General features: G+C 36.1%; 2 protein-coding genes, 1 non-coding gene and 1 pseudogene across 3 annotated transcripts; 2 read left to right on the top strand and 2 right to left on the bottom strand.

Moving 5' to 3' along the window:
* The first annotated feature begins 26,726 nt into the window (after positions 1–26,726).
* On the top strand, positions 26,727–28,053 carry LOC143608609 (uncharacterized). Its single transcript, XM_077083610.1, has one exon. It carries the CDS (start codon positions 27,055–27,057, stop codon positions 27,946–27,948), a length of 894 nt encoding a protein of 297 aa, XP_076939725.1. The 5' UTR covers positions 26,727–27,054; the 3' UTR covers positions 27,949–28,053.
* A 2,683-nt stretch (positions 28,054–30,736) lies between these two features.
* TRNAQ-CUG (transfer RNA glutamine (anticodon CUG)) lies at positions 30,737–30,808 on the top strand. Its single transcript has one exon. It is a non-coding gene; the product is annotated as a tRNA-Gln (tRNA).
* A 5,851-nt stretch (positions 30,809–36,659) lies between these two features.
* On the bottom strand, positions 36,660–39,230 carry LOC143608600 (ABC transporter G family member 9-like). The gene is made up of 4 exons (XM_077083603.1): positions 39,224–39,230; positions 38,278–39,123; positions 37,865–38,187; positions 36,660–37,483 (listed from the first exon to the last, which is right to left on the bottom strand). Exons 1-4 carry the CDS (start codon positions 39,228–39,230, stop codon positions 36,830–36,832), a joined length of 1,830 nt encoding a protein of 609 aa, XP_076939718.1. The 3' UTR covers positions 36,660–36,829.
* A 15,695-nt stretch (positions 39,231–54,925) lies between these two features.
* Positions 54,926–59,711, bottom strand: LOC143608612 (ABC transporter G family member 9-like; annotated as a pseudogene).
* Between the last annotated feature and the right edge of the window lie 8,371 nt (positions 59,712–68,082).

Below are 68,082 nucleotides of genomic sequence, written 5' to 3'. Positions count from 1 at the left end.
TAAAACCATACCCTATGCATCAGGTCAGGTCGGGCATTTGAAAAAACCCTTTTTCGGGTATACATTGGATTTTTTAAGTTGTTGCACTTTTTAAGGGTATTTTTCGGGTATTTGAAAAACCAGGTTTCAGGTATTGGAAAAATGTGATTCCGGGTTAGGAACATGTTCCGGTTTTCGTATATTACCAGGAAGGCGGGTACAAATCGGGTTTGGTTTCGGGTACGTGTTTTGATACTAAAATGCATATCCTATTCGTACCCTACGGGTAGGGCCGGGTGCAGGTTCAATATTAAAAACCTGGTTCCGCGTTTTCTTTTCGGATCCATTTCCGGGTTCGGGGTTGTTTTTCACCTCTACCTAATATCCAGGGTCGTCTCGTGGGTAAGCTAAATGAGGCAATGGCTTTAGGCCTTCAGATTTATAGGGCCTCCATCTTAAATAAGAGTTATGTATTATGAGATTTTGAAAGTAGAGTTATTTTAGAATTAGTAACTCAATGATGAGCCACAAGTTAAGGATGATTGCTTCATATCCATGATCACGACATATCATCCATACTCTATAATTATTGTATACTCTTTAGCGTTATACGCATAAAGAAAAAAAATAAAAATGCCTCAACATTTTAGTTAGTTTTAGGCCTCCGAGATCGTTAAGACGGACTTGCTAATATCCTATTGTATAAATATTGTTTTTTCAGGTAAATATAGTTTTTCAAAAGAATATACATGTATGTTTAGTTCTAAGGTGGTCATAAAACATATTATTCATAGGTATTGATATGAGTGATGGCCTGAATTGTTGCTTGATCAAATACTAAGAGTGGTATAAATAATTAAAGAATTTGAAAGACAAAATGTGTAAATATGATAGAACTAAAAATACAATGCTACCATCTAGGGATGGTTTTCGTTTTGCCGCATGAATGACATGATAATCGTAGAAGGCGTTCGCAAGAGTAATATTAAGCAAACGTATTTTCAACAAGCTTTTTGAATGACGATTGATATTCTCACAAATAATCAGATATAACTCAAACCGTCAAACAAATAGTTAGATAATAAACTTCATACATAGGACTCAAATAAAAGATCGCAAAGCTAAAAGAGTAAAGACTGAATGCCTAGCTTTAAGACCTTATATACTGGGATATATCGCAATGGAAAATCATTGTACAATGTTTTTCTAGTAGAAGTTTTGATAAGTCAGAAGTAAAATGTTTTTCTAGTAAAAATATTTTGGTAAGCTATATTGTAACTAAGATATTGACGATATGGAAAATCATCGTAACTTTTTAGAATGAATGCTTCTTTGCTTGATAAAAAGTTATAAATCACGAAAATCACACTACAAGACACTTATTACATTGCGTTGTGATTCTACGAACCATCATCAAAAAAATAATAAAACCTAGCAACTTAGCAAGTGAACAATGAGAACAATTACCATATGTAAGGTGCATAACATTTGATACTTGTATACAAGTATATCGAGAGGTGAGCAATGAAACAATGACACCATAAGAGCGTGAATGAAGAGGGTTTTGCGGGATTTCATATGTCACGGTCCACCAGGCACAATCAAACACTAGTTTGGAATATTACCCCGCTTAAACTATCAAAACAGGTCTTAGCTACCTCATGTTAATTGGACCGGTGACATTATTTTGTTGGATATGGTATTTGTTACGTATATGTCTCTTAAACTACAACTATAAATTACTCCATCCGTCCCATTTTAAATGTTATGGGACACAAAACACACAAATTAAAAAATGTTTGATACTTTTATTTTATAAGCTGTAAAATGACAATAATGTTCTTTAAGTTATTATGGCTAAAAACATTTTTTGTAAAATGAAACATCTAGTATATGTAATAGTAAGGACACAATTGAAAATTGAATTTATATGTATAGAAATGACATTTAAATTAAGACAATTAAAAATGAAAAAATAGACATTTAAAATGAGACGGAGGGAGTATATCTTTATGTAGATTTCTTATCAGGCTCGGTATCCCCAATGGAAAGAAAAACAGAAGGGGGGGGGGGGGTGCTTTTTTAAAAAAATAATAAAAGGTTTTGGTGTATATTATTCCTTAAAAATCCCGATTAATCCCCATAAAAAAATCCCGAGTCTCTCACTTACACATGTTTTTTTTATTAACTCAAAAACTAGAGTGCTAGTCTTATAATGGGAAAATGAATTGATAAAAGAAAGGAACGCGTAGGAGTATACGTCATGTATCTAACTACTGCTTTGACTTATGGTCTAATCTTGTAAAAAAATTAAGGAAATTTTTATAAGCTACTACTTTGTTATTAATATAATATAGTTATACAGTTATTATTAACTATTATCATTAAAAAGTCAATTACATAAAATAAAGTTCAAAGCAGACAAGGAAAAAAAATTAAAGCATCTAACGAAATTTTATTGTTTTAACTTTGTTTTCATTGGTTTTATTTCAATAAGTATTTGTTACAATTAAATCCGTAACAAAAACACATTTTAGATGGATTAGTTTGTAAGACTGTAACCGGGTGTTTGGATTCGGTTTGGTTTTCAAAAGAATACTCTTACCTATTGTCAGTGTTCGCCTCCGTTTGCTTGCCCACTTCCAAATCGCACACATTTACATTAGCAATAGATTGAATGTGATGTTAATACTAATTTTGGTATGTAAGTTCAGATATGTTCATTGTTCACTATGTCATCGTTCGCCTCCGTGTATTATGTCATTGTTCAAAGGCTTTTATTATGATATAACAAATGTCAAGTTCCTAATTAAGTTAATGTGATAATTATGATAACGATATAAATATTGTTTATGATTATCATAAATTCAGAAATTCACAATAATCAAAGTACCCGATATTTATTTTTTCAGGAAAATGTATTATTGAGTCGTTGATAGTGTGGGGGCAATTTAAAGACTAATATTTCAATTTCTTTTGAATGGGCTAATCCATTCCTTCCTTGTTACCTCATATTAAACATTACCTAAGATTAGGAAGCCATCGCTACTTCGTTAGTTTTAGTTGATTTTCTTAAAATACATCAAGTTTATGCTTTGAAACTATGTATTAAAAAACATAGCAATGACCCTTCAAAATTCAAGTTATAGATTTTAAAGGAAATTGCACATTTCATTCATCGTTTACAAACATAATCGCAAGTTAGGTCCTTAATCTTTATTAATTACATTTTATGTCATTTACACTAACAGACGTTGAAACATTCAGTTAAATCTATGTCAAATGTCCTGGACGTTCTTAACTAGTATACCCTGCCGATTAAATAAGTAAAAAAACCCATGATACATCACAAATTATAAACATTAAATAAAAAAAGATTAATTTTTTTTTACTGAGTGGCGGTTTTTGACTAAAAAAATTTGTTTAGGTATTGTGAACTTTTTACGCAACAGTAACTAATATTAATCACTTTTGGTTAGCCTAAATGGACCCGAGTTAGTTCTGAGTTTAATCTGTGAACTCGTTTCGTTAGGTGGGTTGTATTCGTGCTAATCCAACGGTTTAGTGGATTGACCCGGTAATCTTTTTATATGGTGTAGCATTAATTAGTGTCAACCTACGAATACATGCCATATTCGATTTCATATATCAGTGTTCTAACATGTAAACAAACTGATTAACAATCGTAATAACCTAATGTTAAAGAATTAATAGGCCACATATGGATTAAACTATCATCCGTCTACAATTTACATCTTTTACGTACACGTACGTACGTGTGTATATGTATATATATAGTCAAGAAAGAAAATATATATTACTTAATATTATCCATGACAAGGATTTTCTTCATTGCCCACTAAGTCTCACACGTCAGTTTCATTATAAGTTACACTTACAAACAAAAAGTAATATATTTTTCTAACAAAAATCTAAATTTGCTAGTTCTTGATAACACCGTCAGTGACTTATTTGTTTTTTTATATATACTTATTTTTATCAATTTATCCTCCAGCTTTTTACGTTCTTTACACTAAATAAATTAATTCATGAGTTGCCGTCGTTGCCGAGCTTGACGGCTTTGTCTTAAAACAAACCCCGCTTTGTAAAATCATGTCTAGGTTGGAGAATGATATCGAGTGACCGTCGGTTAGCTAAAATGGTCATCCCTGGTTTTGGCCTCGGAAAGAGGGCACATAGGCCATATCTTTGTAATATTATGAGTTTATGACATGTTTTATATCTTTTGCATCTCCTAGCCAAAAGTTCATATTCGTTTATGTGTAAGACGTATTTTTTTTGGGATTTATGATCTTTATTTGATAAAAAGAATTCGGTTGCTTTGTATAAATGAACTTATGATTAATCTAAAATTTCGGCCCTACAATATAATGTTTAAGTTATGCCACTGAATATGCGCTTGTGTGGTCAATGAATACTATGTAAGGTTACACCTTTTAAATGATCCAACATGATGTTATATCATGACCTAGCTAGTACTTCTTTGATCAATCCAAACAAAATAAACACGGTAAAATATATGGTAAAAGTAAAACCGATTTTTAACAACTTGAAGCTTTAAACGGAAAAGAAATCAAGTTATAAAATTGAAATCTCTAGAGCATATATTGTTCAAAGGCTTAAAAGCTTTCTTAAACCAAACTAGTTATGTACGTGACAAATAAGCAACTCTAACATTCATTTTTTAAAACTATTAAAAATACAATTAACACATCTATCTCACAAATACTTCTTACATTTTTACTTATCATTTAATCATCATAAACACTTGATTTATTCTAATAACTATTTTAGTTTATATTTAATTTTTTTTTAATTGTTTACGTTCATTGACCGGACCAAACACAAAATGATGTACATGTATGTTTTATTTATAAAATGAAAGAATATTATTTGAAAATTATTAATTTATTATAAAGTAGTCAACGTCATTTTGAAATGTTTTACCCCCAAACTTTCCCATGAATGCTTTTAGACTTTTATATTATGTTTCCATCAATTACTCAAATAGTCACCCACTTTAATGGTTTTAAAATTAGAGACGAAAAGTAGTGGCCGGCCACCTTTATACGAAAATTGTTGACAAATGAACTCCCAAATTAACAACTTATCAAAAATATTATTTGATAATTCAAATATTATATTTCAATATAGACCCAAAACACTTGAGATAAACAACCGGGATCCATCTTGAAACATTGATTTCTTTGTAATGATTTACCAACTCTAAAAGTAAATTTCTGATATTAAAAACTTGACTAACATTAAAGTCTATGTATTAAAAATTAATATAATTAAAATTCGACTTTTGAAATAATATCCAATATTGTATAAAATCTTACAAATAACGAAGTATCAAAATCTTGTCAAATTCACATTTTAAACTATTTTAGATTTATGTGACACTTTATGTGGCAAGTGGTTAGGTATACTTTTTTATCGTGAACCTTTTGTATGTTATGCTTTCAAGTCGTGAGAATTATCAATTTGATTCGATTTAAGGTTCAAGAATATTTTGATGGCGCACTGTGCACCCTTGAGCACTAACGTCTACGGTTGTGTAACTATTCTTCATTTTAAGCGTTGTGAATTTAGTAATTTACTAAGCTAAAGTTCGGATGACGAGATACAACTAAATTCTACAATAGCATAAGGTTGTAAAAAACATGTAGTGTGTTTGGGATTGAGTTTGAAAATACCTTATTGGCTTATTGGTCTTTTTAAAAAGCCAATAAGTTAAATGGTGTTTGACAATCACAAAAATTCATTTTATTTTAGTTTTTGAAAGGGTTAAAAGCAATTTTCTAAAAGCTACAAATCCTGACTTTTCAAAACAACTTTTTAAAAAAAACCAATAAGGCAATAAACAGTTTAAACTAAATCTCAAAATGCTTGCAGTTTATGTTTTGATCACTCATCACCCTCCCTTGCCTTCTATATTATGTGAGGGACCACTAATTTTTTTTTTGATAAATCCATTTATATATAACACAAACCGAACTACATCTGGATAATTGGTAAGCGAGCAACAAGCTGCGCCGCTATCCCCTTTTGAATCGCAAAGCCTATTCTATTAAATATAAATCCTTGGTTCCTCGGGCTCTGCGAGTCACTGTGGACCACCTTCTGCACCCGCTTCAAGAAGCGAACCGCCTCGGGAGCTAGGGATCCAAGTGTCGAAGGCAAATGGAATGAACACGTACTGATTCTCCAAACACGATGTCTCATGCTTAGCAATCTTCCTAGACTTCGCTCTCAAAACCGCCTGTCCCGGTACGAAGCCACTGTCTCTCAGCCCCACCAACGGAGACACCCCAGTGAGGTCAACACACGCATGCTTACCCCCTGCCCAGCCAAACACAAGAACATCCGCAGGACGCAGGGTAGATCTTCCCTCACGCGGATCAGTCAAAATGTTAACTGGTGCCTCTTTCTTGGCTGAAATCCCGGCACGTCTAAGCACATCCCATAACACATCTCTAACCCAGTCATGACGATACTTGAATCCCGGCAATTCCTTACAGTGAGGGCATGTAACGATTCCGGCAAAATCAGGTATACCCTAACCGGTATATACTATTTATGTGTTATTTAATAATGAATATGTGAATTATGATGCGTTTATACGAGTATGTATGATTCATAGTACGAATTATACTCGATTATACGGTTAATCGTATTGGAAATACGATTAACCGATTAATGGTTATTGAAGCACGAACGATCGGGGATTGCATTATAGACGAAATATATAATATTTAGTGATGTTTACGAAGTATTAAAGCTTCGGGATAAGTGAATTAAAGCACAGAAAAAGGATTTCGATTTAATGATACGTCGGTACGTTAAACGAAACCTTTAATACCAAACCAAGCAAGAGACGATCGATCAAGCCGAAAAAGATGCACAATTATTAGTACTATGATGTTTTAAGTTAATAAATGTCATGGTTTAAGTTTTTAAATCGGTTTTATATAAATTTCATTTTTAAGCCGAAAAACGACCGTTTTAGCCTCATTTTAAGCCGAATTAAACATTTAACCGAAAAACGAACTGAACCAGATTATCTAAAACATTATCCGGATTACGAGAATCCGAATGTGTGGCTAGAAATGAAGAGGTGGGTCCCACCCCACCCCTTACCTTAGGCCGATCGGACTCAAGTCCCATTTCCCACCCTTATTTTCTTTTTTCTCATCAAATCCCTCCACATTCATCAATTCCATCCACTTTAAGATCCAAAATCCCAAAGTTCTAGCAAGAAAAACCGAGGTAAAATTGTGTTATGTACGTGTTTATGTTCGTTTCTTGAGTGTTCTTGCAAGAAAAGGAGGTTTCCAAGTGAAAAAGGGTGAAAACCCGAGATGGAACCGATTCTTGCATGATCAAGTGATGTATACGGGTTATACAAGGGATCTTGGTCCAAGAAAGGAGTTAAACGAACCAAAAACGAATTTTTACGGTTAAATCTTTGTTTTTAAAGCATAACCGAAACCATGAAAGAAATGGCTTGATTGTGGGTGTAATTTGCTTGGTGTGGTGTTATTGTGCTTGTAGGTGTTGTATATAGTTGCTAGCAAAGGCTAGAAAGCGAGATTCTTGCGGTTTGAAGCTAGAAACACAAGGTAGTTCGGTTTTGTATGGTTTATGAATTTTGGATAGATTGTGATACGTGTAGAATTAGGTAATGAAATTTTACAGAGGTATTAGATATATGAAAATATGAGTTCTGTGAATTTTTGGTAATTTTTGGATAAAGGATGAATATTTGGTGAATTTAGTGCTCGGTTTTGGCCAAAAATGGTGAAAAATAGTTAAATATCATGAACAATTCTGGAAAATTACAGATAAGCTTTTTATAAAATGTATAAGCCACACACAAAATTTGAGGTCAGTTGGAGAAGTCTAAGTAGGCTTTTCGGTTAAACGAGTTCTAGGGTTTTCTAGCTCGATTTTAGTGAAAATGGCATTTAAAAAGGGATTTTCGTTCTGGAAAAATTACAGGGGACTATGGAGATGGCAGGGGTCATCCAGGAAAAAATTGAGATTTTTCTAAGATTGTTTGTTATTTACGACATATTTAGTGTTTAAATGGTGTTTAAAAATAGATAAATAAATTTTGAATATAAAATTAATTCTGGTAATATTTTTATAAAATTCCCCACTGTCAAAAATTGATTTGTGCAAAATTTCAAGATCCGAGACTAAACGGATAATTACTTGTGCTAAAACAAACTTTTAAAGCTTAAAACGCGTAAACCGGTAAAGTTCGCATAAGCGAGCTGACTGGTGTATAAAAACCCTAAAAATGAACTATTTTCATATAATTGAGTTAATCAAGTAAAAATAAATCATCCGAAAATAATTCGGATGATTTGAGTAATTTTTAACAGTTTCCGGTACGCTAAAAACGGAAACGGGTCCCGCGGCCAATCGGGGCGTCTAAACCGAGCCCTAATTTCACAACTTTAGTTAAATTATCAATTAACAACTATTTTCGAGTCGTGTGTGACCAAACTCATTTTTGAAACATAAAAATGGATAACCGTGCTAGGCACGCAAAACGAGAAAAATGACTAATAGTAAATCTGACTAGTGAACTCTAAACGATATCACAATCTGAGTCCGGAGAAGTGTTTCTGGGTTAACATTGCCCCCAGAACGGGTACAGTACTGAGTTAACTGTGTCCCCAGATATACCGGTTAACACGGTTAAAGTTATGTTAATAGTGATTGTATAGTAACGAACTTATGGATCGTATTACAGATTTGGACTAGTAGCTGGAGTATTGTGTGACTTAATTGCTTACGATAAGGTGAGTTTCACGAGCCCCTTTTTCTGAACTGTTTTCAAATATTTTCCCGGGGCGGAAAGCATGTTACTATTGAAATGATTAAATACATACTGAACGCATGGATTTGCGTGTATTTATAAATATTTGATTGTACGGGAATCGTATGGAATGGGTACGTTACTGGGTTAACTGTGTCCCCAGATGTCTTTGGAAGTGTTACTGGGTTAACTGTGTCCCCAGATGTCTTTGGAAGTGTTACTGGGTTAACTGTGTCCCCAGATGTCTGTGGAAGTGTTTCTGGGTTAACGTTGCCCCCAGAATGAGTACAGTACTGGGTTAACAATGTCCCCAGATAATATTATATTATGATATGAATTTATCATGGTTTATTCAAATTGTGAAACTCACCAACTATTCGTAGTTGACCCGTTTTCTTTACATGCTTTCTAGGTACTCCCAAACTGGAGTAAGTGCTACATGCTTGATGATGCGTGCTATTTGTGGAAGTTTAGTGATCATTTTGTATTAAATATGATAATGTAATGTTGGTAAAACTTATGTGCTATCGCCTAGACGGGAACTAAACTCGGAACAATGTAACATGATGTAAATTAATGTAGTGGTGTTTTCTTTATAAGCAATGCTGTTGATATCAGATGTGTCTGTTGCATCCCGTTTACGTTTCCGCTGCGGTTACGGGGTGTTACAGGGCATGCTCACTGAATCTATCCAAACAAGCTTTTTTATAAATGGGGCATAATTCATCTGGAGGGAAAAGGGGAATCATAACCCGGTATTTAAGGATGGCTCTGTATTCAACTGCCGACATCCGTTGCCCAAGACCTTCAATGGGCACAACAGTCAAAAAATCCTGAGCATGAGCCCCCTTGAGACAAGCTAAATCTGTCTTTTGTCTCGGGGTCATATCGAATCGCTCATCCAAATCATGTACGTGTTTACCATAAAGAGCAATCGCCAAGGTTTGTTGAGGTTTCTTGGGGGAGGTCTCCTTATCAGTAAAACCGCCTATATCAAGGTTCGGGAGAGTTGTTCCAATATTACCAAGTGCAAAAGAGTAGTCAGGATCTACCCCCGTAACACCAGCGTTTCGCAGGACATGGTCCTGCAGTTTCCACGACTGAGACCTAGAAGCCACAAATGCATATGTGGAGACATCTTCACCCGAGAAAATTTCTAAGCCTCCGCAACGCATAGGGAAGGAAGCCAACCTCCACTGGAGGTCCCCAAAATGCGGTCCTCCACACACAACAATATCTTCAATTGCCCCCCGCAGGCCCGCATCAAAGATGGACTCAGCCTCTTTGACATGTTCAGGTTGACAGGTCCGGAGCCCAAACACCAACTTAGCAACCCCCATGCACGAGCGTAACAAAAGGAGCTCACTTTGGGGGTCCCTCAGGTCCGGCAGGCGTTTCATAAGTTCAACCGTCCTCAAAGCTCTTTTAGTTGCCAAAGAACGAATAAACCCTGCATCCCGACTAACCGCTCCCCCCAAGAGTTTAACTCCCATCGCAGGCCTGCTAATCTCTCCAGGGAATAAACCCGACACTTTCTTCGAATCATCACATGACGGCCAAAAAACCTCTGTTTTTCGAATATTAAGCCTAAGCCCTAGAAACGCCCCCTCTGAGCGAATAATGCCCAACGCTCTAGCGACCTCCTCAGCCTTACCAATAATAGTGCCACCGTCCAAATACCAAGCATGGAAGGGCAAGGAACAGGTCCCCTGCACGCTAAGGATGAGCGGATGAAGGACCAACGCAAAACGAAGAGGGCCAAGGGGTCCCCTTGCTGCACCCTAGTAAAAGCCCTGATATGAGTATCCCCCACATATAAACGGGCGGGGTGGGCATATAAAAACTGGACCCATAGGAAGATGGATGGACATATGCAGCTAACTTCCCTGAGAAGGGTCGTCCGATCCACCTCGTTGAAGGCGTTAGAAAAATCAACAGTGAGCATAGCCAGGGACCCGTCAGAATGAAACGCGCTCAAAAATCTGTTAGCACTATGCAATACCGCTTCTGCCCCATTTGGGATCCCAACCCCGAATTGGAAATCCCCTAGATAAGCAGCCACCTTTTTCCCTATTTTACGCATAGCGACTTTCGACACCAATCTTCTCCAAATGGCCCCCACTGCGATGGGTCTAATTCCATTGTCAGGCTTCAACAAGGGGGTCAACGGTGCCGAAGCAATGAACTCCGCTAGAACTTTTGGACAAAGCCCCCCAAGCCACAAGTTGACAACGTCAGTGATGGCCTTTAAGAGCCCGGAGGCGGTCGGAGACCCCTGGCCACATAAAGCATCTAAAATATGTTGGGCCCGCATGTGACATCTGCCCGAATCCGACCCGACCCAGGTACCCGTTTCCCTTATCCGATCTCTTTCTTTTATGATTTAATATTTATTTATACTTATATTTTACTTTTAATAATAATAACATATTTTCCTTCCCGCCTCTTTCTCTCTCTTTCTTTCCGCCTTCCTTTTCTCTTGTCGCCGTCCCGCCCTCCTGTTTAACCCCTCAGCCTTGTTTCCCTATTTTTCTCCTAACTCTCCTTGTCCTTTATTTCTTCCCGCCTAAGGTTGTCTGCGCAGCTCCACGCGCCAGACTCCTTACAAGGAAGCCTGCGTGATGACCAGCTGTTCCAGCGATACGCGAGACGAACTCTTCTCGCCGCGCGATAAGAATTGTAATTCTTCTCGCAGCGCGCTAAGAACGGTAGTTCTTCCCGCGACGCGCTAAGGATTTGTAGTTCTTCTCGCAGCGCGCTAAGAATCGTAGTTCATCCCACGACGCGCGAAGAATTATAGTTCTTCCGGCGGCGCGCTAGGAATTGTAGTTCCTCCCGCGGCGCGCTAAGAAATGTGATTCTTCCCGCGGCGCGCCTTGGCCTTCTCGCGCGCAGCTTTCTCGCGCTAGACTTATCCTTTCTTCTGTTTTAACTTGCTTGTTTGCTTTTGATATCTTATCTTCTGTGCTGTTGACCTGACCTATTTTTTTTATGTCTGAAAAGTTACTTTCGGCGTAGCATGCGCACCAACCCCATTGGTTGACAGAAAAAGTGACTGACATTATCTTTTGAGATCTGCTTTTCCATGCTTGACCAGTACCTTTATCTGACCCGCCCATGCCTGTTTACTGTTACCTGTCAGCTTTTCCTTTGTCCCCTGCAGCTGCCATATCTTTTGATATCTTTTGCTTTTGGAATCTTTTGCTTTTTGAGATCTTTTCCCCTTTTCTAGGGATTGTGTTCCCTAGGGTTTCCCTATAAATAATAATGTTAATTTCCTAACACTACACACACAAAGCACTTAAACTCTCCTGTTCTTCCTTGCTCTCTGCCGTTGATCCTCTGTCGCCTCCCTCTCTGCCTCCGTCTTCCTCCCTGTTCTGCCCTGCTTTTCCGGTAATATATATTATATATAATAATTTACTTATTAATTATGCTAACTTATAATCAAGACTTAAAACCAATCATTAAAACAATAATCTTATTTATAGGTTAACTTGTGCTTGTTTAAAGTTGGTTCTTGCTTTATCTTACACCGCACCGTTTATCAAGTGAGTAATCTCGTACCTAATCCCTTTTTATTTTTAATGTTTTGGGATGTTCATGTGTTCGTACAAACTTGAGTCTTAAACTTGTTTATGAACTTTAGTCGCGCAGCATCCCATGTGTTGAGGACGTTTACTTGGCTGTTTATTTGTATGTGTGTATCATTAACCGCTTTGTTCGGCCTATTCCGAAGTTTTCATGGATCCATTAGATGAACACGGGAGACCTATCGTTTACGGTTTTCTTTGTTTACACTTGCACAGATGTTTTCTTGTTTTTGTGCTCATTTGGGAGCACGGATTGAACTATGATCTATTTAGGCTTGATCACAATCTGATTGCACCCTTGTTAAACACCAGACATACACGTGTTGCGCGCAGATTTATTGTTATCTATTATCTATTAAACTTGATTTCTCACCAACACGCAAGTGTTTGACGTTTTATTTTAACACATGTTCAGGTTTGCTGTAGCTACATTTGGAGCTTGTGGACACGTAGGACGTTTTTACTTTTGGACCTAGATTAAAATGTATCAAGACAAGTTATTGTTGTTCGAATATTTTGCCTTATAATATATTGAATTATGTTGCTTTATGTTATCTTATGTTTACTTTGCGCGTGCGCGAATGAATGTATTTATTAAATATTGACACCCAAATAGTGTCACGAGTAATGAAACAATATGTGGCGCCCCGATGTATAATCCGCCTTTGGTCGGGGTGTTACACCGCAAACCATCCCTCCCACAAGATGTACCTTTCGGGAAGGTTTTAATACATTCCAACACACAATCACCGTCCACCTGCAAGGCTGGTTCCGATGGCACGACGGAGGGCATGGTCGGGGGGTCCACCACAGGATGTTTATCAATCAATGCTTTCAAAGTATCCCCCCCGGCAGGCGCGACCCCGGATGAACACATGACTTTGATCGCCGCTGTCTAATGGCCGTCCACTACCTTCCGGAGGCACTGCTTGATATTGCCCCCTCCCTCTTCTTTATGTTGGCAATCCCACATCACTGGAAGTTCAAGGAGCGGTAGCACCAACTCTTCTAAACCTGCCCCATCTTTCCAAACAGCCAAAGCCCGCATAATGGAGCTACATTGAAGCGATTTCCTGTTACCGGACCTTCGTTCTTGCCTAGTAGCCGGTTTGACAACACGTGACGTGCAACGAGGCAACAACAAAAGTTTAACCCAAGTCTCAATAGCCTCAATAAAAAAAATTCTTTTTGTAATGGTTGAGTATAATAGCAATCAAAAAACCAATTTAAAAATTACGTTGTAAAAGATGAGATCTATTATTTAACACAGTTCAAAACAGGTGTATAACAGTAAATATAGTATATACTGTATTAAAATGGGTCGTAACCCATTGCTTACTATATATTTATAACGGGCCACTAACTGGTGTTTACTATATATTTTACAACAGGTTGTAATAGTGTTTACTATATATTTACAAAGGGCCACTTATAACTTGTGTTTATTAGTATATATTTACAACAAACCACTAATCGGTGTTTACTAAATATTTACAACGGGCCATTAACCGGTGTTTCTAAACATTTGCAACTGCAACCAGTGTGTTACTAAGTATTTAGTGGAAGTTGTTAGCTAATAAACTTGCTTGCAAAGCGGCGTGAACTCTTTCAGACCCTTGCATTGCACACCTTTTTTAGCTGGCCTTCTCTTTCATAGAAATTTCAGAGAGTAGATTCGTTCAATATCCAAAGCACTGAGACTCGGTTGACAAGCTCATTGGCAAGACCGGAGGGGCTAGGTCGGAAACCAGGGTGGTTGCACGTTGCTTTGTATTTAAATCATGGGACTTTACCCGGTGTTTACTAAATATTTTTAACGGTTCAATAATCGGTGTTATATTGAGTCTAAATTAAATGTGTAGCAAACTAATTACATACATATAATAAGTATTTCTTATTTCAAAAATAAAAATATCATATTATAAATATGACGTATAAATTAGGCAGGATCACTAAGTAATCTTTTTTTTTTAATAAAACCGGTTTACATGTTTATGGAAAATGATTTCCTATAACGAAAAAGAAACTATAGATGTACGTGTTGCTATTTTTCATAAAATGTGGATATGCTAAAATGTGAAACAATCAAATATTGGTATAATGGTATGCATGTAGCTACCTAAATATGAATGTTACATACACCTTTTGCATGCTTAATTCAGAATTATGCTCACACATTACTTCAATTAGTCCCCCACTATACATGTGAACCTTTTCGGTTCTTTCACATGTTACACGTGTCGCGCGTAACCTTAAGAACATATTTGGCTATCGAACGTACATGTGAAGCATTAGTTGCCCATATTAAGCTAATAACTTAATTATATAGTATGTTAAAGCTAAATTTTAAGACTACTAAAGTGAAAGTCCACTAGCCCTAATAATCAATTAGTGATACATGTTAATATAGAATGCACTTATTGTTTTATAGCAATTAAAATGCTATATAAATGCTAAAGTTTTAAACATCAACAAGATCAAACAAGTGAAAAAAAAATCATGAAGAATGATAGAAGATTGATAATCGTAAGGGAAAGCTGTTCAAGTCATACTTGAGTATGCATAGGGACGTAGCTTAGTTGGGGCTAGGGTGAGGGTGGCCCCGACCCTCTCTTTTTTTTCTCGTTGGTGTAAATTTATCATTTTTCGATCGAAATTTTTGTTTGCATAGTATAAATTAACCGGTTTTTGTCTGAAATTTTGAGTCAGGCCCCCCTGATCTACGAATTATTTTATACATATTGAGTCTGTCTCCCTTGACGTTTATGCCCAAGTTTCGCCACTGAGCATACGCATCTTCATTAACATTGAAAGCATGGGTTCCATTCAAGTGAAGGAGAATGACGAGTGGGTGATATCTCGATTAGCTCATCGACATTGTAAACAAGTAGGAAATACGAAAAAAAAACAGAAACATTCCATAAGTCTAAAAAATACCCCAAGAGTTTTTAATAATCTAATTTTATTTTATAATGCCAGCGTTAATTCTAAGTAATCAAGTCTATATATGATCATCAACTCATTTAAATGTTTTCTATGGAGTATATATAACGTTGTTTATGTGGCTCACAAGTCACAATGTCCTACAATTATGTTTGCGTCATGAGATGACATCTAAACCTCCACATGACCATCCTTTAAATAATCAAGCTCAAAGTGGGAAACTTTTGTAAAAAGTTTGGAAAAAAAAAATTGAATGTTGATTCAAGTGGTAGGGCATGCTTTCTACCTCTTATAACTCCTTCGGATTTCACCTCATCTTTTTCAATCACATTTGAAGTAACCTGTTTTCTACCCTTATTGTCATTCCAGTAAAAAATAATCCTAAAATTCACCTAACGATTATTTTGTGAGACATAAACCCGGACGAGAAGACCCAGTCAGGTCTCAAGATCGCAGGTCACCGGCGCAGCTGGAGAAGAAGATGAAGACGTGGTTCGTTCATCTCGAAAATCCGTGGAAACATCGTCATGGATCAGGTCAGATTCATTTCGTGTTTCGACATTGGCGCCATCCGTGGGACGGCAATGAACCACACTTCGCTTCTCGTTTCGGCCCTCCGATCTGTCCATCAGCATCTCAGATCTACGGATCTGTTCATCAAGATCTACAGATCTGTTCATCAAGATCTCAGATATACGGATCAATATTCCAGATCCGTTCATCAATATTCCAGATCTATTCATCGATATTTCAGATCTACGATTTCTTCTCTCAGATATGTTCTTCCGTAGATCTAAAAAATATTTCCAGATCTGGAAATACTATCAGATCTGTTGGAAGAAATACACAAGAAGAAATACCCGATATTTTGGGAAAAACCCTCATATCTGTGCTGAATCAGGTCTGGGTTCGCTCAAACATCAAGCATGCTCAAAACGTGCGCGCAGGCACCGAGCGCGCGAAAGGTCAACCCACAAGATACAGACCGAGGCTTAAAATCAAGATGTCATGAAGACAGCCAAAACCTATGCTCATGGCGCATAGCACATGCTCAAGCATGCTCAAGCATCAAGTATGCTTAAACATTTGCATGCTCACGCATCGATGCTCACGCATCAAGCATACTCAAGCATCAAGTATGCTCACGCATCGATGCTCAAGCATCAAGCATGCTCACGCATCGATGCTCAAGCATCAAGCATGCTCACGCATCAAGCATGCTCAAACATCAAGCATGCTCGAGCATCAAGCATGCTCACGCATCAAGCATGCTCACGCATCACGCATGCTCACACATCACAGATGCTCACGCATCACGCATGCTCACACATCACAGATGCTCACGCATTCAAAATCTCTTGATCATGCGCGCCACCGCGGATCAACTTCGGATTCCGCATGCGCGCTCCCGGCGATCACTCTTCGCCACAGCGGTTTGCATTCGCGCCACCGCATACATGTTTTTGCATACATGTTTCACACTTCCTTTTATTAATTTGAGCAATATGACAACATTATATTGACAAACTAAAAATAAAACGAAGTAAAACATACATGCGCGAGCTTCAAGCTCAAACGCGTTGACGAGTCTTAACTCTAAAACGTCAGGGCCTTAGCCCAAAAATATGAGCCTTAGCTCAAACTTAAAAGTTGGGAATCCTCATAAACCCACAGGCCTCGCGCCAAGGGTGGAATCCTCAGACCCACAGGCCTCGCGCCAAGGGTGGAATACTCAGACCCACAGGCCTCGCGCCAAGGGTGGAATACTCAGACCCACAGGCCTCGCGCCAAGGGTGGAATACTCATAAACCCACAAGCCTCGTGCCAAGGGTGGAATACTCATAGACCCACAGGCCTCGCGCCAAGGGTGGAATACTCATAAACCCACAGGCCTCGCGCCAAGGGTGGAATACTCAAACCCATATGGCTACGCGCCATACTAAAAGGTTCGGCCACGAGCCGCGCAAGCACCTGTGACATCATTATTATTATCTGGCCGTTTGGGCCTCCATTATTATTTTGAAGACAAGCCGGGATAGTCATCCTGGCGCAGAAGAGGCCCTTGTCGGCCAGTCATTATCATCATATTACAACTCATAAGACGCCTCGCGCGCAAGCTGTTATTATCCTTACAGCCCGTAAGTCGCCTCACGCGCAGGCTTTATTATTCACACAGCTCATAAGACGCCTCGCGCGCAAGCTGTTATTATTCTCAAAGCTCATAAGACGCCTCGCGCGCAAGCTTTTTATTATTCATGCAGCTCATAAGACGCCTCGCGCGCAAGCTGTTATTATTCTTATAGCTCATAAGACGCCTCGCGCGCAAGCTTTTTATTATTCATGCAGCTCATAAGACGCCTCGCGCGCAAGCTGTTATTATTCTTATAGCTCGTAAGACGCCTCGCGCGCAAGCTTTTTATTATTCATGCAGCTCGTAAGACGCCTCGCGCGCAAGCTGTTATTATTCTTACAGCCCGTAAGTCGCCTCACGCGCAGGCTTTATTATTCACACAGCTCATAAGACGCCTCGCGCGCAAGCTGTTATTATTCTCAAAGCTCATAAGACGCCTCGCGCGCAAGCTTTTTATTATTCATGCAGCTCATAAGACGCCTCGCGCGCAAGCTGTTATTATTCTTACAGCCCGTAAGTCGCCTCAAGCGCAGGCTTTATTATTCACACAGCTCATAAGACGCCTCGCGCGCAAGCTGTTATTATTCTCAAAGCTCATAAGACGCCTCGTGCGCAAGCTTTTTATTATTCATGCAGCTCATAAGACGCCTCGCGCGCAAGCTGTTATTATTCTTATAGCTCGTAAGACGCCTCGCGCGCAAGCTTTTTATTATTCATGCAGCTCGTAAGACGCCTCGCGCGCAAGCTGTTATTATTCTTACAGCCCGTAAGTCGCCTCACGCGCAGGCTTTATTATTCACACAGCTCATAAGACGCCTCGCGCGCAAGCTGTTATTATTCTCAAAGCTCATAAGACGCCTCGCGCGCAAGCTTTTTATTATTCATGCAGCTCATAAGACGCCTCGCGCGCAAGCTGTTATTATTCTTACAGCCCGTAAGTCGCCTCACGCGCAGGCTTTATTATTCACACAGCTCATAAGACGCCTCGCGCGCATTCTTTATTATTCTTAGCTCGTAAGACGCCTTTCGCGCGCAAGCTTTATTATTCTCAGCTTGTAAGCCGCCTCACGCGCCAGCTTAATTATTATTCTCAAAGCTCATAAGACGCCTTTCGCGCGCAAGCTTTATTATTCTTAGCTCGTAAGTCGCCTCTCGCGCGCAGGCTTTTATTATTCTCAAAGCACATAAGACGTCTCTCGCGCAAGCTTTATTACTCACAGCTTGTAAGCCGCCCCGCGCGCCAGCTTAATTATTATTCTCAAAGCTCATAAGACGCCTTTCGCGCGCAAGCTGTTATTATTCATAGCTCGTAAGTCGCCTCGCGCGCCAGCTTCTTTATTATTACAGCTCGTAAGTCGCAATGCGCGCAGGCTTTCATTATTCTACAAGCTCGTAAGTCGCCTCGCGCGCTAGCTTCTTTATTATTACAGCTCGTAAGTCGCAATGCGCGCAGGCTCTCATTATTCTACAAGCTCGTAAGTCGCCTCACGCGCCAGCTTTATTATTTTACAGCTCGTAAGCCGCCTTGCGCGCCAGCTTCATTATTCTACAAGCTCGTAAGTCGCCTTGCGCGCCAGCTTCATTATTCTACAAGCTCGTAAGTCGCCTCGCGCGCCAGCTTCTTTATTATTACAGCTCGTAAGTCGCCATGCGCGCAGGCTCTCATTATTCTACAAGCTCGTAAGTCGCCTCACGCGCCAGCTTTATTATTTTACAGCTCGTAAGCCGCCTTGCGCGCCAGCTTCATTATTCTACAAGCTCGTAAGCCGCCTTGCGCGCCAGCTTTATTATTCTACAGCTCGTAAGTCGCCGCGCGCGCCAAGCTTTATTATTCTTAGCTCGTAAGTCGCCGCACGCGCCAGCTTTATTACTCTCAGCTCGTAAGTCGCCTCGCGCGCAGGCTTTTATTATTCTCAGCTCGTAAGTCGCTTCGCGCGCAGGCTTTTGTTATCAGGCCCCGCGCCACTATTATTATGATGCGTGCTATATCTTATTCATACTAGTGCATCATCATCATCATAAGGATCACAACATGTCACTATCATGGTGAAAACCTCCCAAAACTCAGACAATAAAGACAAGGCCAAAGGAAAGGGAAAAAACCGCCTCACACCTTATAAAGTCCAACGCTCCACCTAGACGCTTGCGCGCCCAGGAGCAACACTGGACTTGGGGGGCTTGTAGGGGTATGGTACTAAAACCCGGTTCTACGACCCTAAATCTATTACGTTTGGCTTATTTCATTACATGGACTAATACATTGTTATGGGGCCGAGGGGGTTTTGTGGAGGTAACCCTAACTGGGCTAGGCCCATTAGGGTACCATGATGTGGCCATGAGACTCCCTATATAAGCAGGTCTCCACCTCCTTATTAGGGGTTGGTCATTCTCAGTAAGAGCCACCACCATATTTTTGTGTCTGTGAACAAGAGATCTTCAAGATCATCTTAGCGGTCACCTCCACACCCCCAAAATGCTATTGCAGGTCACAGCAGCCGGACGAGAAGACCCAGTCAGGTCTCAAGATCGCAGGTCACCGGCGCAGCTGGAGAAGAAGATGAAGACGTGGTTCGTTCATCTCGAAAATCCGTGGAAACATCGTCATGGATCAGGTCAGATTCATTTCGTGTTTCGACAGATACAGTTAGGCCAAAATAGTGAAAGATCATTTCTATTCACCTTTAATTAAAGCACTGGATGTAATCATTCTGTACTTATGTTGAGAACTATAGATTTACTTTCTCAAACGTCATAAACGTTGTTTACATTGATCAAACAGCTTGCATAATATTCGTTTAGGTTTATATTTGAAGTTCATTGTTTGATACCTATAAATATTTGCAGACAAAATTGTTAAAATTTACCATATGAAGCCAAAAGTGGGTAATCAGGGACACATCCCCCCCCCCCTTTTCTCATAAGCTACGCCCATGTATGGACCAATTTGACAAATTCCACACATTAAACATGTATTTTGGTAGGCTCTCAATCCGTTTGATCAAATTTGGCCCATTATATATTTTAACATAAACATTTGTACGCATAATATAGATAGAAGTATAGATATAATACATTATTTTCACATAATTATTTATAATCTTAGTGTTTGGACGATCCTGTATATTACACGAGTTCTTAAACTAGTTATATAATATAATACAATTCCATGGATATAGTATTTAATTAAACTATGGGTGTGTTTGGGATTTATTATTTTCATCAACTTATAACTTATAAACTTTTTGAAAAGTTAATAAGAGGTATAAGGTGTTTGGTAAACCATAAGGTCTTATGGATTTTAACTTTTAGACAAGGCAAAATAAAGAGGTTTTGAAAAGTTAGAAATGTGTAACTTATTAACTTAATAGGTTTGAATTACCTATATATTACATCCATCTTACCCTCAAAACCCATTACACTCATTTTAAAAAAAGTGTCGTTTTTAGTCATTTTGGTTTCCACCAACACATAAGCTAATCCAAACATTTTTTTGTAAACTCCTTTTAAAAAATTCGTAAGTTTATATGTCTTTTAGCAAAAAGTCTTTTTTCACTTAAATAACCAATCCCAAACGAAAATTTTTTATAAATAGTAAAAATAAAAGGGGTGTAATGGTTTATAGGAGAGAGAATTTTTTTTTGGGTTTCTAGCTGTTTCGCCATTTCAAATGGCGAAACCCACCATGATTGCAGAACGTGTCAGAAACGGTCTGGTGACCTGGAGGTTAATTTGGTGTTCCGCCGTTTGAAATTGCGGAAGTGACATATTAACCACATGTTCCGCCATTTGAAATAGCAGAACACAATTCTTACCCCCTATAGGCTGCCTCTATTCATTTTTCTCACTTCCGCCATATGAAATGGCGGAAGTGAACAATACCGACAATTTATGACATGACATGACTTTTCTGGTAACTTTTTGACCACACTATTCACTTTCGCCATTTCAAATGGCATGAGTGAATAGTATGATAAAAAACAAAAAAAGTTTTGTCAAATGTGTTTAATGTTTGGTCAAAAAGTTAGCAGAAAAATGTGTCATAAAAATGTCACTGTTCACTTTCGCCATTTGAAATGACGGAAGTGAATAGTGTGGTCAAAAAGGTCCCAGAAAAGTCATGTCATGTCATTAATTGTCGGTACTGTTCACTTCCGCCATTTCAAATGGCGGAGGTGAATAGTTTGGTCAACAAGCCCTCGTCAGATGTGTCAGGTATTATACTATTCACTTACGTCATTTTAAATGACGGAAGTGAGAAAAATGAATAGGGGCAACCTATAATGGGTAAAAATTGTGTTCCGCCATTTCAAATGGCGGAACATGTGGTTAATACGTCAAATGGCGGAACAACAAAATAACCTCTAGGTCACCAGACCGTTTCCGACACGTTCTGCAATCATAGTGGGTTGAAATGGCGGAACACCTAAAAACCCCAAAAAATTTTCTCTTTCCCATAAACAATTACACCCCTTTCATTTTTCCTATTTATAAAAATTTTTCAATCCCAAACACACCCTATATATATAGCATATATAGTATAATAGATTACGTGGGTTGCCAGCCACTTGCTATTTTACAAATAGTATAGCTTTTGACAAAGTTGCCAATGTGAATTCGGCAAGTTCCTCGATAGTCAATAGTGCATCTATGGTTACCATTACACAAGACCAGATTTTTGGTTTAGTTAATGATCTGAAATTTGAATGTTCCAAACTCACAATATTATTTAAGTCGTGAATACATGTGGAACAAATGTGTTAGATTATCTATCTTACAATAGTCTATAGACCCTACACACTATGCTTTAACTCGTTAGTTTTTGTGGAACAAATGTCTAGCACATCCTAAACTTAGTCGTAAGGGAATATATCAGAGTTTTTACCAAGTTCACTAGAGTTCCTATATATCTATGGTTCGGAAATGCTGCTAGAAACATTAGTATCACCGATGATGCATCACGCATCACCAAGAGAAAAAAATCATGGGTCTCACCAAAAACCAATAAATATAATAATAACATCAACAAAAAAAATACTAATAAAATACTCATAAGTACGCTCTTGGTAGTTACGAGCGATCAATGACAGATAGCCTAAACAAGGAAATAGAGACTGACACTGAAGGAATACTGAATGACCAACGAAGCTGTTAAGTTCAAATCTGGTCGTCGACGGTGGGGACGATTTTCCGACAAATAGTCCTTGGTAAAACTAAAGATAATATTTCCGTACATACTTTTCAGACGTATGCGGTGGAAACAATTTCATGACGAACTATCCCTCAATAATCATTAGTGATCATAAAGATAATATTTTGGATTCGATTTTATCCTAAGCTTTTTCAATCGTTTGCCAGTAAGACCAGTTTCCTAAGACATATTTTGTCGATAATAATTTGAAAAGTTACTATAAATGCCTACGAACACTCTTGAATTTTCTTCGTCGCTCCAAGCTCCCTGCTATTACACCAATTCCACTAAAATCGGGTTACACATACAAAATCTCATTATTTTGTATTGCGTAAAAAGTGTACACCCCTACCCGAGATACTAAACAATTATAAATTACGGTTGCTTTTTTATATTTACTTTTTGTTACAAGTTCAACAAAACAAATGACACTAGTAGTTTCTTCTTAAAATATTTAAGAATAAAATCTTCAAATGACGTTTACAAAGAAGAATTATGATTTGGATGTGCAATAGTCTAATGTCACTAATTTTGTGAGACAACACATTTCGGTTGATTTTGACGTTATTTTACTAATCTCGTGAAAATAACGTTAAAAGTGATGGACGGTTAATCAGGCATCATGTAGTGGCGTTGATAGCCGAAAGACAAGGGTACATGCACCGATCAGCCGGTTTCTCGATGATTAAGTGCTATGTGCCTTATGTCTAAGACTTGATGCAAAACTACTATCAAGCCGGGGGTCTCACCGGAAGCAGTCTCTCTATACCTATGGGGTAGAGGTAAGGCTGTCTACATCTTACCCTCCTCAAACCCTATCATAACTTTCCTATTGGTGGAATATACTGAGTGTGATGATGATGAACGCATTTCGGTTGATATTCTAGTGTTCCATCTATTCTTTTGCTTAAAATCTTAAGATAGGTGTGGAATACTTTTATATTGATTTGCTTTTCATAGTAATCATTGGCATATTGCTTCGTATTTGGGTAAAGTGATCACTTTGTATTAAGTTTGTCCTTTTGGTTATCATACACTACATAACGTGTATAATCTCATTTAAGTAACACGATAATAATGTTAAATAAATTAATACTATACTCAAATTAAAGTTAACAAATTCTCGATTTTTTATGCTATATATATTTTTTAAATAATAATGTATAAAAAATTTAGCTACGTTTTAAAAAGATGATAGAATATGAAAAAGTCAGCAATCACTAACTATTAGACTGTGTGTAGTGGATGAAGTCTCTATTGGGACGTTTTGCGTCATGTGGCGCGCATCATCATAAGGGCATGATGAAAAAAATGGGTGTGGTGGATGAAGCTATAACCAATCATTACCTTATTATTATTTTATTATTATTAATTATTAAGAAAAAAATTAAAAACCCACCAATCACATTCTCACCTCTTCCCCCCATCTGACGCTTCCCACACAGCGCTCATCACCAAACTTCAAACCAAAGCGCCCCCAAAGTACCCCGGGGGTGGTGTTTCCAGGCGCTTTGAGGTATTTTGGGTGGGCAAAACGTCCCACTACACCCGGCACCCTGAAGGTGGTGTTCCCGAACGCTTTGAGGTATTTTGGGTGGGCAAAACGCCCCACTACACCCGGTCTTACAATTTACCTCTACTTACTAAAACTCTAAAACTAACATGATTTGCACCACGTGTCAATCCATCTATCCAAGTTATTGATTACCATATTGATCGTTGGCAAGATTCATCAACTTTTTAAAAATAAATATTTCAGTTTGAGTCGAATCTTAGAGAATGTGTAGTAGACGACAAGGGGCTTCCCCCCTCCCCTCCTCCCGGCGATAAGTGGAGGGTGGGGGTTATTGATTTGTCGCAAGTTGGGGTTAAAATATTATTTTATTCAATGGGAGGCGATTGGCTAGAAGTGCCTTGAAAACCACTAATTAAAATGAAAATAGTTATCTGCTGAAGTGACATCACATGTCAAATATCCTTTTATTTTGTAGCCCTCCGCTACACAACTAGAAATTAATACAAAATAATATTCATGTATATGATTTAATGATAGCAATAAACTTATATGAATCGAATATTGAATACTATTGTATATGCATTTGTATTTTATAACCTTAGATGCAATCTTACCAAATTATCTAGAGTAACAAAACACCTTCACTTTGTGATGTATGAACTACAATTAGGTGTGGATTGCAACTTGCAGACTATAGAAAACGACTCTTCTTTTTAATTTGCTTACTTTATTTTCTTATTGGCTTTAATGGAATTTGACCAACCTTAATAGACAAAGATATATAATATTTTTTATGGTTCTTAAAGCAACCCCACAATAGCATGTTGTCGATAGGGGTGCTTTATCAAGTGAGTTGCTTCAGTTAAAGCTCGAGCTCAAAGTTAAATTGAGCTAACTCGGCTTGACTCTTTCGTTCCTAAAAAGTTGATATTTAAGTTCGTGTTTAAAAGCTCATGTCAACTTGTGGCTAGACGAGCCAATTTGTTTAAACAAAGATAAATAACTATGTAAAAAATTAATATTATGGTGGTTCTATTGGGCTTATGGATCATCATGTGACTTGTTATAAACTGAATTACATTATAGCTTATAAACCTTAAATCCGAGCTTAACTTGAATGAGTGAAACGATGGAGCTTATCCTGGCTCAAGCCTGATTAATTCATTTACAAACCCGAGCCAACTTGACTTGATCCGTTCATGCACTAACAATTACACTCAAAATAAGCGCATTTTTTTTGTTAAAATATGGAGAATAGACACATGTAATTACTTGTTTTTGTCTAATTCTAGTACATCTTTTATTTTTAATACACATGTAAGTTTCAATTTTATAATTAATATATTCCCACCTTTATTTGAGACAATCAAAGATTGGAGTACCCTTTTACTCTTTCTAAAACTTCTTTTAATTAGTCTCCCCTGTAAATATAGTATAATTAATATAAACATAAGTATTTTTTTTAGTTTTGTTTTGAGTAATTATAAAATAAAACGTAGATTACAAGACTTGTTTCTGAAATATTCTTTTCATGAACGAGTCTCTTAACAATAACTTATAATATAAATGATTAACCGGATTCAAAATCTTAATAAATTACAAACGTTGTCATGGTCAAATTATTTGGTTATGAAACTTAAGGCTAATGGATATAATGGTTTTGTAATTTACATATTTTAGGGTTGATCCTTTTGACTTTATCCATAAATTTCCTTTTAATTTTTGTTCAAATTTTAAGGGGAACTTTTTTTAATATCCATTTGAATTACTAATTGGCCACAAACGTACTCAATCATCTCCATTCACTCTCAAAAGAAAACCATCATATGTGAGAAAACCTAACTTGCTAAGTGGCTAACCTGAAACCTTAACTTTTTTGTTATAAAAGATGAGGGTTGAACCTAAACCTCCTCATTTTTAACCGGTAAGCGGTAACTAGATTTCATTCCAATATACTAATAAATAATAAAACGTTACTGTTTTTTTATTTATTTTAAACAATTAGCCAGTTATATAACTATTTAGATAAACAACAATTCAAAGAGCACATGATTAAAACTACATATAGCATTTCATAATATTGTAAAAAAGACAAATAAACGTTAGGTTTTTTACATCAAATAATTCCTTTTATTCACCCATACAAGACATTTTTATTTTTTTAATTTAATTATTTCTTTAATAAATCCGCTTTACAAAAACAGAAAGTTGGTAAAATGACATAAAAATATATTTAACATATGTAACTTTAATAGAAAAAATTAGAACACATGATTATACACACATACAATGTCAATTGAAAGAAAGTGAAATATAAGTTATTATTTGATCATGTGCTCTTTGAAACACAATAAAAATCATTATATTTAAGTAATACAATATATTGCAATCTTTAAAGGTGTTACAATTGGGTCATTAAAATTGAACACGATCTATATTGTTATTTACGTAAAAATATCAACTGTAACACGGAAAAATACTTAAACGAACACGACCATATTAACAACTATCTTATCACCTAGCCGTGTATTATCGAGAAAACTGAACTCTCACCAACAGCAAAACTATTTTTTGAGATAATAATAAGTCATTGCAATAAATCAATAATTGAGGGACGACTTATGTCCTCTAGAAACTTTATGATTCGTCTATTTAAAGAAAAATCAATCACCGTCTCTCTGTACTCAATAATTCTCTTATCCCATTCGTTCTTTCAACATTTTATAAAAGTTAACACACAAAAAGCCGAACATCAAAAGCAAAAACGCGTATACATTTTTATTATTAAAGATCATCAACATCTTCAAAAGATCATCTCAAACATATTATTATTATTATTATTATTATTACATGGGGAAATCAGGAAGAGATTGGACTCAAATCTACGCGATATACGGCATAGACGACTGGCAAACGCCAGTGTTTTTATTAATCCACGCTATCATCTTTTCAATATCATCGGTTTTGTTTTTAATCTATTTCGATACGGTGTGCTACTCGTTCGAATTAATCCTTCCGGCTATGGTCACGTCTGGATTTACCGGATTTGCTAGATTTGCGGCAGGGTTTACTGGATCCGTCACTGCTCTTTCTGGGGTATGCATGTTTTATGCCGCGGGGAATATTTTCTATTCCACGGTGGCACTTCGTTGGGAAATGGCCCAGCGAATGGTGAGCGCTGTTCATGACTGGTCAACAGTCAAAACAGCGCTGGATGTTGGGTGTGGCCAGGGTATTTTATTAAATACCGTGGCCATGCAGTTAAAGAAAGAAGGGAGTTCTGGGAGGGTAGTGGGGTTAGACAGGAAAAATACTACTTTATCAACCCTTCGAACTGCGTGTATCGAAGGGGTGCAGGAATACGTCACGTGCCGGGAAGGGGACGCCCGACGCCTGCCGTTTCCTGACGAGTATTTCGACGTGGTGGTGTCATCGGGGTTTGTGCACACGGTTGGGAAGGAATTCGGGCAGAAAACGGCTGCGGCTTCGGCCGAACGAATGCGGGTGATAGGGGAGGTGGTTCGGGTTTTGAAAGGCGGCGGAGTAGGGGTGGTTTGGGACATGGTACACGTGCCGGAATATGTTCAAAGGTTACATGAGTTGAAGATGGAAGACATTAAGGTGTCGGAGAGTGTAACGGCTTTCATGGTTAGTAGTCACATTGTATCATTCCGAAAGCCATGTCAGCACGTTGTGGGGCCCAGTGAAGTTAGGTTAGATTGGAGATTCAACGGTGTATGTTGAAAGTTATTATATTTATTATTTATTAGTTACCAGATGTTACACAAAAGAAAAACAGGCCTCGTAATAATGAGTCTAGATGCAACACTTTAAATTGTTCATAAAAGATATAGGTAATAATAAATAAAACTTATAGCTTTTATTATATTTTTCTTTTTACCTTAACCGTTACATTTGTATTTGAGATTGTAGATAAGTCAAAGCAAGATTGAGTCAGCAAATTTACTTTTATTTATTGTTACATTATATATCTAGGGTGTTATTTTGACTACTTTGATGAATAACACCTAACTTGTATTTTTTGAACGGAACTTTTACTTCGCGTCGAGCCGTTAAATCTGCCGTCACTGATACCCAGATATTCGAACCTAGAATCTCTTCAGAGGATACTCATAAGAGAAAACCTCCTGACTATGGGCCTGATTGCAACACCTAACTTATATACCTAATGTCCTTATCATTCTATATAAAGGTTAATCATATAAATCAATGAACTAGCTTTAAGTTGTCGTACCGATGAAATCAGTGACCAAGAAGGATGTGGATTATTGATACATGTTTTTACATGTCAAAAAACTATGAAGCTACTTCCTATAAAGGCCATTCAATTTGGAATCCATGAGGGTTCCGCTCCTAAGACCCCCTTACCAAAGGTAATTGTCATGTGGGCTTCGCCTCGCGCCCCTTTAAGTTATCGAGATGCATTAGCATTAGAAAATAGAACAGTCTTGATCAAGTATTTTTCTAATTTTACAGTTTTGTATTTACATAATGAATAACTTTTTGTTATATAAATTGTTTAGAAAACTATATTGTCAAACCCTTAAATATATTATATTACACATAAAGACACATATGTTTGGAATCAACATATTGAATGCAACTTTTGACAACATAACTTTAAACTTGATATTATTAAGAGACAAAATTCATCTAGAAGCATAACATATATTTATTCTACCACATGTTTATGATTGAATCATGATCCTAATATATTATAGTCCTATACTGATCCATAGAAGTCTATAATTTGTAGTTATAAACTAAAAAAACATTTAATCTTAACTCATTCAGAAATCTACATAATATTCAAATTGCTTACAATCACAGTCCCTAAAAGGAGACTCAATTTATAAACAATCTTGGTAACTAGTAGTTGGAGACATGCGTTGTGGCAGTGACATTGATGTGATAACCGATAAAGCACATAAAAATTGTATGAACTTGTCACATACGTTGCCATGGTATTAAAAAGTAGCACGTTATAGCGCTAAAAAGATAAGCATTTGAAGAGAATCGTATAGAGTTGTTGCGGCTCCATTTTAAATTTCAAAACATGAATAAAAAAACATGTCATGACAGTAACTTAAAAATAAACAAATCCTATAAAACTTTCATATATTTGTAAGGTGTAACAGGAAAACCAAAAAACTCGTAAGAGACGAAACCTTGAAACAACTTTGAAGGTGTGCATATTTGTGCTTCGATGACTTGTGCATTATGACGCACAACTAACTTTTGTTTTAAATTTACATTGAAACGTAGATGAAAATTGCTTGTAGATTCATGCTTCGATATGACAACAATGTCCCAAAAGAGAAACACTTTACAAAAAGTATATCCTTCTATCATCATATGATATAATCATTAATCACACCTCAAAACCTTGAGTTCTATGTTAAATAACACTTAACTTGATCTTTCACCACACACATTATTTTTAGAGTTAGGCACGAATAGTCCCTCTGGTTTTACTTGCTTAAAGTTAATCTCAAGGTTTGACTCCTTTGGTCTGATCAAAACTATTGGTAGGGTATGAGAAAGGTGGATGCACACAAACTATATGTACCTCTATTCTGACGGATAGTAGCATGTTTTTGAAATAGAACCTCATCACCAAAAACTCTATGCGCAGTCAACAATGAAGGTTAGAAACGTAGATTACTTCACTTGGGAGCTAAACAACAGGAAGTACAAAAAAAAACTAAAATTTAGAACTAAATATTTTTAGAAATAAAATGTTACAATGCAAGTGAAAAACACCTTCCTCTCTGTATATTTGTAAATATCACCTTTCATAATATTTATTGTGAATAAAAAAAGGTAAATAAATTGTTTGAAATGCAAGAAACATTAGGTGAATAATTAATGTGAGATGTCAGGTCAATTCCTAGGACCAACTGATTGTGTACAAAGTACTCATTGGATCTTGTTGGCCTTTAATTTTCAATTTCATTCCTTTCTTTCTTCTATTATATTAGCCTGCCAAATGCCAGTCACATATATATGCAAACAGTTAATATATAGGATAAGTTTTTCATTCAGGAGTTAACTCTAGTATATTTAATTGTCTGACATGTTTTATAAACTATTTTGTTATTTTATTTGTTTGTTTTGATGACACAACACTTATTAACATTGAATATGATCAAAACATTACATGGAATCAAATGAAATGGAAGTGTGTCAGATTGGGAAGTGAGGTGTTGGAATTGAGTAATGGATGATCACATGACTAGAATTTAATGAACTTTTTCTAACCCATAAAACTCTTGGTTTGTTCTTTGTTTTGCATTAAAATTTATTAAAATCTCACTAAAACTATACAGTTTGGAGTAGCCACCAAAACTCAATTTTTATTATCAACTTAGCTAACAATCATCAACTATATAGGTATATTAAGAAAGCATTAAAATGTAAAATGAAATTAACAGAACAAAAAAAAACGTTTATACTGGTTATAGAGTTTTACAAAATATATAACTACTTGATGACTGTTAATATTACAATTGGTCCTATGGTCTAGTGGTTAGGACATTGGACTCTGAATCCAGTAACCCGAGTTCAAATCTCGGTAGGACCTTATTTTACCTGTTTTCTGATTTTAACATCTTTTAAAATCCTCGCAAATAATATTGGTTTGGGCTAATTTCATAACCGTGGCCCATTTGTTAAATTATTCTTGAAAATATAACATTTTTTATAAATTTTAAAGGCCCATTTAATATTAACAGTTTTATAGCAAACGTAATAATAAAATCAGGTAATGTTGCACACTTGTAGTTGTACCCTTTCCAAATGGTTTTAACTTTTAAGTATTTTACTCAAAGGCGGAGCAGGTTAAATACGTTACCTAATATTCACGAGCTACCGCACGTTTAAATGGGGACATGGTGTGATCTCGGTCGGTGTCAGGGGCGGATTCAGTATTCAGCCAGCCAGGGGGAGCGTCTGCACCCCCTCAAATTCGTATTTTCTTCTATAAACTTCTACTATATTAGGTTCAAAGACCGCAAGTGTCCCATCCGTGTTTTTCTAGTCCCCCAAACCCAACTTTCCGAATCAAGTTTTCAAACGTAAGTGTAGTTATTCTTTCACAAAATAACAATTAAGTTTAGATTGTTTAATTGTCTAACCACTTCATCAATTAGTTATTAATATAGTGATTTGTTAGTTTAATCTGACCATTATAAAAATTAGACCAAAATATGATAGTATTCAGAGTATCATTTCTTGTTTATAATTCTACAATATTAACTTTAATTTTTTTATTTGTACATAAGAGCGCTTTGTGCCGTAACAATTATGCAAAAGTTTTTATCAACTATAACATGTATTTTGTTATTGTGTTTTTGGGAAATTTATTGCTTACATTTCTATACGTGATTTATTTAATGTAATTTTATTTGACCTGACCCATTTTAGTTTGACACGTTTTAGTTTGACTTGACCCAAAATTTTCTGGATCCGCCACTGGTCGGTGTCAAACGTATTCATTACGATACGGTTTGAAAATTTTTTAAACCAACCCATTAAAAGTTAAAAAGAAACACCAAATGGCTTAGACAGTTTCACAGTTTTAAACCAAACTGTGAACACCCCTGATCGATAATATCAAAATAATATGTGAACGAAAGACACATGATAAACATTTGAGATAAGCTAGTTACACAAATAACACATGCACTGCATTAATGAATTAAAAGATTTAAGTAATTATAATTTAAAAACATATCTAATACAAAGACATCATTATAATCAGTGTAGGCAATTCTCACAACCGTATAATTATTATTTCCATAAATTTCATATGTGATGGTCTGATGGACCAATTTTATACCACAAAAACTTAAATAGATATCTTTAGTTATACATCATTAAGATTACATAATACTGATGGCCCATAAAAACTAGATTTTATGATTTGGTCCCCTTGTGCTAAACAATTTGCTCATGACAAATACAACGTGTCATCAACATATCTTGGCCCAAATAAATTTTTTTCCTTTAAATTACAAATTAATATGTATTAAGATCCGAGATCCGAGTGTTGTTAGTGATTTCCGCTAGCTAACAACACGGATTGATCCGAGTAAAGTTGTTAGATCCATCCAAAGAGGATTTACACTATTTTCTAAATTTTAAAATTGGACTCATTTTGATATTGGATATCTTAAATAATATTTCATAACATGTTTTGAGTGTATAATGGAATTGTAAATGAAAACCATTTTTTAAACTAACCCGTTTTAATCCAAAGTCCATTCCGACCAGAACCTGTTCTAACCAAAAACCAGTTCTAACTTGACCTCTTTTCGACCTGAACCTGTCCTAACGCAAACTACAGCTTTCCGATGAATTCTTGTTTTCTCAATTTATCGAACGAGCAATCCGATGCAAGGAATTTAGACGCACCCGAAGACCTGGACCCAATTTTAGCTTTTGAATCTTCTGGGCGCGTAGGCTCGTGTAAAAATGAGTTAACTTATGTGTGTATAATGATTACATGAACAATTTTATTGCAATAGTAATCCAAATCTTTGAATAAGTAACTAGGAGTCTAGGACACCTTTATGGTAGCCGATTTTTCATTTTCAATCCATTTAACATGTTCGGTTTTTTGGCTAGTTATTATGGAAAGTGACCCGTTTGAGATAAAACACAACCCAAATGGCGCGGTGGTGGTTGCTTTCTTGATGATCATATTTGTGGTTAATTGAATAAAAGTATATGCTTTGAAGACCTATTAATGTGAGTTGCATCTTCAAGTTGACCAAGACTTGTTCATGGTTTTGAAAGTTGACTTAATCAGACGTTGACTTTTGACTTCAAAACACAAGATTTAATCTTTGGACAAGTTAATATTACCAATAATTTTGACTTAATCAGACGTTGAGGTTATTGATTTGGTGAATTATTCTAATTTGTTTGGAGTTTTCTGTTTAATTATTTATAGAAGGCTGTTGGGTCTTAACCTTAATGGGCTAGCTTTAACTTGGGCTCACTGAAATTAGGCCTAGTTAGGTTGAGCTGATACTAGAGGTGTAAACAAAAGGCCCGCTTGAGAAACAAAATTGGAAATGAAACCGGTTTAGCAAGAAGCGGTTTCGATATAGGTGCACAAATCGGGTTTTTTCTATTACCCGGTTCCGGGTATTGGCTATACGCGGTCGGGTTTTGGTATTGTCTCTAATTTCTGTTCCCAATGCACCGCGTTTGAGTCGGTTACTGAAACGTGTATTTGAATACTATATTTCCAGATATTAAAAAACCCTATTTGCTGGCTTTTTTGGGGTATTTTTGCTTATAGATTGAATTTTTGAAGGGGCTGTACTTTTTTGGGGTATTTTTCGGGTAATTTAGGGTATAAATCAGGTATTTGAAGAACTCGGTTTTCGGTACTAGAAAAGCCCAGTTCTAGGTATGGAACCGGTTCCGGTTTTTGATTATTACTTGGTACAAATCAGGTTCGGTTCCGAGCACGGGTTTTGGTACTGAAATGCATATCCTATCCATACTCTACGAGTCAGGTAGTAAAAATCCGGGTATAAAAAAAACCTGGTTCGGGTTTTTTTTTTCGTGTCCGGTTTCGAGTTAGGATTTTTTATGCACCTCTTGGTTTCGAATGTACGCGACCCTACCCGCCCGGAATCAGTTAATACCAGGTTGACACATTAATACGTGATTTACCTCATCAGTTATCAGTATCTTAGCTAATTAGAAAACTCCATATACACTATAGATTTATGGAAGAAACTGTGAGCGTATATACTTATACGCTAGGACAAAATATACACAACGTATATGTTCTATGGCGAAACACCGATCATGTAAAATCTCTTAAAATAAATAAGTTTATCTAAATTTTTATAAAAGCACACGAAATAAGTAAAATCTCACTTTAGGTAATAAAATTAATTGAATTTTCTTGCCACAACCAAAATATTATATCCCAAAAGAACCATAGAGCCTCTACTTGCTACTATAAGTGGTATGGATATCTAAATAGCATTACTTTTTAATGGCAAAAAACTATGTCACAAAAGTATTTTTTTTATATTGTGACAAATAAAAAAGTGCCACTAACAGAATAAAAACATTGTCCGGCAGATCAAAAAAGTGCCACTAAAAGGTTTTAGCGTCACCACTTCTAGTGACACTTTTTTTGTGTGCGGCACATTCTTAAAGAGGTATTTAGTGGCATTATTTTGTTTTTTAGTAGCACTTTTTGTATGTCATTATATGACATATTTTTGTAGTGATAACAAATTGTTATATATAATATTAGTTTTATCTTTTTTGGATTAATATCCATTTTTTATTATTTTCTTAAAATTTTGTATTTATTTTATTGATTTTTAAGCATTGAATGTATATAATTCATTTATTTTAGGATTAATTTTCAGTTTTCCATATATGTTTATTTTTATAGAGAAAGACATCATCAGAGCCTGGTGGAATGGCTAGAGGAGATTTTCTTAAAACTTGTATCTTGGTTTCATACCCGGGTTCGAATCCTGTCTTCGTCAAGTATTTTTGATTTAAAAAAAGATTTTGTGATGATTTGGCAATAATAAGAAAGGAAATAGGTGACTTGGCAATGATGTGATTGATGTGGACACCTTAGTTGAATGTCATGTGAAACATTATATTGCTTTAATAGTATTATAAGATATACAAGACCTCAACGTAATAAATGGGCCAAACGGTTTTTGTTTAACCGGTTCCAAATAGCCGGGTTTGAACCCGGTTACACCTGAAAAACATAAGGTCCTAACCCGGCGGTTTACGTCTCCTCAAAACCGGTTTTTGTAAAATCGGGTTCCAACCGATTCAATTATGTTTCAATTTTCGATTCGGTTCAGTTAACCGGTTTGTCTGCCCACCTCTCATGGCCTTATCGGGTCAGTTTGTTAAAAAATGGATTTTTGGTTCCCTTCACATTGAGGGGTATGTATTATCAGTAAATATTTGCGTACAAAAAACGTACCAAAATTCCCAAAAGCTATTTAGGTCTTTAAAATCCATTTAAATGTTAGTATAAACATTTATCTTCAAAACCATTGATCAAGACACAGGTTTATGACTTTTATGGGACACTATGTGTTCGCTATATTTTGATTTATATTTTTTTTCATATATAAAGTTACATGTTAAGTATATTAAACTGATTTATGGACATAAAGGTCCATAGGTTCATTGTTGATAGCTAATTAAAATCAGAAAAGAAGAACAGAGGAAAAATTCATCAATCTCATAGCTGATTATCTCATTAACAGATTCAGTTATTATACAACAACTAACGATCTAACAGTCTAACTATCAAAATGTCACAAACAGTCTTTATAGTTATCACTATTACAGAATTACCCTTCAACTACTAACTATTAAAAGTTGTCAGAATTGGCCCTTGTAAACATTTATGTGTAACAATTGTAATGTGACATACATAGGTAATGGGTTGCGGGTTTGGGTGTTATACCGACATATGTTTGATTTAATGGATACGTGAAACCTAAAATGTTCAATCAGACACTTGGGTGTGTGAACATTACCAACCGTTACCATAACCAGAGAAAAGAAAAACAACTTGTCGAAAGACGCTTAACAGTAACACATAGGGGTGAGCAGAAAACCGAATTAACCGAACCAAAAAAACCAAACCGAAAAAAACCGAACCGGAGAATTAACCGACGGTTAATTTTTTTTTGTTTTTCGAAAAACCGATTTTTGGGTTTAGGCTCGGTTATCCATTTTAAAAAAACCGAACCGATTAATCGAACCTATGTTTTCTACATGTTTTTTGAGATGTTATTACCAGAAACAAAACACCAAAATAATCTATCATTGACGGTGATGAAGATTATGAAGATGCTGAAGATTGATTCTAAAATTTGAAGATGTATAAGATAATGAATAAAGATTCGGGACAAACTTTTAGTGCTTTTTTGATTAAAGTCTTTGTTGAATCTTAAACTCTACTACTCAAACAACTTCGTATTTGTTTGGTTCAATGTAACACGTACCTATTTTTGTATTTTCAATTCAATATATATGAGGTACTTAATTTTTTTGAAATTTTTTAAAAATGTCTACTCACAATAAAAAAACCGAAAAACCGATTAACCGAATAACCGAAATTCGATCGGTTGGTATTCTAAAATAACTGATAGCTTAGGTTTCGGTTTGGGCTTCACCCGATAACCGAACCGAACCAAACCGTGCTTACCCCTAGACTAACACTAACACAAACACAGGCAAGTTCAGATATTGTTTCTTTTGTTGGACTTTTAAATATTCAAAACTGAATGTACTGAAATCCACTCTTTCTAATTTTTAAATTCTGTAACAGAAATTTTTGTGATTATTTAAAACATTTAAATTTTTGTAATTGTTTCACCAGTTTTGGTTGAAAGCTGAATTGATACTAAATTTAGCAGTGGTATCAAAACAAATAACATGCTCACATTTAAAATGATTCAAAAATAAGTTTATGCAAAACAAAAACATTCAAGAAGTTCAATTCTAAAGAATAAAACTACAAATCCTAAAGAGAGCAAGCACATCATGAAGCAAATTACCAAAAACAAAAAAAAAATTTCTATTACTTTTTAAGTACTCCTATCCTCATGAGAGCAATATACGCAACAACACGATACAATATGAGCATTATAACCAAAGCAACAAATGATGTCACTTGTCCATCTAGCCCAATACTCTTGAAAGCTGGAAAATCAGCAACCAAACAAGTTTTGTCACCGCATCGATAAGTCTGGTCATGCTCATACTGCGATCCTAACAATAGCTTGTAAGTATACAAACTGATCGATAAGTATTTGATCCACGATATGAAAACCGGAACATGTTGAACATAATATCCACCGGCCAATGTGAACGATAACATGATTACTGACCCTAATACGGCCGCTGACTTGAGATCCATAACAACTGCACCGAGTGCTAGTCCTAGCCCTTGTGCGACCAACACACTTAATAGCAATGCGACCAATGCGTATAGAAAACTGCCCACATTCGGCTTGAGTCCAGCCATCCAGTAGGTTATTATGCAAAAAAATGTTGGCAGAACTAACTCCATTGGAAGATCACCTATTGTTCTTGACATGAAATACGACGAAAGGCGATACATTCCTGATGATCTTTCTTTTGCAAGCATCTCTCTTTCTTGAGGGAACGTGAAAATCGCTTGAAATAATGGGAAAAATCCCCAAAATCCGGTGTAGAAGAATAACAATCCAGACTGCATATTTTGTAAAACAAGAAATTAACAAAATTATCAATAATATATATATATATATATATAGGGAAAAAAACATATCCAATTAATCCCATCCATGAAATCACAACCCAACATCTCGGAATGTCAATACATATCCAATTAATCATTGGTTCACCGAAAAAACAGTTTTGGATCGTTAATCGATCAATTTTTTACTTTTTTTCACGAAAACCGTTTTTGAGCATTTTAGGTTTTTGGTTGAACGTTTTAGGGTTTTGGATGAGCGTTTTAGTATTTTTGCCTTGTTTTTTGCCTTTTCGCGTACCTATCGTTTGTTAAGGCATTATTGTACAGTATCTCGACCCTATATATATACATATATATATATATTTGCATATATACCTGATCTTGTAAGTGAGCTGTATCTGACTGCCACCATAACAAACCACAAAGAAATGATATTATTACAACTTGAGAAATCTTGAGACCATCAAAAGATTCATGCCTTCTTTCTTTTAAATCTCTTCTAAGTAATATTGTGAACTGTTGCAGCCATGTTGTTGTCCATTTTTCTGACTTCTTCGAGTTTAAAACATCATTATCGTCTTCTTCAAATCCTAGCGTTTCGGTTTTCAGATTATCAGCTAGATTCAACCTATATGCTGATACTAACTTCTGTTTTATTGCAGCTTGATCTTCTTGATTAGAATCATCAGGTGATATACCTAATTTTTTTATTTATACAAAGTTCACAATTTTAGTTATTATGCAAAACATATTATGTAAAAAAAATTAATTTTTTGAACAATACATACCATTTGCAAGATCAAGCAAAAAGTCTGAAGGGTTCATGGCGACCAACGGCGAAAATCCAATACTATCGAAATACGACATAACGTCCGATCCTTTACCGAAAAACAATGGATTCCCATCTGATAACAACAAAACTTTATGAAACATATAAAAAAGCCGACTCGAAGGCTGATGAATTGTCATCACAACAGTTCTCCCCCCTCTTGCCAATTCCCACAAAGTCGAAACAATTCTTTGAGCAGTCGTGGAATCCAGACCGGATGTTGGTTCATCCAAGAACAACAAACTCGGGTTTATAAGCATTTCTTGTCCAATACTAACCCTTTTTCGTTCTCCACCCGATACCCCTCTTAACGCCGTCCCACCAACAATACTTGCTTTGCATCTTGTCAACCCAAGTTGCTCGATTACCTCTTCCGCTAGTGCGATCTTTTGTTGATTTGTAAAACTATTAGGAAGTCTAAGAAGTGCTGTGAACATTAAAGTTTCTGTGACTGTTAAATGTGGATACAACACATCATCTTGAGTAACGAAACCGGTGTTCCTTCGAATAGTACTCGAGAACGGTTTGTTGTTGTAGGTAATACTGCCGCCGAGTTTGCCGCCTAGTCTGCCGCCTAGAGCCGTTAAAAGAGTGGTTTTGCCGCTGCCGGAGGGGCCTAACATTGCCAGCATCTCTCCGGGACATACTGTGCCTGTGATGCCTTTTAATATCTGTTTTTCGGTTGGATTGTCGACCTTGTTCTTCTTTAAACATCCTTCTTTCTTTATGCTGATCTTGTAAACCACTTCTTGAAACTGTTTTATTGAATAACCAAAAAGTAATTTGTCATATGAAGATTTAACAACTTTTCAAGAACTTAAAACCCTCACAATTGTTTCAAGAAAATAAATAAACCCTAGAATAATAATAATAATAATAATACTAATAATAATAATAATACAAACAGACCATGCGTATATATGCATAGCTAATATATTGTTTCTGCAAAACAAAAGCCTAAAATGGAAGGTTTTTGAGTTTTTGAATATTCAAGATTAAATAAGAAAAATGGAAATTTAATAGTAATGAACCACTTCTAGCTTGAAACAGATTAATTGATAACCAAATATTATTCAGATGTAAATCAGTTAATTATATGCATAGCTAATATATTGTTTCTGCAAAACAAAACCCTAAAAATGGAAGGTTTTTGAGTTCTTAAATATTCAAGACTAAATAAGAAAAAAAATATTATATAATTGATCTTATATCTAAACCACTTTTTGAAACTTATAATCAACAATTTTTCAAGAAAAAAATACAAATATCAGTTAATTAAAACAATAAAATTTGTTACAAGAAAACCCTAAAATTATAATACAAAACAAGACATGCATATAGCTAATTAACATATTATTTCTGCAAAACAATACACAAATAAAATAAAGCAGTAGCTCATGATCTTGTACAAAAGATAAAGATTAATTTAATCAGAAGATAAAAAAACAAACCTTTAATACTACTGGACGATCAACATTCTTGAAGACCGATTTAGGAGACGAAGATGTTGCTTCAATATCGTCCATTAATCAATCTTCGCAATTGAAATTTGTGATATTGTTATTATACAATATGCGAAGTGTATATATCTGTGACTCTGTGTTCAAGAACTCGTATATATATATGAAACCCTATGAAGAGATGTGATTATGATTATTATTATTTATTTAAGCTTGAAAAATAATAAAGAGGTGTGCATTTTGAATACGAACACGTGTGTAAGGTGTATATGTCACTTTTGTTGGAATCAGGTTAATATTAATATTGTATACTTCCAATGTATATAGTTAGTTAGTCGTTCACTTTAATCTCTTTTTTGAAAGGATTTCAACATATTAATATCTTCTTTCGAAAATAATCAATTTATCTTTTGACAGAATTACAAATTTTGTCCTTTAAAAAAAGCCAAAAACCGGTTCGTGTCCTTTTCTAAGTTTCCTTGCAGGCGGTGTACTTTAAACTTTTTTTTTCTACACGTTATGTCCTTTACGCTAACTGGGTTAGAAAAACTCAGTTAAATGCCCTCACGTGAGACGCATGTGAGGGCATTTTTGTCTTTTCACCACCTGCAACTTCTTCTTCCTCTTTCTTCTTCATTATATATATATATATATTTTTTCTCTCTCTCTCTCCCCACCCCCACCCCCACCACCACATCTTACAGAAACCCCCCACCTGTCACTACACCAACATGTCACCGCCGTCGAGTGCAAACACACCATTATCCAAACTCCACCATTGATTCCCTCCACAGCAACACAATCCAACAGCCCCAATTCCTTTTAACCCGACAAAATATCTAAACTCTAGGGTTAGGTTTGTTTAACCCAAGCAATACGATTACTCGGGGCTCCAATTCCAATTCTATTATCATTTTCATTTCCCAGACATTCACACTTAGGGTTTAAGAAATTCACTTCAGATATCAATTATATGGACGAGATCTGGGAACGGGCGGAGGAGACGGCGCTAGACGGCCAACGAGACACGGCGTCTGTACGGAAGTTGACGCTTGACGGCACCGTTAAGTGTGACATGGGTGGCGATGGAACCGGTGGCGGAGACGCAGGCGATACGGAGGTTCGGTGTTTCAGGTCACGTGGGTGTTTGGTTGGTGGTGACATTGTGGTGGTTTATTGTGGTGGTGGTTTGTCTGTGGATTCCGGCAGCATTGCCGGCGGATGGTTTTCCGGCATCAGAAATCCAAATATTAATAATAAACCTACCCAATCAAATTCACACTTCATCCTCTTCAACTTCACATTAGAAACTTTCTCTTTAGTACTCGACGGAACCTTCAAATCACAATCAAATCTAAGTTTAGGTTTATATTTGGGCGTTTTCATCCACCACACTTTAAACATAATCATCAAGATCAATTTCAAATTAATTTAGTAAACATCATCACTTGATTCCGACTACTTGGATTTAACCACACTACTAAAAACCGTCGGAATCTTTCGGTTCTTTTATCAAATTCGGTGACCCTTTTAGATTCCACATGTTTCTGGCCAACTAATCGATACAAAGAGAAGTTAAGAACCAAGGCGGTGGTGGTCGCCGGACAACGGATTCAGATCTGTTTTGTCGTTCCCGACGGAGATCGGAGAGAGAAAGTAGAGCGAGAGAGAATCAACCACGAGAGAGATGTTGACGTTGGTTGCAGCGACGGCGGTTGATGGGCGGTTTCTGGTTGTGACGGCGCTGGTGGTTTCAGGTTGTGTCGGTTGTAGGGTTTGGATTTTGGCATGGGAGGTTGGTGGGTGTGGTGATGAATGGCGGTGAAGGTAATCAGCACTGGTGGTGGTTGTGGCAGTGGTAGGCAAAAAGACAAAAATGCCCTCACATGCGTCTCACGTGAGGGCATTTAACTGAATTTTTCTAACCCAGTTAGCGTAAAGGACATAACGTGTAGAAAAAAAAAGTTTAAAGTACACCGCCTGCAAGGAAACTTAGAAAAGGACACGAACCGGTTTTTGGCTTTTTTTAAAGGACAAAATTTGTAATTCTGTCTTATCTTTTTTATCTTTATATATTTATTTTTTTGGGAATGGGGAGGAAAATTTGTAATTTTTTTGGGTTTCTTCCATAGTATAAAAATGTATCCAAATTCCCAAAATCTAGTTTGGTCTTTCTAAATCCGTTTTTTTGGAAATGCAGAATCGCAAGCTGTTATAAATAACCGACGAAAACGTCGAAACAAACACCCCCCCCCTCCCATAAGCTGCGTGCAAAAAAGCTAGATACCAAACCCAACACAATTACATGAATATAAAATTACACCAAATAGCCCAATTTATCAGGCTTTTTTTAAAACCATTTAAAGTTGCTTAAAACATATCTATGTCTATACAAACGTTTATCATCAAAACAAATTGATCAAGACTTTTATGATTTTAATGGGATATATATAATACTAGGTTTTATGATTTAATCCCCATACTACGGAGGTTGTTTTCAATTTCCGTTTCTAATATATAATTGAATATTAATTTGGTATATCCTTATAACAGAATTTTCATATAAAAAATGTAGTGAGAAATTTTTTTAATATAATGAGATGTTATAACCCGTTTGAGGGTTATCTGGGTTTGGTAAGACTTATATCCGTAAATTTGGTTCAAATGCATGGGAAACCTTCATTTACAAATAAGGGAAATACCATAAAAAACCAATATACTTTTAGGTTTTGCATACAAAAGTTCCTATATTTTTTTCTTGCATATAAAAGTCCTTTAACTTATTATTTTTTAAACATAACTGTGAATATGACCTTTAATAGCCAGTTTATAGGCAGAAATTTATTATATGATAATATTAAATAAAATAATAAACATATATTTTATTGTATGTAATTATCATTTCCACAGTAGTGTTGCAACTAAAAGTCAAAACCCCAAAATTTCTTCATCTAAGTTTTATTGGCTTCTTGATTACAATTACAGATGCAGATTGCAAGATGATCTATTGTCCTTCACAACCAACTTTCCCAAATACCAACTGGCATACTACCGTTGTTTTTTGTTCAAGGGACGGAATCTCTTGTGATGAAAATGGATATCGGGTTGTGGCGCCAAATCCTCATCTACAATCGCCAAATTGCACACAAGGTCGTCTCCGTATTCACTGTGGTGTTGTAAATGAGAATAATAGGACTGTAATTGTTTTGAGGTAGCAGTCGTGCCAAATTAGGGTTTTAGAGTCCATGATTTTGGATAATTTCTAGTTTGATTTGTATTGATTGAACAAGTGAGGGGAATATGAATTGAAGAAGAAAAGAAGGTTTTAGGGTCCACGATGTCAAATGACATTGATGTTTCTTCAACGGACAATTTTTCTTCTATCCCTTAAATCTATATTCAGGTAACTGAGAAGATGAGGATGGTGAAACCCTAGGTTTTATCGGCGGTGAGTTTGGTCGCTGGAAATGTAGTGGTGACGGTGGTTACATGGTTGGTGTCTTGGTGAGGTGATTGTGTAGATAGGAGATTATGTTATTTATTACATGTAATAAATATATATTTTATTTATCATATAATAAATTTATGACAATAAAGTTGATAAATCGGCTATTAAAGGTCATATTCACAATTATGTTTAAAATTACTAAGTTAAAGGACTTTTATATGCAAAAAAAAAGTATAAGGACTTTTGTTTGCAAAAATCAAAAATATATTGGCTTTTTATGGTATTTTCCTTGCAAATAAAGCAATCGGGTTGTTTGAGACAATGTAGAAAGCGAACCAGATAGTTATTAAATGTTTTGTTTTTATAACTCATATTATATATATATATATATAGGGGTGAGTTATTGTACAATAAGGACTTATCGTACATTACGTACGCGACACTCATGATCATCGATTTCAATTTCACGCGGTGGAAGTTTGGTAAATAACCCAAACAGTAGTTCGCCATCAAATTCATCGATTTAAAATCGATTTCGATCCAAATTCAGAACTACTTAATCTATCTCATCCAATTTCTAAACTCTAATCACAACTTACAGTATAAAATCTCAAAAGTCAAAAACCAAAATTGAAATATAACGTCACTGAACAATAAAAATCTTCAAATTGATCAAAAATTGATGATTTAATCAATCGAATTGATGTGTAAGAGACTTTAGAATCATCAATCGATTATGGGATTGCAGAAATAACGTACTCAATCGAGCTCTGATTAGGGTTCAAAATATTATGTTTAAACGTTCTGAAACAAAACTGAATACCTTTAAACGTTCTGACCAAACATCCTTAAACGCTCTAATACATTCAAAGAATATCTGGTGTTAAAAAAATGAACATCTTTAAACATTCTAATACGTTCTAAGAAGTTCAGGTTGTTTAAAAAAGTTTAGAAGTTCTAATAAAGTTTAGAAGTTCTGGGTGTTCAAAAAAGTTTAGAAGTTCTGATAAAGTTTAGAAGTTCTAAGAAGTTCCGGGTGTTCAGAACTTCTAAAACTAACAAAAAAAATTAATACCTTTAAACGTTCTGACCAAACATCTTTAAACGTTCTAATACATTCAAAGAAGATTTGGGTGTTCAAACAAAATGAACATCTTTAAACATTCTAATACGTTCTAAGAAGTTCAAGTTGTTTAAAAAAGTTTAGAAGTTCTGATAAAGTTTAGAAGTTTTTGGTGTTCAAAAAAAATTAGAAGTTTGATAAAAGTTTAGAAGTTCTAAAAAGTTCTGGGTGTTAATAACTTCTAAAACTAACAAAAAAAATAGATTAAACACATGTAAACATGAAATTGAACACCGAAATCACTTCGTATAATCTCATAATCATCAAACAATCGTCAATCGACCTTTTATTTGATCATTGATTCGATCATATGAATAAAAATATGGAGCGTCTGCAACTGGGTTTCTGCAAAACTCAAAATTGATTAATTGAAACTTCAAATTGATGATTAATTGGACCAATTTTAAAGTTTAAATGATCAATTAGTTCAACAATTTCAATTTCAATTGGGCAATTTTATCAACTGACATGTGAGCAACGATTGATGGTTGTGTCGGAAGAAGATAGTTGTGACATCTGCCCCGATCCGACCCGACCCAGGTACCCGTTTCTCTGACCCGATCTCTCTTTTATTATTTAATATTTATACTTGTATTTTATTTTTAATAATAATATATATTTCCTGCCCGCCTCTTTCTCCCTCTCTCTTTCCGCCTTCTCTTCCCTCTTGTCCTTTGGTTCTTTCCGCCTAAGGATGTCTGCAGCTCCACGCGCCAGACTCCTTACATGGAAGCCTGCGTGAAGACATCTTGTTCCTGCGATGCGTGAAGAGAACTCTTCTCGCAGCGCGCTAAGAATGCATGTTCTTCCCGCAATGCGCTAAGAATGTATGTTCTTCCCGCGATGCGCTTAGAATTCTTGTTCTTCACGCAGCACGCTAAGGATTTGTGATTCTTCCCGCAGTGCGCTAAGGATTGTTGTGCCAGCCTTCGCGCTCGCGCACTCAGCCTTCCCGCGCTTAACCCTTGTATCACTGTTTATTCCAGCCTGTATGCTTTTGTGTTGTCTTATCTTCCGTGCTGTTGACCTAATCTGCTTTATGTCTGAATAGTTACTTTCGGCGCAGCATGCGTACCAACCCCCATTGGTTGGTAGAAAAAGTGACTGACATTATCTTTTGAGATCTGCTTTTGCCATGCTTGACCAGTACCTTTATCTGAACCGCCCATGCCTGTTACTGTTCCCTGTCAGCTTTATCTTGCCCCCTGCAGCTGCCATATCTTTTGATATCTTTTGCTTTTGGATTCTTATGCTTTTTGATATCTTTTGCTTTTTGAGATCTTTTCCCCTTTTCTAGGATTGTGTTCCCTAGGGTTTCTCTATAAATAATAGTATTATTTTTTTCCTAACACATCACACACAAAACACTTAATCTCTCCTGTTCTCTTGCTCCTTGCTCTCTCTGCCGTCTTCCTCTCTGCCTCCGTCTTCCTCCTTGTTCTTCCTGCTTTTCCGGTAATATATATATTATAATTTACTTATTAATTATGCTAACTTATAATCAAGACTTAAAACAAATCATTAAAACAATAATCTTATTTATAGGTTAACTTGTGCTTGTTTAAAGTTGGTTCTTGCTTTATCTATCACCGCATCGTTTATCATGTGAGTAATCTCGTACCTAATCCCTTTTTGCTTTTAATGTTTTGGGATGTTCATGTGTTCATACAAACTTAGAGTCTTAAACTTGTTTATGAACTTTAGTCGCGCAGTATCCCATGTGTTGAGGACGTTTACTTGGCTGTTTATTTGTATGTGTGTATCATTAACCGCTTTGTTCGGCCTATTCCGCAGTTCCGTTGGTACCATTAGTTGAACACGGGAGACCTATCGTTTACGGTTTTCTTTGTTTACACTTGCACAGATGTTTTCTCGTTTTTATGCTCAATTGGGAGCATGGATTGAACTATGATCTATGAACTATCTTAGGCTTGATCACAATCTGATTACACCCTTGTTAAACTCTAGACATACACGTGTTGCGCGCAGATTTACTGTGATTATCTATGATTATCTATTAAACTTGATTTCTCACCAACACGCAAGTGTTTGACGTTTATTTTAACACATGTTCAGGTTTGCAGTAGCTGTTTTGGAGCTTGTGGACACGTAGGACGTTTTTACTTTTGGACCTAGAATTAAAATGTACCAAGACAAGTTAATGTTGTTTGAATGTTATAATTTATAATATATTGATTTATGTTTGATTTATGTTCTTTATTTTCCCCGCTGCGCGTGCGCGATAAAATGTGTATTAATAAATATTGACACCAATAGTGTCGCGAGTAATGAAGCAATATGTGGCGCCCCGATGTATAATCCGCCTTTGGTCGGGGTGTTACAGATTGGTATCAGAGCTCGTTGACTTTAGGATAGGTGGTTAGACGTAACGGCCTAGAATACCTAAGAGTCCCTTCTCGCGCATGAGAGAAATCTCATGTTTGCGCGCTTATTGTTAATTACTCGTTATTTATGAATATGCTCGCGCTTGCGCAGTATATGATTTTATTCCGCGATATTTCGACTTTTGTTGAATTTCGATTTTTATTGATTTTACTTACATATTCGTTTGTTGGGATTTGAAGATCCGAAAAGTCATGGTGATACATGAATAGTTGATTTTCAATTTCCATTTACGATTATGTTCTGAGGTTGGAGACTTGAAAAGTCATGGTGATACATGAATTGTCAACCTCCAATACTCATTTTCTTGTATATTTTATATTGAAGATTGGAAAGTCATGGTGATACATGAATCGTCAATCTCCAATACTCGTTTACTAGCTATTTTAAATTGAGAACTCGGAAAGTCACGGTGATACGTGAATTGTCGGTTCTTGATTCGAATTTGTTACCTTTATTAAGTCTGCATTTAGGATCATTTATTTTACTTTAACTTTTGATAGTATCTAACTCCGTGAAACCAAGCTTTATAAGATTAAAACTTTGCGCTAAAACCAAGATATTAACTAAAATTAAAATTTTTATAGAATGCCTCCGCTATCTCGCCGATTTCAGAGAAGAGAAGCCTCGCGCATGCGTAGACAGCAACGTTCCCAGGAAATGGCCGCCGCAATAGCCCAAGCTTTGAGCCAAAACAATGCTAATACCTCCAGTTATAACATTAAGTCCTTTAATGCGGGTAACCCTCCGAAGTTCACAGGTCTTGAAGGAGCCACCGTGATGCTCCAATGGCTTGAGAAGATTGAAAACACTTTCCTCCACACCCAATGCCCCTCAGACAGACGAACCCTATATGCTTCCAGTGTCCTGGAATCCAGAGCGCTTACATGGTGGAATGGAGTAGCTCATGCGCGTGGCGCAGAGGCTGCTTCTAGCATGACATGGGAGGAATTCAAGGAAATTCTTACGCGAGAATTCTGCCCTCCCAACGAAGTTAAGCGCCTGGAGGAAGAATTCTGGAACTTGAAGCAATACAGCGGTGAAGCGCGCGAGTACGCGACGCGCTTCCACGAGCTAAGCTTACTGGTCCCTCACCTTGTTACCCCTTCCCGCCGAGCCATCGAGAAATTCCTTGGGGGTCTCCCCATGGAAATTCAAGATTCTGTATGGGCCAGAAACCCAGTTACCCTCTCTGACGCCATCGAATTGGCCGCTGTGCTCAGCGACAACCATGTCAGAGCAGGAACCCTGTTCCTGCGGGGAACTGAGAAGACCAAACCCACCAAGACTGTCCCTGAACCAACAGAAACCAAACCAGAACCCTCAAACCATAACCAGAAACGTAGGCGCAGACAAGCCTATGCGCTTACCAACCGGCCCATTGTCCAGCAACCCGTTTACCAACCCCCAGTTTACGCGCCTAACCCACTGTCAACCTACCCAGCACCTCCTGCAGTCCACAACTATGCCTTAACCAATCCCGCACTCCCTGCCCCGCCAACTAAGAAACCTTACACAGGAAACCAACCCTTTTGCCCAACCTGTAGACTTCATCACCCACCTCAAGTCCCGTGTCGACAATGTAACCGATGTGGCCGCGTAGGTCACTCCGTCGAGTACTGTAGAACCCCTCCCTCCAATCCGATTGCGCCAACACCACCAGCTTACCCGCAGAACCCACAGCCAACTTACCAAAACCCACGACCCAGATCGTGCTTTAACTGCGGTGATCCAAGTCATTTCCGGAACGCGTGCCCAAGGCTACAAGTTCAGATTACTCAAGCGAATCCGGTGAACCAAATTTCGAACCAAGTGACGCGTGGCCGAGCTTTTAACATAACCGCGCACCAAGCGCAAGCGAATAACGACGTAGTTAATGGTACATTTTTGCTTAACGGATTTTATGCATCTATGCTTTTTGATACTGGCGCCGATCGAAGTTTTATCTCTCGCGCCTTCGAGCAGAAGCTTGCGCGACCGCGCGATGACTTAAAAGAAGATTTTTCAGTTGAATTGGCTAATGGCGAAACTGTTTTAATAAACTCGGTAATTAAAGATTGCACGCTTAACCTTAACGAAAACGATTTTCTGATCGACCTCATCCCTATGCCTCTTGGAAGCTTTGATGTTATCATTGGTATGGACTGGCTCTCGAAGAATCGCGCCGAAGTTATTTGCGCCAAGAAATTGATTCGCATACCTCGAGAAAATGGTGATCTTCATATTTACGGCGAAAAACCCTCCAGTGGTCTTAAACTTATGTCTTGCGCCGAAGCCCAAAGACTCATGCGGAAGAAGTGTATTGCATTTCTAGCCCATGTGGTTAAACCCGATGAAGGAAAGAAGCTTCGCGATATCCCTGTTGTGCGTGATTTTCCTGAAGTTTTTCCTGATGATCTTCCTGGTATCCCTCCCGCTCGTGAAGTCGAGTTTCGTGTTGATCTTGTCCCTGGTGCTTCCCCCGTTGCTAAATCTCCTTACCGTCTTGCACCCGCTGAGATGCAAGAATTGGCCAGCCAACTCCAAGAGTTGACTGCTAAAGGATTCATTCGCCCTAGCTCTTCGCCCTGGGGTGCTCCGGTGTTGTTCGTTAAAAAGAAAGATGGATCGTTTCGCATGTGTATTGATTACCGCGAGTTGAACAAACTCACCATTAAAAACCGGTATCCCTTACCGCGTATTGACGACCTCTTTGATCAACTCCAAGGTGCCTCCTGTTTCTCGAAGATCGATCTCCGTTCTGGTTATCATCAGTTGCGTATCCGCGATGAAGATGTTCCGAAGACTGCTTTCCGAACTCGTTATGGCCATTTTGAATTCTTGGTCATGTCCTTCGGTCTAACCAACGCACCCGCCGTTTTCATGGATCTAATGAATCGGGTGTGTAGGCCTTTCTTGGATAAATTCGTGATCGTGTTTATCGATGATGTTCTGGTGTATTCTAAGACCAAGGCCGAGCATGAGCAACATCTTCGGTTGGTGTTGCAGAAGCTTCGAACCGAGCAGCTCTATGCTAAACTTTCCAAGTGTGAATTCTGGTCTGATGAAGTACAGTTTCTTGGTCATGTTGTAAACAAGATGGGTATTCATGTCGACCCATCCAAGATTGAAGCAATCAAGAACTGGATTACGCCATCCTCTCCTTCTGAGATCCGTTCCTTTCTAGGCTTAGCTGGTTATTACCGGCGCTTTATTTCGAACTTCTCGAAGATCGCTTTGCCTTTAACAGCTCTGACGCACAAAGGTAAACCGTATATTTGGGGCTCGAAGCAAGAAGAAGCCTTTCTAACGCTCAAGCGTTTGTTGTGTGAAGCTCCTGTTCTTGCACTACCTGAGGGTAATGATGATTTTGTCGTGTATTGCGATGCCTCCAACCAAGGTCTCGGTTGTGTTCTTATGCAACGAGGCAAGGTTATCGCTTACGCATCAAGGCAACTCAAGGTTCATGAAAAGAATTATACAACTCACGACCTCGAGCTTGGTGCAGTTGTTTTTGCCTTGAAGATCTGGAGACACTACCTTTATGGTACTAAGTGTATCCTCTACACTGACCATAAAAGCCTTCAGCATATCTTTGATCAAAAGGAACTTAACATGAGGCAACGCCGATGGAACGAACTCATCAGCGATTACGATTGTGAGATCCGGTATCACCCTGGTAAGGCTAATGTGGTAGCCGACGCGCTCAGCCGAAAACCCTGCCAACTTAACTGTATCTTGCCGCGCACCCAGCTTCACTTCGCGCCGATTCAAAGCAACCTTGAATCGCGTATTCGTGACGCGCAGCGCGCATCCATCAGTAATGGTAACCTTCGCGCCGAGTTAGCGTGTGGCGCGGAAGCACTCTTTGTCCCTAATCTGAGTGGAATTCTCTGCTATCTCAATCGCATCTGGATCCCTTGTGATGAGAATCTTCGCGCTGATATCCTGAGTGAAGCGCACAAATCTCGGTATTCTATTCATCCCGGCGCTGATAAGATGTACAAGGATTTGCGCATAACTTATTGGTGGCCCGGTATGAAAAAGGATATTGCTGTGTTCGTAGCTAAGTGCCTGACTTGTTCTAAAGTTAAAGCTGAACACCAACGCCCATCTGGTTTGCTCGAACAACCAGAAATTCCTACGTGGAAATGGGAAGGTATAGCGATGGACTTTATTACCAAGTTACCTTTGACAGCAAGCAAACATGATAGCATTTGGGTAGTAGTGGATCGATTGACTAAATCTGCTCACTTTCTGCCCATTCGTGAAAACTACCGTGTTGAGCATCTCGCGCAGCTTTATGTCAAGGAAATCGTCTGCCGCCATGGTACTCCTTTGAGCATCATATCCGATCGCGATGGCCGTTTTATATCTCGCTTTTGGAAATCTCTCCAATCTGCGCTAGGAACTCGCTTGGACATGAGTACGGCATATCATCCTCAGACTGACGGTCAGTCTGAGCGAACTATTCAAACTCTTGAGGATATGCTCCGATCTTGTGTTCTTGATTTTGGAGGTAATTGGGATTCACACCTGCCTTTGATCGAGTTTTCTTATAACAACAGCTATCATTCCAGTATCGGTATGGCCCCATTTGAAGCACTTTACGGTCGTAAATGCCGCTCCCCAATTTGTTGGAGCGAAGTGGGTGAAACTCAAATCACAGGACCCGAACTTGTTCAAGAGACAACCGATAAAATCGCCAAGATCCGTGATCATTTGCTGACTGCCAGAAGCCGACAGAAGAGTTACGCAGATCGTAGGCGAAAGCCTCTCGAATTTCAAGTTGGTGATCTTGTTCTCCTCAAAGTGTCGCCTTGGAAAGGTGTTGTCCGCTTTGGGAAGAAGGGTAAGCTTGCTCCTCGTTATGTTGGTCCATTCAAGATTCTCGCGCGTGTGGGAAAAGTTGCCTACAGACTTGACCTGCCGCTCGCGCTCAGTAATGTGCATCCAACGTTCCATGTTTCCAATCTCAAGAAGTGTTTAGCTGACGAGAACCTTCACATTCCACTTGATGAAGTTCAAGTTGATGAATCCATGCATTTCATTGAGAAGCCTGTTGAGATTATGGATCGCGAGGTTAAGCAAACCAAGCGCAGTCGTATCCCTATCGTGAAAGTTCGTTGGGAGTCCAAGCGCGGAGCCGAGTTTACATGGGAAAGGGAAGATCACATGAAGATCAAGTACCCGCACCTGTTCTCTGCGCAACCTACTTCGAGATAAATTTCGGGACGAAATTTCTTAAAGTAGGGGAGACTGTGACATCTGCCCCGATCCGACCCGACCCAGGTACCCGTTTCTCTGACCCGATCTCTCTTTTATTATTTAATATTTATACTTGTATTTTATTTTTAATAATAATATATATTTCCTGCCCGCCTCTTTCTCCCTCTCTCTTTCCGCCTTCTCTTCCCTCTTGTCCTTTGGTTCTTTCCGCCTAAGGATGTCTGCAGCTCCACGCGCCAGACTCCTTACATGGAAGCCTGCGTGAAGACATCTTGTTCCTGCGATGCGTGAAGAGAACTCTTCTCGCAGCGCGCTAAGAATGCATGTTCTTCCCGCAATGCGCTAAGAATGTATGTTCTTCCCGCGATGCGCTTAGAATTCTTGTTCTTCACGCAGCACGCTAAGGATTTGTGATTCTTCCCGCAGTGCGCTAAGGATTGTTGTGCCAGCCTTCGCGCTCGCGCACTCAGCCTTCCCGCGCTTAACCCTTGTATCACTGTTTATTCCAGCCTGTATGCTTTTGTGTTGTCTTATCTTCCGTGCTGTTGACCTAATCTGCTTTATGTCTGAATAGTTACTTTCGGCGCAGCATGCGTACCAACCCCCATTGGTTGGTAGAAAAAGTGACTGACATTATCTTTTGAGATCTGCTTTTGCCATGCTTGACCAGTACCTTTATCTGAACCGCCCATGCCTGTTACTGTTCCCTGTCAGCTTTATCTTGCCCCCTGCAGCTGCCATATCTTTTGATATCTTTTGCTTTTGGATTCTTATGCTTTTTGATATCTTTTGCTTTTTGAGATCTTTTCCCCTTTTCTAGGATTGTGTTCCCTAGGGTTTCTCTATAAATAATAGTATTATTTTTTTCCTAACACATCACACACAAAACACTTAATCTCTCCTGTTCTCTTGCTCCTTGCTCTCTCTGCCGTCTTCCTCTCTGCCTCCGTCTTCCTCCTTGTTCTTCCTGCTTTTCCGGTAATATATATATTATAATTTACTTATTAATTATGCTAACTTATAATCAAGACTTAAAACAAATCATTAAAACAATAATCTTATTTATAGGTTAACTTGTGCTTGTTTAAAGTTGGTTCTTGCTTTATCTATCACCGCATCGTTTATCATGTGAGTAATCTCGTACCTAATCCCTTTTTGCTTTTAATGTTTTGGGATGTTCATGTGTTCATACAAACTTAGAGTCTTAAACTTGTTTATGAACTTTAGTCGCGCAGTATCCCATGTGTTGAGGACGTTTACTTGGCTGTTTATTTGTATGTGTGTATCATTAACCGCTTTGTTCGGCCTATTCCGCAGTTCCGTTGGTACCATTAGTTGAACACGGGAGACCTATCGTTTACGGTTTTCTTTGTTTACACTTGCACAGATGTTTTCTCGTTTTTATGCTCAATTGGGAGCATGGATTGAACTATGATCTATGAACTATCTTAGGCTTGATCACAATCTGATTACACCCTTGTTAAACTCTAGACATACACGTGTTGCGCGCAGATTTACTGTGATTATCTATGATTATCTATTAAACTTGATTTCTCACCAACACGCAAGTGTTTGACGTTTATTTTAACACATGTTCAGGTTTGCAGTAGCTGTTTTGGAGCTTGTGGACACGTAGGACGTTTTTACTTTTGGACCTAGAATTAAAATGTACCAAGACAAGTTAATGTTGTTTGAATGTTATAATTTATAATATATTGATTTATGTTTGATTTATGTTCTTTATTTTCCCCGCTGCGCGTGCGCGATAAAATGTGTATTAATAAATATTGACACCAATAGTGTCGCGAGTAATGAAGCAATATGTGGCGCCCCGATGTATAATCCGCCTTTGGTCGGGGTGTTACAATAGTGGTCGCGAAGGTGGATGGTGGACGGAATCGTTGAACGGTGATGGTGAAGGTGGACGGAATCGACGGGAGAAGAGGTTGACGGAGGCCGGCTCGCGTAATTGTGATTTTAGGATTAGGATGGTTATTGAAGATGGACGTTTCAGAATGTCGCGTACCTATTGCACGATAAAAGATTTTCGTATTCTATCCTTTATCTATCTATCTATCTATATATATATATATTAAATAGAGGATCTTCTCCCCTCACATATCTACTATTCATTTTACTATTTAATATTTTAATATTTTATTATTTATTGTAATTACAAAATCATTAATAATAATTCCATAAATAAAAAAATAATGATTTCTATTTTCTTTCTTTTTTTTCAATTAACTAAAATATTTAATAAACTATATTTTTAAACACAAAACTTGGGCAAGTGTGGGCTTTACATGTTTTATTTATCAGTTAAACAATTTTCTTAAACTTTGTTTTCATATTTTATATAGTTCGTCTTTAATTATAATGACCGAAACTTTTTTCACGATTTAAAATATCTATCGTCGCACGGTTTATATCCGTGTTTCAATGTTTGATACCTCGTCTTTAAAATATTTTTATTGGCTTAGTAATATATGTTTACGAATTTGCGTTGAAACTGCTGATACCAACCGAATTTGTATGGGTTCGCAGTTGTAACGTACGTGCCGACTTTTTTGGTTCTACATAGATAATTTGTTGTATTATGGTCTGACGTTTTTAGTTATGTTTTTTGTTTGATTTAACGGTCCCGTCACAAAACGCCGGGGTCCTAAATCCTAGTTTAAGATTAAGATATATCTTCATATCACTTTGGTAAGGTGGTTTTAAGTTTATTTTTGCATGTTAAATATATTAATCTATAAAATGTCCATGGGTTCAGGTCTTGGGCTATTAAACCCAATGAATGGGCTGAACATGGTAAGAAGTATGCATTGTTGCTACATTTTGGTTGCTCTCGTTTGTGATTTATTATCGTTAATTGCTTATCATTTTGCTTATCTTTTGTCCACACATTCGTTTTAAGTTAGTTTAGTCTTGTGTGCGTGTTTTAGATTTAGTTCGATCAATTCGTTGTTGATGAAAATCGAGTTAAGAAATGGTAATATACGCGTTCCAATGGTTAAAGGAGAAGAAAATGGATCAATGATTCAAATATATGGTTCAGTAAAACACAATAAACATTCAAGAAGCTAGACAAATTCTAAAGAATAGGACATACAAATCCTAAGGAGAACAATTACATAATGAAGAATCACTTATTCTATAATCTTTTAACCCACACATAATAAAAAAAAAATTCTATCACTTCTTAAGTACTCCGATCCTCATGAGAGCAATATAAGCAATAACCCGATAACCTACCAACATTATAATCAAAGCAACAAACGACGTCGCTTGACCATCAAGACCAATGTTCTTAATAGCTGGAAAATCAGCAACCAAACAAGCTTGGTTACCGCATCGATAAGTCTGGCCATGCTCATATTGTGATCCTAACAAAAGTTTATAAGTATGATAGCTGATTGATATGTATTTGATCCAAGATACGAAAACCGGAACATGTTGAACATAATATCCACCGGTCAATGTGAAGGTCATCGTGATCACACCACCTAAAACAGTTGTTGATTTGAGATCCATAACGATTGAACTCAGTGCTAGTCCTAGCCCTTGTGCAACTAACACAGTTAATAGCACCGAGACCACAGCGTATAGAAAACTACCCGCATTTGGCTTGAAACCAGCCATCCAGTAGGTTATGATGCAAAAACATGTGGGAAGAACTAGCTCCATCGGAAGATCACCTATCGCTCTTGACATGAAATAAGATGAAAGCCGATACATTCCTGACGATCTTTCTTTTTCAAGCATGTCTCGTTCTTGAGGGAATGTGAAAATTGCTCGAAATAATGGCATCAGTACCCAAAATGCGGTGTAAAAGAATAACAATCCTGTCTGCATATTTTGTGAGTCAAGAAATTAACAAGCTACAATAAATGAAAGTAGTAACTACCATCAAAATAGTGAATTTGGCATACATATTATTTACCTGATCTCGTCTAACAATGTTAGACGTATCCGACTTCCACCACAGCAATCCACAAAGAAATGATATTATTAAAACTTGACCTATTCTGAGTTTATCAAAAGATTCATGTCTCCTTTCTTTCAAATCTCTTCTAAGCAAAATTGTGAATTGTTGGAACCATGTTGTAGTCCATCTTTCTGAGTTCTTGTGGTCTAAAACGTCGTTAACTTGTTCTTCGGATGCTAGTGTTTCAGCTTTCAAATTATCAGCTAGATTCAACTTATATGCTGAAACTAACTTTTGCTTGATTGTTGCTTGATCTTCTTGATTGGAATCATCAGGTGATATGCCTAATTTTTTTATTTATACAAACTTCACAAGTTATTATGCAAAACAAAATATGTAAAAAAAAATCACATTTTTTATTAACAATACATACCATTGCCAAGATCAAGCAAAAAGTCTGAAGGATTCATGGCGATCAACGGCGAATATCCAATACTATCAAAATACGACATAACTTCCGATCCTTTTCCGAAAAACAATGGATTCCCATCTGATAACAACAAAACCTTATGAAACATATAAAAGAGCCGACTCGAAGGCTGATGAATCGTCATCACAACAGTTCTTCCCCCTCTTGCTAATTCCCATAAAGTCGAAACAATTCGTTGAGCAGTCGTTGAATCAAGTCCGGATGTTGGTTCATCCAAGAACAACAGACTAGGATTTATAAGCATTTCTTGTCCAATACTAACTCATTTCGTTCTCCACCCGATACCCCTCTTAATCTCGGGCCACAAATTACACTATTTTTGCATCTTGTCAACCCGAGTTGCTCAATTATGTCTTCGGCGAGTGCGGTCTTTTGTTGTGTAGTGAGAGTATTAGGAAGTCTAAGAAGTGCTGTGAACACTAGGGTCTCAGTGACTGTTAAATGAGGATATAACACATCATCTTGAGTAACAAAACCAGTGCTCCTATTAATAGTGCTCGAGAACGGTTTGTTGTTGTAAGTGATGCTACCGCCGAGTTTACCACCTAGCCTGCCACCTAGAGCTGTTAAAAGGGTGGTTTTGCCGCAGCCGGATGGTCCTAACATTGCCAGCATTTCTCCTGGAATCACAATGCCTGTAATTCCTTTTAATATCTGTTTTTCGATTGGACTGTCGGTCTTGTTCTTCAAGCATCCTTGTTTCTTTATGGTGATTTTGTAAACCACTTCTTGAAACTGTTTAATTGAAATTGAATAACCAAACAACAAACACTTTTGAAGATCTCTTTTAGGAAAAAATACAAATATTATTTGGATGTAAATCATTTAAAACTTAAAATCCCACAATTTTTTCAAGAAAATCCTAGAATTATTATACAAAACAGGCAATGCTTAGCTAATTATATTGTTTATGCAAAACAAATCTCTAAAATTGAAGGTTTCAGTTCTTGAATTACTATGGCCGGTTAAAAAAAGAAAAGAAAATCAATCTGTAGCTCATATTAATTTGTCAAGGCGTTAAATGCACTCATAAACACGTCTCATTAAGCTTTCACATCAAATTTTCACAAATGCACAAAAAAAGGGTCCTAAAAACATTCTTACAAATAATTATATTTCCACGTCATCACCACATTTTACATTTATTTTTTTTAATGAAAGTATTCTTTTATTGACATCATTTTTTATTTTTATGCCATTTAAATAAAAAGTTATGATGACTACACATTAAAGTTTCAAAACTTAAGATTTAAATATAGATTGGTTTTGGGGAAAAAAATTAATTTCAAACATTTATTATTTGTTTCTTTCTAACCTTGAAAGAGAACAAGAAAAAACCTTTCTATAACTATTTTTCTATATAGTAACTTTTATATTAAACATTTTTTTTATTAAAGTAGCTTTAATAAATACATGTTTTTATTTAAAAATATCATAAATTTTTATTATTTTACTTAATTACTCAATTATAAAAAAAATGTAGTGTACAAATTATTAATGCATATAATGTACATGTGATTTATTCATCATATATATAAATATAAAACAAAAGAAGAAAAAACAAATTAACTTTCGGTTCACCATATCTTGCATTTTAGTGCATGTAATCATGTATGGAAGGACACCCCTTCCAAATGCATTGAGCTCTCCAATGAAACACTAGGAAAGCTAGTATGAATGCCATGTCATAAATCATAAATGCATTATCGGGTTTGGTCTAAGATCGATAAAGAAGTAATCGAACGATTAAAAGGAAAAATTTTTAAAATAAATTTACTTTGTAAAGAGATTTTATTTTATTTCTTAAACTTAAAGATTTTAAAAATATTTCCTTCAAACACAACTTTGACCATGTGTTAGGAAGTCTAACATGTTTTTAACAGGGCCGGCTCTGAAAATTTAAATATCTTGGCCGAGCCAAAATAAAAAGGCCCGTAGGCGTTAATGAAAACTTTTTATTCTCTAGCATACATAGATAAAATCTTTGTAGACCGATTACTATAAACAGAAACCATTATGAGCATGTCATTATCTCATAAACCATTGCAAATAACCTTATTTTTAACACCAAAATACATATATATGTAATATGTATAAAAAAAATTTGTGCCCCCGAAACTTATGTGCCCCGGCCGATGGTACGACTCGCACACCCTCCGAGCCTCCCATGGTTTTTAACACCGTGTCGTCGACGATGTGTTAGGTCTTCAAACACGTGGTAAACGACGTATTTCAAATTCAAACACATAGTCAAACACATGTTTAGCCTAATTGTTTTTTTTTAAATTATATCATTGTAACTAATTTTACTTATATTTTGTTTTTCTTTAACAAATTTAATATATAAAATTTTATATAATTTCGAAAACATCGCCAATTAAAACGTGTTTTTTTATCTATATGTTGACATAAACTTTGTTTAAAACCGTGCTGAGTCAGATTTTATTAAACATTTTGATATTAATTTGACACGGCTCGAATTTGAGTAAAGTTTATGTCAGTCTGTAGATAAAAATAAGCACATCTCAACGTTATATTCGAAATAATATAAAACTTTATATATTAAAAGTTAATAAGAAAAACCAAATATAAGTAAAATTAGTTATAATAATATAATACAAAAAAAGACAAAGAGGCTAAATTTGGATGTCAAACACATCACTGACCACGTGGTTGGAGGCCTAACACATCTTTGACTATGTGATTGGAAGTCTACAACGCATTTGATGACGTGTTTTACTAACATGTCGTCACGTCCTCAAAGACACGCATGTTAGACTCCGTAACAAATGGTCAAAGATGAGTTTGAGTCAGACATTTTTATCAGACAAAAATGAAATCTCTTTCTAAAGTAAGTCAATTTTGAGAATTTAAAACAAACGTTTAATTTGACAAGACGATCAACTCTTTTGAAAACCGATGCATTATTCTAATACTTGTATCGGGTTTGGCTTAAGATCGATGAAGAATTAATTGAAAGACTAAAATACAAACCTTTAATGTTACTGGACGATCAACTTTTTTGAAAACAGATTTAGATTGTGCTTCAATATCGACCATTTGTGCTTCCATTAATCAATCAATTTGGATTCAGTCGTTTTGAATTGAAATATGTGAACGTGTACAAAAACTGACGACATGTACCCGTGTTCACGACTTGCTATCTATGAAGCCCTCTATATATAAACAAAAGAAATTTGTGCTTTTTGAATACGATTACGTGTCACTTTTGTTGGTAATCAGGTGTGCGTTTCTTTTTAGTTAATATTTAATTAATTATAATTAATATTTCCAGATTCCAATGCATTTAGCTTCGTTCACTTTTCTGTAAAAAGATTACAATTTATTTAATTTGGTTTGACTAAAATATCAGACTTTGATTACACTTAATCATATTTGACTGAAAATTTTATATTGTTTCATCAAAAACTAAATGCACTAGATTACGAAGCTTCTTTTTTCTTTTTCAGTTCTTATCTTTATGTTGTTATTAAATTACTAAAATAATAAATGTTTAAGTGCACAAAATAATATTGAACATAACCCGATGATGTCAGCAAAACCCGGTTTTTTTAGGAAAAATAACTATGACAATAGGCCAAAATAATTATAGTTTCAAACGTTTTAAATATGATATTTTTTACAGCAATAAGTGCATTGTATATATATATAAACAAATAAATTTTATAAAACTTACATTTAGCAGAAAACATAAAAATTTGTAGAAGCTAATGATTGACAAATACTTAAAAAATGGATAAATGAGTTTTAATGCTTAGATAATAGTTAATAAATAATTAGAAAGTTTGAGTGTGAATTTGGGGGTCAGATTCAATTCCCATGTTGTATAATATTAAGATGTTCAAAAAATAAAAATTTATTGTGTTTATAAAATAATTAATGACTTTATATATGGTAGTTTGCATACATCAACTATTAATTTTCTTACATAAATAAATGACTAAATTTAGTTGCATTCAATTTATTACTTTTAGCTTTTTTAGCCTTCTAGAAGTGTTCTTATTATAAAGGGAAAAAAATTACGGGGCCAATTTCTTTTATTATATCTACCATTTTGAAAATTTTTGGGAACATGTTGTTTAGCGGCCAACGAATCCTTTAAATAGGTTACTGACGAAATTGATCACATTGGGATACACTCCCTTCCGAACTAGGGAAAAACCGTCACCTAAAGTCAACGTATGTGAACACTCGACAGAAGACACGATAGTGCGGTGAGATAAAACCCGCCTAGTTCAAAAATCATACTAGCGATGTTAATGTCAAGCAAAATATATCTTCTTTTTCTTTATAATGACCAATGAAAATGAAATTTACTAATCAGGAAACTAGTCCTAGCAAGATGCTAGCCACATCCCAACCAAAACCACCAAATTAACCACCCTTTTACAAAAGAACGACACAACCCGTTTAAACTGTCTAGTTGGTACGAGGCAAACAACTTAACAACCAGTGTCGGTTCAACCGTCTAGTAGCTTGTAAACAAGCTAGCTACCTGGGTATATTAGAAATGTGCTAAATCTAAACATATTGATTTTACTTTAACTTGTGAGCTCACCAACCTCATGTTAACCATTGAGTATTTATACTTGCTCAAGTCGCTAGGTATGCTAAGGAGCACGTTTATTGCAGGGACAATTATCTTGCATGGTCTTAAACTTGATGGGTTGTGAATGTTTGAGCACATAGTTACTTTGTTTGTAAAATGTTTACTTTTACGCTATTATAAACGTAATTTACATAGTAATTGTATTTTCTCATATTAATGAGTAATAATAAATGACATTTTTCATTATTAAATAATTGTTTAGTATGACAAGTGGCTATGTGTCACGCGTCTCACGATAAAACCTCCTTAATTGAAATTTAATGGTGTGCCAATGCACAGTAATTTGTATATACAGATGATTAATTACTACATGGTGGCTTAAGTGGGCCAAGCTATCAAATGGAACTATTTAAAAGTCCGTGAGATTAATTCACGATCCCTTAACATGAATGGTACAAAAAGGTTATTTTTCTTGTCGGCTAAAGAGTTTTTTGGTGGAGGTTGTCGTTAGAGAGGGAGGCCACACATGTTTTGGAGGAGGTTTTGAGAGTCGACAGTTAACTTGGAGATGACAACAACAAATCAACAGGGCACCTCCTTGTTGAGAAAAAATGAAAACAGGGAAGAAGCAAAGCACATATAGAAAAGCGCTCGGATTCAACATCCAATTACAAACCTTATTTTTTGGGATCTGTCTTATTGTTTTTATTATGAATTATGTTATTGAACCAACTTATTTTGTTTGGTTCTTTAGCACGACTAGCTAAATAATTAAACCACCTGGGTTTGATGAATACTTGTTAAATCAATGGTGACTTCTTGATTTTGGATTTTATTGTTAGGTTAATGACAGAGTAAAAAAACTTTTAACAATTGATCTAATGTGTATGCGTATTTAGTTTTTATTTATTATTGACATTTGTTCCGCATGTGTCTTGTGTTGATCAGTTTCTACAATCGATGATATAATGGAAACAAGGAAATATGTAATACCTGATAATCCAGTGATGTTTGAGATTGACATCTTCTTAATCTGATCGAGTTCCCCTTTAAGGTGTATGGTTAGGATGGAGATTAGGTGTTCTTGATGAACACGATTTGAGAGAGAGAGGTAGGGGATGATTCTTATGGTGTTATTATTCATCATTAGTTTTTAACCTCTCTAATAAGCTCTCTATATATACACCCAAGGGGAAACCCTATTAATGTTAGTAAGGGTAATTCCGTCCATCAAGGATTTACCAGTTATAAACATAAGGTTATTTAGGTCAATGATCAATAATAAGATAAATAATTATAAGGGCCATATATAAATATATAAAATATATTTATTCTAACATTCTCCCACTTGGCCTAGTAATTATTTATTATGAGCATTAGATTAGTCTGATCAGAGGTTAATACTCATTTTAGTTCTAAACCCAAATTGCAGCAGAGAAATACAGTCGTTGAATCAATATTCGACTCAGGACCCCCATTAATCATACTACAACTCAAATTTAAAACCTAACTTTAGGATCAAATTGACAAATAAGCCCTTACCGTTGATTTGTATAATTAGTGTCTATACGTCTTTAGGCATGCATGAACGTATTTAGAGACAAAACAAATTTTCAACGTATGAGGAAAAATTAATAATTAATCATTCATAGTACGATACGCAGTTGCGCTTGGTCATTGGTAAAACCCGTCTCTATTATTGGCCATTTAGGAGACTTATGGGTGACAGACCTTTAATTAGTGGATCCATAAGCATATCATGAATGCATTCGATACAAAAGTTTAGTTTCCTCTATTTGTTCTTAAGTCATAAGCGAACAATAATTTAGACTTGTATCGAATTCTAATGCAGCTCCGCTTGAACTGTTACTGTTCAAGAAATAAGGGTAGCTGACTTTATCACAATAAGTCTTCAATATTGGATTTATATGAAGTTAATAAATTATGAGTCAACTGATAAAGTTTTCCAACAACATTTAGTGACACGTTGCGTTATGATCAGCAACATATTATGTCATTATAACTTAGGTCGTTGTTATCAGTTAGTTAGGACTCCTTCATGAGATAGTAATGTCTGCTGACATAAGGATATACCCAGAAGTTGACAAAGTTAGAATATTAGTAGTCAACCGTTTTTTAGTTCTCACTTCTTCTTCTTTAAATTATTGTGTCTCGTTTCTTAGAGATATTGTGATATTTTATCAGATGCTTCACAATAGAAATAATTAGTCTAGTGTTTAGCAATGTGACCAATATCTAAACGAGTATAGATTTGAACCTTCTTAAGGCATCTAATTAATGATGCATAAGGAAATAATCTCATTTATCCTATTAGCCTCTAAAGGAGAGCAATATTGTATGTTACAAGTGTAAGGACCCGTTTCATGTAAAACATATAAAACTAATGAGTCTATCTCGGTGTATTTTGATAACTATTAAATAAGAGGTATCTCCGAGATTGATTAGGTCAAGATATGCGTTAACAATACTTTGACTCATGTAACATATACTTGTCAAAAGAATGTCATCTATATAAGGACAAGTTTACATTAGTTGCTCCCACTCATCTTGAGGTAGGTAAATCAATCCACTTAGTTCTTGATGAAGAGAGTTGCATTATGATTTCATTATTGATTCTTGCATCAACCCATACATGGATTTTATTGACTTACAAACTAAGTGTTCTTAACCTTCAGTTTAGAACTTACAGGTTATTTTACGAACATGTAGGCCAGTGTTAGGGAAAGTTGTTTTAATGTTCATGTAATGTAGCTCTAAATTATTATAAGCTACTAGAACAGTGATGATCCTCAAAGTAACCTTTTTGTAAGACAAGGAACTAGGTTCTTTGATAATTTATTCCCTCTTGAGTATACCTTTATCAATCAATCATACTTTTAGTGTATTAACGTTATTCATTCAGATTTAGTTTAGTAATGACTACCTTTTAGGTAATTCAACCAAATCCCAAACGTTATACTATTTTAGAAGATTGATTGATACTAATGGTTTAATTAGAAGAGGTAGGATCATTAAACCTTCCAAAATCCATTTAATCTTTAGTCAGGTAGGGTACATAATCATCAAAGTTAGTAGGCCTTTGAGACCTAGATGACCTCCTGAGTTGATTATTGGGTTTATAAGGAGTTTCATATTTTCAGGTATATTAGGAGCAATATTAGTTTCTAAGTATGTAAGAGTTGGTGCAGTATGGTGTACAAGAGGTGTAATCGGAGTTAAAGTAAGCGACAATCTCTCCCCCCGCGTCTTGTACTTAGCTAAGTTATGATAAGGACTTTTACTGCTCCTACTGACCTTAGAAATATGTAAGAATTCAGCATGCTTAGGGTCAACATCAGAAGACCAATAAATTCTAATTGAGGATTATATTAATTAGTCTTGGTAAGAAATCTAAGTTTTCCCATATTTAGGTATCCAACAAAATTTGTTAGGAGTAGCATTAAATGTTAAGGAGACAAGATATAATGAAGCAGTGTCTTATACAAGGGATGTTTTATGAGGTAGATTAAGTTGTTTCTCCCCCATCTCTTGCATATAAGGACACTCAGTGCTCCCACTGATCTTTTAGGCCTCTAAAACTCCATACAAGTTTTGGCGATTCATGTCATAGGAAACTTTCATACAGTTTAGACTTGATTTCCTTATTGTCCATATTTCATAAGAAATTTTAAGGACATATTTAGAAGGAATACTGATAAGTATATATGAATTGATTTCTTTAAAGAACTTGTCCAGTAGGAAACAGATTAGATACAAGTTGATATTCTTATAAGCTCCACTAATAGCAGTGAATTTTAACTTATGGTGGACCTCACTTACTCCCTTTATCCAGTTTATATTTAGGGCATTTAACACATGCTTTCAAATCACTAAGAATGAGATTTAATGGCAATTCATCCTTTGTCAACCGTGTCATGATTTCTCATGAAAATTTTGGTCTTAATGGATGAAGTACGTAAGTCTCATTTATCTTTTGTTAAATTCTCATTTCTATGATAACAAAAGGTTGTGAAATTTGTAGCATCGCTTAGTTTTATCTTATAAGGTTTCTATTCAGATAATAACGACCGATAATATGATAGTTTTAGTTAGTAGTGACTTTGTTTTGGTCATTTAAAACCTTATAACTGTCAAAATGTAGCTTTAGTATTGATACTAAATTCTGAGTAAACTCTAGAATGTTTAAGGTATCATAAAGCTTAATACAAAACAGCTTTTATGGTTCTTACAACCTTAACATTAAATGAGTCACTGACTCTCATCTTAATTATTATCGATTTCTGATAAGGAAACGTATAAAACTAAACTCAACTAACATGTGTTAATAGGGATATTAATATTAGTGGAGTTAAATATCATTAATTGGTAACTACCTTTCTTAGCCAACTGTTCCCTTGAGGTATGGATAGTCTCTTTGCTCGTGCCTAGTCTAATGGCATGATTTTGCAGTGAGACTTTCCCTTTGAGAACTTAGAGCTGGAAGCAGTACTTGTATTTTGTTTCAAGACTTTAGAACTATCCTCTTTTAAGGTTTAGTGGTAATAAGGTGAATAACATGTGATTTTCAATTTTAGGCATTCCTTTTCCTGTACATATATTGCTAGCAACACACTCAGTTTCCTTTAGTACTTCTGAGTGTTATAGTTGATTCTTAAGGCATCTAATTGTACTGGTGGAAAAGTAATACACTGAAAAGACTTCATTAAGTTCCATGTATAAGCTCTCAGTTTATGGGTCATGGAATTAAATATTAGGATGTATTCACAAATGCCAATTAACCTTTTTATTTAGAATTAGAGTGTTTTGCATGCATCTTAGGAATTGTTTTGATTCTATTATTTCCATAGAAAAAAAAAACGTTAGTCTTAGGAATTTTAGAATCCGTAATTGCTCACCTGATAGGAATCATGTAAGGAGTTCTTGATTATCATAAGAGACATATTTATTTATCCCACTGATTATGCTCAAGTGTTTTTCTGTAATACTTTTATCAGAATGAGCAGTAAGAATTTCAAGTCTTTAAGGATAATCAAGACTCAAAAGGGCAAATTTTATAAGACCCTTTTAGAAGCAAAACTCTTCTTAGGTTTTGTAATAAGAGTGGATGATTTAGGTTTGAGATTCAAACTTTATAGAAGAATTTTAGAGTGATTTATGTTATGGGTAATCTAATAAGGCAGACTGAAATTAGGATCATTAATGAAGGATCATTAATGTAAGGATCATTATGAAGATGTGATAATTTTAAGTATAACACCAAAATTAATTTTATTATACTTAAATAAAATAGATCACCGTTGGGCAGAAAATGTATTATTTAAGTATAAAATTCTTGTGCGAAAATAATTGTAACAAATCACCGTTGGGCAGAATTGGAACAATCAAGTTGTTATGCACAAGGTAAGTTTGCAATACATAAATGTAACAAATCACCGTTGGGCAGAATTGAGACATTTAAGGTATTTAAGGCAAAGTTAATGTCATTTGAGTATCTAGCAATTTTAGGATACTCATCTTTTAGATGACTATGCTTAGTTAGACTAAAACAACTTTGTTAAGCTACCACATTACCATTGGGCAGAAGTGAACTCATGAAGTGTTGTTTAAGTTAAGCAAAACTAAAGTCATGCGAATGTCTGATAATGTTAGGACATACACTTTTAAGTGACATACTTAATTAGACTTAAATAACAATATTAGGTTACACATCACCGTTGGGCAGAAGTGAACTATAAGTGTTATTTAAGTTAAGTAATTTAACGGAGCAGGGCCCCTTAATCAGTTAGGTTATATATAAGGGTTTCTGATCATTTCGCAACATGTAAGATATAAGTAAAGTTGCGATTTCTTCGAAGTGATGTTGCGAATTTGGTTAGGGGATTTTAGATGTTGCGAACAGTGCAGTCATAAGTAATGTTGCGATTGATGTTTTATAAGAGATGTTGCGAATGATGTTGTTATGAGAGATGTTGCGAATGGAGTTGTTGTGATGTAATCAGCATTGTTGCGATTTAAAGCACTCGCAACATAATTGTTGCGATTAAGAGTACTCGCAACATCCTGTGATTTTATGGGCTGATCGCAACATCAATAGGTAATACTCGCAACATCTTGCAAAATTAGCTCGTCGCAACATCTTAAGTAATACTCGCAACATCTTAAGGTTCGCAACATTAGTGACTTTTCGCAACATATGTCCCTTCGCAACATTCTGTGATGCTAGGTTCTGATCGCAACATAATTAGTGGACATTCGCAACATGTTACTCGCAAGATAATATGTAATTCTCGCAACATCATGCGATTTCGCAACATTTCATTTGTTGCGATTAGAGTCCAGTTGTTGTGAATAGATGCCTTGATTCGCAACATTAGCAGAATTCGAAAAGAATAATCAACCTGATAACCTTTTCCTAATTTTAAGGGATTTGGGAGATTCTGTTATAAAGTTTTAGATTATCTCAAAATTTAATAAGATTTCAAAATTATATCTTTTATCTTATTTAAAAGATTTTGAAATTAAACTTAGAGATAATATTATCTCTTTAAAGTTTTAGATTATCTCTAATTTTAATAAGATTTCAAAATTATATCTTTTATTTTATATTAAAGATTTTGAAATTAAACTTAGAGATAATATTATTTCTTTAAAGTTTTAGATTATCTCTAATTTTAATAAGATTTCAAAATTATATCTTTTATTTTATTTAAAAGATTTTGAAATTAAACTTAGAGATAATATTATCTCTTTAACAGATTTCATTTTCCCAAGTTAATCCTAATTAAGGTTAGTTTTCGAAAATTATGATGTTCTTCAAGAACATCTTCGAAAAAAACAAGAACAGTTTCAAGAATTTTACGAAACTGTTTTCGATTATATTATCAGATTTAATACTGGAATCGAAATCTGAAAGTTTTGTAAAACAGATTTCGAAAATAATCAGGTTTTTATAATGAACAGGTTTTAATCAGACCTAACAATTCGTTAGAAGTAATACGAACATCAGATCCAATCAGTTTTATGATGATGATCAAAACCGTAAACATAAGGGTTTTAATCAAAAACTCGTTTCCTATTTTAATTCCAGTTTTTATGGACATCGAAGAAACT

This window comes from Bidens hawaiensis, unplaced genomic scaffold (genome assembly GCF_021521415.1).
Source record: "Bidens hawaiensis isolate Kalapana, Puna unplaced genomic scaffold, B.hawaiensis_p1.1 tig00419396_1, whole genome shotgun sequence".
Taxonomy (NCBI): Eukaryota; Viridiplantae; Streptophyta; class Magnoliopsida; order Asterales; family Asteraceae; genus Bidens; species Bidens hawaiensis.
This window is presented reverse-complemented; position numbering and strand designations above follow the sequence as displayed.

Bases quoted from the DNA above. Each gene is read 5' to 3' on its own strand.
- LOC143608609 (XM_077083610.1), top strand. From the start codon at position 27,055: ATGGGGAAATCAGGAAGAGATTGGACTCAAATCTACGCGATATACGGC.
- LOC143608600 (XM_077083603.1), bottom strand. The intron at 38,188-38,277 runs GTATGTATTGTT...TAAAAAAATTAG, and splicing joins TTTGCTTGATCTTGCAAATG to GTATATCACCTGATGATTCT. The intron at 37,484-37,864 runs GTATATATGCAA...CAAAATATGCAG, and splicing joins CAGCTCACTTACAAGATCAG to TCTGGATTGTTATTCTTCTA.